The 72,089-nt window shown below is 40.3% G+C and overlaps 4 protein-coding genes across 9 annotated transcripts; 1 reads left to right on the top strand and 3 right to left on the bottom strand.

Annotated features, from left to right (window-relative positions):
- Positions 1–10,479: 10,479 nt before the first annotated feature.
- On the bottom strand, positions 10,480–12,411 carry LOC113514001 (cytochrome P450 6B5-like). The gene is made up of 2 exons (XM_052894925.1): positions 10,926–12,411; positions 10,480–10,688 (listed from the first exon to the last, which is right to left on the bottom strand). The coding sequence occupies exons 1-2, from the start codon at positions 12,283–12,285 to the stop codon at positions 10,513–10,515; spliced, it is 1,536 nt and encodes a 511-aa protein (XP_052750885.1). The 5' UTR covers positions 12,286–12,411; the 3' UTR covers positions 10,480–10,512.
- A 3,404-nt stretch (positions 12,412–15,815) lies between these two features.
- LOC113520995 (influenza virus NS1A-binding protein homolog) lies at positions 15,816–26,033 on the bottom strand. 4 transcript variants are annotated; one of them, XM_052894922.1, is made up of 8 exons: positions 25,829–26,033; positions 25,529–25,610; positions 20,001–20,518; positions 19,767–19,925; positions 19,567–19,689; positions 18,861–19,530; positions 17,754–18,202; positions 15,816–17,687 (listed from the first exon to the last, which is right to left on the bottom strand). In XM_052894922.1, the coding sequence occupies exons 2-8, from the start codon at positions 25,560–25,562 to the stop codon at positions 17,655–17,657; spliced, it is 1,986 nt and encodes a 661-aa protein (XP_052750882.1). In that variant the 5' UTR covers positions 25,563–25,610; positions 25,829–26,033; the 3' UTR covers positions 15,816–17,654. The 4 variants fall into 4 exon arrangements, with proteins under 4 accessions (XP_052750882.1, XP_052750884.1, XP_052750881.1 ...); XM_052894924.1 differs by lacking the exon at positions 25,829–26,033 and adding an exon at positions 24,401–24,476 and having other exon boundaries at positions 25,529–25,822; XM_052894921.1 differs by having other exon boundaries at positions 18,861–19,689.
- Positions 26,034–26,761: 728 nt separating this feature from the next.
- LOC113519206 (chondroitin sulfate synthase 2) lies at positions 26,762–35,001 on the bottom strand. Of its 2 annotated transcripts, none has more exons than XM_052894919.1 (10): positions 34,512–35,001; positions 31,577–32,038; positions 31,292–31,443; positions 30,697–30,837; positions 30,440–30,591; positions 30,068–30,173; positions 29,336–29,680; positions 28,723–28,971; positions 27,302–27,491; positions 26,762–27,093 (listed from the first exon to the last, which is right to left on the bottom strand). In XM_052894919.1, the coding sequence occupies exons 1-10, from the start codon at positions 34,771–34,773 to the stop codon at positions 26,816–26,818; spliced, it is 2,337 nt and encodes a 778-aa protein (XP_052750879.1). In that variant the 5' UTR covers positions 34,774–35,001; the 3' UTR covers positions 26,762–26,815. The 2 variants fall into 2 exon arrangements, with proteins under 2 accessions (XP_052750879.1, XP_052750880.1); XM_052894920.1 differs by having other exon boundaries at positions 31,577–31,942; positions 34,512–34,999.
- Positions 35,002–42,220: 7,219 nt separating this feature from the next.
- On the top strand, positions 42,221–51,797 carry LOC113519207 (ADP-ribosylation factor-like protein 6). 2 transcript variants are annotated; one of them, XM_031912229.2, is made up of 5 exons: positions 42,221–43,071; positions 43,812–44,003; positions 44,958–45,086; positions 45,956–46,097; positions 49,842–51,797. In XM_031912229.2, the coding sequence occupies exons 2-5, from the start codon at positions 43,826–43,828 to the stop codon at positions 50,107–50,109; spliced, it is 717 nt and encodes a 238-aa protein (XP_031768089.2). In that variant the 5' UTR covers positions 42,221–43,071; positions 43,812–43,825; the 3' UTR covers positions 50,110–51,797. The 2 variants fall into 2 exon arrangements, with proteins under 2 accessions (XP_031768089.2, XP_026760060.1); XM_026904259.3 differs by having other exon boundaries at positions 42,290–43,071; positions 45,969–46,097; positions 49,842–50,115.
- The last annotated feature ends 20,292 nt before the right edge of the window (positions 51,798–72,089 follow it).

The following is a 72,089-nucleotide window of genomic DNA, read 5'->3' on the forward strand; positions in this document are numbered from 1 at the left end:
TTTTTCTAGTATTTTTCCCGTGCTGTGCGCTCCGTCCCGAGTGCATAGACACCACACTTGTCCCTATCGGAGCACTTTTGCGAAAAATTGTCAAACCGAGACTACCTAAGCTCCCTTCAAATTCAATAATAGCAGGTCATAGTTAAAAAATTTTTTCTAGAATTTTGCAGTTTTCACGCTTTCTTTCGTTCTTAGGGTCGTTGTTTTGCTACTCCCTATAGTTTTTAATCGTTTTTGCACCCCCCACACCCTCCTACCCCTATTGCAAATAGTTTAAATTTTTCTTAAGAAATCTCAAAAATTTTTCGCAAATTGTGCTTTTTCGTCGAATTTTCTTCTTAAATCGATTAGTTTTTCGTTCCCCATACTCGCTCATCTATCTATCATCCCCCTACCCCCGTAAACCCCCTGAATTTTGACGTTTTACCTAACCTAACTCTGACTATTTCTCCCCAATTTTCTACCCCCCCTATCAGTTTTGGAATTTTTCTAGTATTTTTCCCGTGCTGTGCGCTCCGTCCCGAGTGCATAGACACCACACTTGTCCCCATAGGAGCACTTTTGCGAAAAATTGTCAAACCGAGACTACCTAAGCTCCCTTCAAATTCAATAATAGCAGGTCATAGTTAAAAAATTTTTTCTAGAATTTTGCAGTTTTCACGCTTTCTTTCGTTCTTAGGGTCGTTGTTTTGCTACTCCCTATAGTTTTTAATCGTTTTTGCACCCCCCACACCCTCCTACCCCTATTGCAAATAGTTTAAATTTTTCTTAAGAAATCTCAAAAATTTTTCGCAAATTGTGCTTTTTCGTCGAATTTTCTTCTTAAATCGATTAGTTTTTCGTTCCCCATACTCGCTCATCTATCTATCATCCCCCTACCCCCGTAAACCCCCTGAATTTTGACGTTTTACCTAACCCAACTCTGACTATTTCTCCCCAATTTTCTACCCCCCCTATCAGTTTTGGAATTTTTCTAGTATTTTTCCCGTGCTGTGCGCTCCGTCCCGAGTGCATAGACACCACACTTGTCCCCATAGGAGCACTTTTGCGAAAAATTTGCCCGCCCACCCGCCCTTTTTTCTGACTCGATAAGGTGGAAATCTCGAGACGAAAATTTTTCATTTTCTTTTTTCGCCTGAAATCGATAGTGTTGCTTCCCAGCAACCCTCCCGTCAACTTTTACACACCCGTCTCTCTTTGTTGCATTCCTGCAGCCTCCTACCCCCCAAAAACTCGACCTCTCCTTCCAACCTAACCTATTGAGCAAAACATGCCTATAGTTCATTCACCGGTCAGGAGTCGCATTAAATCTTCTACGCCGACACCAGAAGCTACAATGCCTTCTACAGAATCATCCAAACCCACTTCGGCCAAATCGGCTCCTGAGGCCAAACACGCCCCTCGTGACGCAATAGTCGTTCTCGAACGCTGTCCAAATCTTCCAGCAAAAGCCTCAGTAACCCAATCACCGGATGGGCAACTAACTCAGCCCACCAATTTGATACCTGCCATAGCAGCATCCGATCCCTCTCCTGTCCTCGATAAACCGATATCACCTATCCCAACCCCTCCTCTTCTGCTAGATATGTCCCCAGATAGAACTTCATTAATTGCAGATACAGCGGCCCCTACAACCGCACCGATCGTCCCGAGTACCCCATGTGGTGTCCCAGATTCGGTCTCCAAAAGGAAGAAAGGCGGTAAAAACGTACCGGAAAAACCTCTACCTATCACCGCAGAACAGGTCTCTGACTTGGCCTCTCTAACACATGTTGTCACCTCGCTGTCAGAGGCTATCACCTCGGCGACCTTTGAAACCAAAAGTGTCACTACACAAAACAAGAACTTTATATCTCGCGCCTCCGAAGAGATTCGGAAAGCCATGGGCATCTTCCAACGATTGTCACCCGGCGCCTTGCCTGCTGCTGCTGGCCGAGAAGCCTGCGGAAACAATGCCATCACTTCTGTTCCGGAGACATCGACTATCCCGGACTCGGCGAGTTTGCGCAGCGAACTTCTCACCTGCATGCGAGAGGAGATGGGTAAAATAAAGAGAGCTGACCCGATCCGTACGTGGCGCTTCTACTCCTAATACCGATCTCGCCTCCGACACTGCCGTCGCAGCACAGGCGCCCCGCCCTCGAGGTCCTCAGCCCACTTATGCGCAAGTAGCGGAACTCGGGAGAAAACCCCCAAGTGCACCGAAGAAGACTTTGACCTCGCCACCAGTCACGCGACCCGCCCTTATAGTTACGCCCAAGGTTCAGGCGGAAACTAGGCAAGACGCTATAAATGCGTTCAGACGCAGCATCTCCTTTAAAGAGTGCAACTATGCGCCAGTCAAGGTAATCCCGATATCGCGAGGCAAACTCAGAGTCGAGTTCGACACGGATCGCGAATGCGATGATGTTTTACATCGACTGTCGATCTCCAATGCATCCTGGGTCACTGCTGAAAAATCTCATAAAATCAAGCCAATGCTCATTCTAAAGGGCGTAGCACTCACGACTCCAAGCGACGAGTTGGCTAAGATAATGCTTCAGCAAAACCCCGAACTCAGCAACTTTTCTGAGGATGCCGTTCAATTCAAATTCAAGCGCAATAATCGCAATCCCAACTTGTATAACGCTGTTCTAGTCGTCAGCCCCGGACTATGGAGAGCGGCCACCGCCATGGAGAGAGTTCGAGTGGACCATCAAAGGGTGCATTGCGAAGATTTCTCTCCGTTTATACAATGCCACTCTTGTCTGCAATTCGGACACATGAAATCGCGCTGCCCTAACGAGATCAGACGTTGCGCACATTGTGCGGAGAGTTCTCACACCGACAGTGACTGCCCCGCAAAGAATAGCACGCCCAAATGTTATAACTGCTCACAGAATAACTCCAGATATCAGACTGAAAATAGCGTCAAACACAAGGCCACATCACCTTCATGCCCCGTAGTCATCACTGTAAAAAGGCGAATAACTTCCCGAATCAATTATGGACCAGAGTAAATTAATCAAGGTTATCCAATGCAATTTAGATCGTTCCAAAGGCGCTTTACTGGAGTTCACTCGCTTTTTCGTGGCCGGCGAGTACTCCATTGCTCTGGTTTCTGAGCCGTACGTCGACTCGACCAATCTTGTCAAATCCATCCCAGGTGTGCAAATATTTCAATTCCCCAATGCCTCATCTGATAGAATTAAGGCCTGCATCTTTGTTAAAGAGGGCATCCCCTGTTTTAGTGCTTTAGGCTTCACCCAGTACTCCTCGCCCAACCTATCTGTTGTGCAATTAAAAATTAGAGCGACCCCACTGTTTATAGTATCGGCCTATGTAGAGCCAGACGCTGACAACCTGAGCACAATCGAGCATCTAGACGTTTTCCTCACCGGCATTGGCGATTCTCGCTGCGTCGTGGGTGGTGACTTCAATGGTTGGCATCCCATTTGGGGCAGCGAGAGAGCTAATGCCAGAGGTAGTGCACTCACCGATCTGGCACATGGACACGACTTCTTCTTCTGCAACACCGGAGTGACACCCACATTTGAGACCATAACCCATGGCAGACACAGGACATCCATCATCGATATAACAATGGCCTCGGCATCCACCGTTGATTGGATCGAAAATTGGACAGTCAATCTCGAAGCATGTCCTATCTCCCAGCATAACGCAGTCGTTTTCGATATTCATGCTCGTTGTGACCGACACTACGGGGGTAACAACGCGCATTCCACCTTCAGGTATAAGAGTCACAAAGCCAATTGGGTCAAATTCAAAATTGAACTTCACACACTCATGACTAACACAGATCTTCTTGACATCCCCTTATCTAGCCTGGATGAATACGGATTGGAAAGCTTTGTGGACAGGATCATTGAAATTATACATGCGGCTTGCACGGAATCCATGCCTGCCAAGGGTTCCGGCGGCCGCTACAGACCTCCTTGGTGGACCGATGCACTGGAAAGTCGAAAGGCTGAAGTTATCGGTCTCCATCGTCAGCTTCATGCTGCCAGACACCGCTCTCCCCAGTTGCAGGATGAAATTGACCGACTATCTCATGAAACCCAAACTAAACGCACCCTGTATGCGCAAGAGCTCAGAGATGCATCGACGGCTAACTTCCGCGAATTCTGCAATCGCCAGAGCAAAGAAAATGTCTGGTCGCTGACCAATCGTCTCCTCAAGGAAACTGCACCTCGGCGTCCCCCTATCACTCTCAAACTCGGTAGAGAGCACACCACCGATGCGCAACAAACCGCCAAGGTCCTACTTGACCACTTCTACCCTGATGATTCACTTGACTCCTCTCCCAGACACCATGACCTCAGACAACGCACCAACGACCTGCCTGACACCCCGGATGAACCCCCTTTCGTTGTCGAGGAGGTACTGGAAACTCTTAAAATGATGAATCCTAAAAAAGCGCCTGGTTTGGACGGCTTGACCTCCGATATATGCATGCAATTTGCCTTGGCATACCCCAATCTCATCACGGACATTCTTAATCGTTGTCTTGAGTTGCAGTACTTTCCTAGACAATGGAAGAAAGCTTTTGTCAAAATCATCCCTAAACCAAATAAGTCCGACTATAGCGATCTTTCTTCTCACCGTCCCATTGGTCTGTTGTCTGTGCTTGGTAAGTTGCTAGAGAAGCTACTCATAAAGCGGGTTACATTTGCTGCTGGAATTGCGGGGAAATTAAGTGACAGGCAGTTCGGCTTCAAAGAGCAAACCAACACCACAGCAGCACTGTCCACAGCTCTTGATGTTATTCACTCCGCTAAACAAAATAAGGAATTGGTGATCGCCGTTTCCTTGGATATCAAGGCGGCTTTCGACAATGCTTGGTGGCCAGCGCTTTTTGACGGCCTTCGTCGCATCGGCTGTCCCAAGAACATCTTCGGTCTCATCGGCAGCTACTTCCAGGATAGGGAGGTAGTCCTGAACTACGGGGATGAGCGCGCCACCAAGTCTTTGACGAAAGGCTGCATCCAGGGATCGGCGTGTGGCCCTATAATGTGGAATATAATCCTAGACGAGCTACTCGATATCCAACTACCACGAGGTTGTCACATCCAGGCTTTCGCCGACGATGTACTCCTCGTGGTACACAGCGCTAGAATCGAGGATTTACAGAGGCTCACCAACACCGCGTTACTCCAAATTACTGAGTGGGGACATAGCGTAAAGCTGACTTTTAGCCCCTCAAAAACGCACGCTATTGCTTTCACACCTAAAGCCAAAGGAGCCACCATCAGAATGGCAGACACCGCTCTCCCTTTTGTGAGAGAACTTAAGCTTCTCGGGGTCACACTGGATGAAAAACTGTCATTTAATAGGCATGTACAGCTCATCATCGACAAAGCCACGCGCATATTCAACAGACTCTGTCTCTTCTGTCGTCCCACCTGGGGAGCCCATCCCGAAAACGTCAGAACTATATACCAGCATGTCGTCGAGCCGATCATCACCTATGCTGCTGGTGTATGGGGGCAAGCGGCTCTTAAGAAAGGTGTCAAGAGGAGACTGTTGAGTATGCAGCGAGGATTTGCGATTCGAATTATTAGGGCGTTTAGGACTGTGTCCACTACGGCAGCGATCGCGTTAGCAGAACTCACTCCTTTGGACCTTAAAGTTCTCGAAGTCCATCACCTTGAGCAAACCCGACTCACAGGATCTACGCATCTTCTGCGCAGTAATATGTCTCTTGAGCGTCCCACCCCGCCTCATAAGTTACTCCACCCTGCTGACAGAGTCTCCATCACTTCGCTTCCTTATTCCTCTCTCACCACTTCACAGTCATCCCTCACCATTTATACAGATGGAAGTAAGCTGGAGAATTCTGACACCGGGGCCGCTTTCGTCGCATATTCTCTAAATAAGCAAATCGCTGTTAAGAAGTTTAAACTCCATCGATCTTGCTCGGTCTTTCAGGCCGAGCTTCTCGCCATCCTGAAAGCTTGCACGTGGGCTAACTCGTTCCACCCACATTCACACATCACCATATTAACCGACTCCCAAGCGGCCCTCGCCGCATTGCAAGATCGAAGCAATACACACCCTTTGGTTTCACAAACTCATGCACAAATCCATTCGCGCACATCCGGTTCGTTTAGCTTCGTGTGGGTCAAGGGACATATAGGCGTAGACGGGAACGAGGCGGCTGACTCTGCGGCGAAGCACGCGGCCGCTTCACACTCCTCTTTATCCTATGCTTCTTATCCCATGTCCTTTGTTAAGCATAACATCCGCGCTGAACACAACCGCATATGGCAAGCAAGATATGAGAGCTCATCTCAAGGTCGTCATACGATTTCTCTTCTCCCCAAATTAACTGACATCACCAGATTTAGACAGCTAGTCAAAACTTCATTTCATCTTACTCAAATATTAACAGGACACGGCTATACAAAGCAATACTTGCATCGCTTCAATATAGCCGCTGACGACGCTTGTCCCTGTGATGATTCTACTACGCAGACTTTTGAACATCTTCTAGAACACTGCCCTAGATTTAGCTCGAAGAGACTAAATCATGTCTTGCTTTGCAACAATCTGAGACTGTCCCCATTTAACATATTAGAGTTGTTAAAACACGAATCGGCCATCAGTTCATTCGACACTTTTGCGAAACACATTATCACCAATCTTAAAGCTTTCAACGGCCAACTAAGATCATGACAGACTACTTGCGTCCACTAATTAATTAATATTACCTCACCTTCACAAGTCTTCACCTCCCACTAGTACATTTATCACACTCGCCTCACCTCCATTCCATTGTTCGTTTATATAGTTGTCAATTCATCATTACCACATTCATCATCATCAATTCACCTTGTTCCCCCATTGACATTCGAGTAATCCTGCGGATGTGGTGTATGGATAGCCGTATCAAATCGCGTCTGCCATTCCCGCTGCCGCAGGGGCCTATGTGGGAACCTTGTCATACTCATTAGCAAACGTCCACGGTGGGAGAAGCTCACGTATCTAATAGCGGAAGCTCTCCCTTCCGGTCGACATCAGCGCAAACACATAGATAAGAAATTAGCGATCATTACCGCATATGTTAGTATATCATACCACTGCGAACCAACGAAAATAGGAAAAAAAAAAAAAAAAAAAAAACCTAACCTAACCTAACCTAACCTAACCTAACCTAACCTAACCTAACCTAACCTAACCTAACCTAACCTAACCTAACCTAACCTAACCTAACCTAACCTAACCTAACCTAAACCGCAGCTTTAATTACTTTCCAATTGAATATCCCGATTGAGTCGGAGGAAAATTATAGCGAGTTGTAAATTTGCAGTAGCGACATCTTGTGGCTGTTGGTGGCACTATTTCTTTACATATGCGACATCTTGTGGCCAATATAGGTACTATTACTAGCAGTTTGGCGACATCATGTGGCCAACGAATGGGAGCGAAACGGAACCGTCTGGACGGCGCGGGACGAGACTGGACGGGATGGAACAGAACGGAAGTGAACGGAACGAGCGAGAGGGATACGATAACCTAAACCTAAACCGCAGGTTAGTTTTGGTTTTTTTTTTTTTTTTTTTTTTTTTTTTTTTTTTTTTTTTTTTTTTTATTTTCGTTTTGAAGAAATATGGTAGAATACCAAATCACTAGGATGATGATTATGACCCGAGAAGCGGTGTAGGGATGGAGAAGGCGGGGGTCGGTACTGGGCAGCAAAGGGGGTGGGGAGGGTCGGTACCGGGCCGCAGATTAGAATCTGTATGTTGTTGTTTATCTGTTAATTTATTTGGTTAAATTTATTTACTTAACTACACACATTATAAATACCGTAAGTCACGTGTTTAGATGATGACGTGTCAGGGACTAGAATGACTAGGAATAATGTTTCATTTAACAATCTTATTTAATATTAATGTTAATGTTTCATTTAAGAATATGTCTGTCTTATAATAATCTTCAGCGTGATGGTGCTCCTCCAGATGGTAACCTGGGTCTGATGATGTAGTTCCAAGGTGGCCATAGGAACTCCGTAATTAAACGATGCAACTCCATCGAGTTTGGGCTCTTTAACTCGTCTTGACGAGTATTTTGATACTAGATAGTTATCTGGGTCTGATGATTGACCTGGAACGTGGCCATAGGAATTTCGTAATTAAACGATGTAACCCCATCTAGTTTGAGCTCGTTTAATTTGTCTTGACGAATACTTTGATACTTTATGGTAACCAGGGTCTAATGATGGAGCTGCAAGGTTAACATGGGAACTCTGTGATTAAACGACACAATCACATTGAGTTTGGGCTCGTTTAACTTGTCTTGACGAGTATTTTGATACTAGATAGTAATCAGAGTCTGATGATGGACCTGAAAATAGGCCATAGGAACCCTGTAATTAAACGACGCAACTCTATCGAGTTTGGGCTCGTTTAACTCGTCTTTACGAGTACTTTGACACTAGATTGTATCCAGCGTCTGATGATGGTGCTGGAAGGTGACCATAGGAACTCTGTAATTAAACTACGCAACCCCATCAAGTTTGGGGTCGTTTAATTCGTCTTGACGAGTATCTTGGTTGATGTCTTTCAACTATTCGTGTCTTCATAAATTGGAAGTTGACACAATCGAGTTAAAGGTTGTCGTAAACAGCCACGTGTTGTATTGATGTCATCTACGCGAGACACCCCATCTGATCCAGGAAATAAGCGCACAACACGCCCAAGTCGCCATGCCAGAGGAGGAATGAAGTCTTCTTGAAGCAGAACGAGATCACCGACGCTTAGCTTAGATGTATTTATTCTCCATTTAGTTCGGTGCTGTAATTCCACCACATATTCCCTCTGCCATCGCTGCCAAAAATGTAGACGAATTTGCTCTAGACGTTTGTATCTTTGTAATGGATTTTGATTAAGATCTAAAGTAGGTACTGCCAATGCTGAAAGCGGTCTTCCAACGAGGAAGTGCCCTGGGGATAGGAAAAGGTAATAAATAATAATAAGGAGATTAGGATAACGAGTACAATGGGCGACTATTAAGAATAGCTTCCACTGGAGCAAACAATGTTGAAATTTCTTCAAACGTAAGACGGCTATTCCCTATAACGCACTTTATAAAATTTTTAGCTGATTTTACACCAGCTTCAAACTCCTCCGTAATGAGAGGCGTAAGCCGGAATAAAGCAGAACTTTATCCCTTCACCAGATGCAAAATTGGATAGAGAATCTTTATTAGTTTTAGAAATATGCTTAATTCTTTAGCAGTGGCTACAAAGTTTCGGCCGTTATCTGATAAAATTTTCACTGGCTTGCCGCGATGTGCTATAAACCTTCATAAGGACATTAGAGAAAAAAAAAAAAAAAAAAAAAAAAAAAAAAAAAAAAAAAAAAAAAAAAAAAAAAAAAACTATGTTTAGTATAAAGCCACTAAGATGAATTATGTAGTATTTATTGTATTACCTACTAAATAAAGGATGAAATGATCAATATTAATCGCACTGTGAATATATTTATTAATTTTTAACATACGAGTATAAACACAATTATGGAATTACTAACTTTGTTCATACAAAACACAATACACGGTCTGCACAAGTGAAAGTTAATAATTTATAAATATTATCTTAATTTTATAAATAATTTATATGTTCAATTGATATTTTAACTATGTAAACAAAGTTTTAATAGGTTATTCGTCTTGTTTGATGGATTACTAGTAGGAATAGATGCATAGGTAGGACAAAGGAAGGGCACTTGGTTGTAATTTTAGTCCCAAATGATGTAGTGCGAGGCTTTGCCTGCTACGCTGACCGACTGTTCAGGTTATTTCACTCCATTTCCTTTGACCTCAAGGGCCACTAGCTGGATTCTATCTCTTGATTTTTGTCGCTTTCACGCCAAAAATTGCATCAGCACGAAAACTTTAAATTTTGGACCTGTACCTTTGTACAGTCCTGTCACGGTCGCCAAATATGTCTTTTAAGACATGTGGAGCAAATAAAAACCCGAAAGTAGTTAGAAGTAGCTTTATATTATTAAAGAAAAATATTTATACAGAGAGAGTTTATTTGTGCAACTACAAATTTTGTTATAATAAAAAAAAAAAAAAAAAAAAAAAAAAAAAAAAAAAAAAAAAGGTCATATGTAAATTTAATATGTCAGGCTTTAACACTAACTTAGCTTATATTTTTCAACACAATATTGTACACTGCTTTACGCGCTGACATTGATGTTCCTTTTCACTTTGGGTTTGCTGGAAGGGAACTCTTTTAGAGTTAAGCTCGCCTTTGTACATTTATTTTTCCTCTGTCATATTTTTATCTACTATTAGTGTGTACAGTAAAATATAAATAAAATTTAGTAAATTCAATATTGGGTGTCGATGATAACATAATGGAAGATAATTTTAATTCGATCGATAAAATGCTTCAACGTGCACCTGATGTACCAAGTACTTGTAGATTAGAAAAAAAAAAAAAAAAAAAAAAAAAAAAAAAGCTAGGTAGACATGTAACAGGCAGGTTTATTATATCCCGTGTCATATGCATTTTCTTTCGCTGAAGAGCAGTGGCAGGCCGTCGGTGATGCACTGCACGATGTCGGACTTGGGGTCGACGGTGGGGTGGCGCTTGGTGTCGGCGGCCGGCTCCACCGTAAACCGCGACAGCACCGCCGCCAGCCCCGCCAGCGACTGCATCACGCCCAGACGTTCACCTGCGCACGACACGACATCAGTACAGACAGGTACCACGATACATACCTACAATGTACAGCGAGACCCGCAAGAAATTAGGCATCAAATCATTAAACAAGTATGTGATGTGATGATGTTTCTGTTATCAACGTTTCCAACAAAGAAATATTAGTTAAATTAATTAAAAAAAAAAAAAAAAAAAAAAAAAAAAAAAAAAAAAAAAAAAAAAAAAAAAAAAAAAAAAAGAAATTGCTTACCTATACAAGATCTTGGTCCATCGCCGAATGGCAAATATACAAACTTGTGTATATTTTTGAAATTGTCAGGATGGAAGCGTTCAGGACGGAACTCGTCCGGATTCTCGAAGTATTGAGGATCATTGTGTAACGCCTGAACGGGTATTATAACAACGATGTCTTCGTCTATGGGTAAATTTATTTCTGGGAATGTATATTTACGTGCACTCTTTCTGATCAGGAACCCTAATGAAGGGAACATTCTCATCCCTTCTTTGAAAGTCCATTCTAAATACTCCATCTCTTTGATAGCATCATAGCTTAACTTGTTATCGTGTTTTGCTAAAACTCGATCAATTTCCTCTTGTACTTTTTTCTGAACTTGAGGATTATAAGCGAGTTGATGTAGCGTGTAGCTCGTTGCAGATGACGAGGTCTCAAATCCGGCAGCAAAAAATACAAATACCTGTGCAGCTATAAGGATGTCGTCCAATTCCAGCGAAGTGAGTTCTGGAGTGCCGTCCGATTTAACCTTTTCTATAGACTCTCCTTTGATTGTTCCTTTTCTTTGACATTCTAACATCAAATCTATAAAATCGTTTCTATTAGACGGATTCGCTATTCTATGTTTTAAAATTTCTCTCACAAACTGAATGAATTCCTCTTCTAATCTCGCTAAGTATTTTAAATGTTTGAAAGTATCCGGAAACATTTCCTTTAACATCCCGACGAAAATGTCTCGGAGAGTGAACTTGAATATTTTGGCCCCCAATTTCCTAAAAGCGGAGTCCTCCTCGTTGAGTGAGTCGGCATCAAGTCCGAAACCGCAGGCGCCTATGAAGTCGGTGGTGTAGCGTGCCATGAGGTCGCGCGCGTCGAGCGATCGGCCCGCGGCAGCAGATTTCGCGAGCCGCGCTTGCAGCTTCTCGGCGCGTTCCACGATCAACGGAAACATCGCCTTTAGTTTGCCGCTCGTAAACGCGGGCGTCATGCGTTGCCGCAGCAGCCGCCACAGGTCGCCATCCGCGAAGAACAGGTTGCGCATCAGGGGCTCCACCACCGTCTTGTGGTTGATCCCGCGAGGATAGAAATATCCGAAATCGGTGATGAGTACGCGTTTTATTATGTCCGGATCCCTGATGACCAGCTCCGGCATGGACGCCCTGTAGAAGCCCACTACCTTCTCATTAGGATACTTCCAATACACGTTCTCAGCTATCTGAGTAACACTTTTCTGCATTAGGTAAAACTGGATATTGTTACCAACGAAGGGCAAAGGCTTGTCATGTTTGATTCCTCTTTGTTCCCAATATTTATAGTGCCTGGAGGTGTAGAGGTACAGGACGGCGATAGCCAACGCGGCGATAACTAACGTAAACATGTTGCAGCGTGGATACCCGTTTGATGCAGACGCGCGTCTGTATATTGTTTATAAATGTGACTAAATAGCGCGGGCTATCACGAAGATAACGTAATCAACGCAACAAAACAGCCAAGTACGAGAGCTCAATACGAGCACTGTCCCCGCTACTAATAGAATGACTTAATAACCTCTAAAATTATCATTTAGATACTAGTAGGTACCAAGTTATTAATTTCATAACTAAATATGAATTAAGGAATTTCAATCGTCAAGAATTGTAATCTAACAAATTGATTGAAAAAGGAAAGAATTATCAAACTCAATTGAGAACCTGCTCATTCTGGAAGTCGATGGAAAATAAAATGTAGTTCGGTGGTACATCGTTTGAGACATGGCTAATATATATTTCATGTTCATAACTGTTGCATTATATTCTAGTTCTTATTGAGATTTCTAGTAATGGGGTTTAGTAGCCCCATTGCTAGCAATATACCGTGTCAGGCCGATCTCCTTGTGGTTCTCCCTGGAAACCACCGTGATTGATTTATTGTTAGATTCGTCACGGTGGGCTGACTAGTCTGCCTTACCCTCACTGGCGCTCCGCCAGTGTATACCGATAGAGCAGACGGGGTTACCATTCCATTATCATCCAAAAAAAAAAAAAAAAAAAAAAAAAAAAAAAAAAACTACCACCTGCGCTATCGGTATACACCGGCGGGGCACCAGTGAAGGGTGATAGGTGAAGATGAATCAGGTCAGTTAGCCCATCGTGACGAATTCAACAAGAATTGTTCACGATGGTTTCCAGGGGGAACCATGTGGAGGTCGACCTAATAGGGCATATTGCTAGCAATGGGGCTGTCAAACTCCATTGCTGACAATCCCTTTCCCCCCTCTGCTACCTAGTTAGTAGTTACATAAGGAATGTGTCTACGTTACTGCGCCAATGGACGTCGCAACTTTGAACTTTATTAAAATACGAACTAGCTACATCCCGTGGCGCCGTCTTATGATGCGGTTCGTGAGTCTATGGATAATGAGGGCAGCTATGAGCATTTCCTCGGCTGAAACCATTCGTGATTCGTGTCGTAGGCAATCTTTTTATGGATTAGAATGTAATAAATAGTGCTATTAGTGCAACTCATATAGCGAGCTACCGGTATACAGTTTAATGGTAATCCACCAGGAACTAACCATCATGATTTCCAGGGGGGACCGAGAAAGTGAACATGATGTAGTATATTGCTAACAATGGTGTTGCATGTTCCCATTACTAACAATCGATTCACCCCAGTATTATACCCCAACTATTATACTAAAACAATTTTTTTAACGTCTCTTAGACAAAAATAATTATAATTAATAAATAAAGACGTCGGATATAGCTCCGCTTGTCAGTCAGTCTTTGGATATTGAATTTAGTTCGATCCTTTACTAATGTGTACTAACTAAATCGTACTCCTTGATTATGACCTACCCAGTGGTAAAATAAATCTATATTATGCATGCTCGATGAAAAACAGATATTATATGTCAAGTATTTTATATCCAATTTGGATTTTAGTCGTGAACGTGTGTTTATTTTTATTTATTTTTTGTAATACAGATATTGTATTTTTACGGAACCCTAATACGAAATTATGAATTCCGTTTTTAAAACACATTAAGTGATACTCAAATAACATATAAGATAAGATAATACAAAGTATTAAATAGATTAAAACAATGAGCAAAGAGCTAAGCAAGATACCTAGACGCCAGTCAGTGACGTCTAATCGTACCTACTAATGTGTGTTATCTTCCACCGCTATATTTATCAGCGAACCGGTATGTACAATATAAGTAAAAAAAAAAAAAAAAAAAAAAAATGTATTGACCTGTGTAGAAATTTCGTACAAAACTCGTCTGCTTGGGTACCGCTGTCGCATTTTGTTTCTGCCGTGAAGGGATTGTTAGTAATGAGATCTAACAGGCTCATTAATATACCCTAACAGGTTGACCTCTATGCGATCCCCTCCTGGAAACTAATATATGGTTAATTTTTGATGAATTCATCACAAAAGGTCAACCGACATATCTACTTCATCCTCACCTATCATCTATCACTAGCGCCGCGTCAGCGTATACCGATAGTGCAGACGGGGTTACCGTTCCATAATCATACACAAAAAAAAAAACAATCTATTAATTATTGAGAAGACCAACAGCTTTTTCGGCAATAACAGTAAATATAAATTATAATGAGAAACAGTCAATAATAGGTCTTCACGGAATGTATAAATTCAATGGTTAACATTTGCATGCCATTTGATGTGGCAAAACATAATGGACACCTTGTAAACTTGACAAATGCAACATCTACGTTTCTGGCAAATAAATTCCATTTAAACGCATGAGATGGATGACAGCAAAGGCAAGTGCAAACACATATGTAAAATTATATATACGTTATATATTAATACTAGAAATATAATTATATATCGTTATTATTTTATTTTATTTCCTAAAATAGCATATGCAGCCATGTTCATGCTTGCTCATGCTGAGAGCGCAATATCAGAGATAATATCAACGGACATCTTTATCGACGGATTATACGAAATAAACTAATTTATTATGATTAACTAACCGCAACCTGTGTCTTTGTCCGCGCGAGTCTGTGTACAAAGTGCTATGTGTATTCAGTAAGAATACAACTTATCCGTGTATCAAGTTCCGTTCAAATCCGTTCTATATAGTTTTTATGTTCCCGAGGGACACTTTGTATTAAAGTCGTCTGCTTGGATACCTCTGCACCATTCGTGTTTCAACCGTGAAGCAGTCGTGTTTGCATGGCTGTGTTTCAGTTTGAAGGGTGGGATATGGCAGTTAATTTACAGGGTGTAGAGGAATAACATCTTAGTCCTCAGGAATGACAACGCATGGGGGATATCATGGACGAAACAGTCTACTCTGCTATCGCCATGGTACTGTTCATGTCTGTAGATGACGGTTACCACTTTCCATCAGGTGGGCCGACAGCTTGTTTGCTATTCAAAGTTTATTCTTTATTGTACATAAAAGGTTATTGAAATGGAAAAACAAACATAATAGTGCACAAAGGCGAGCTTATCTCCAAAAGAGATTTCTTCCAGCAAACCCAATATGAGAAAACTGACAGTTTATTAGTAGCTACCGTCATACATGTGAACCAATCGACTTAAATGTTATAGACAAAAAAAAAAAAAAAAAAAAAAAAAAAAAAAAATTGTTTTTAAGCATTGCTCCATGCATTCGTAATTACAAGTGTTCGCGTGTACAAGTTACAATAGTGTGGATGTCACTAGCTTGTGGTTGTAGGAGGGCATGTGAGGGTGTTTATTTTTTTATTTATTTCTCAGGACATTTTCTTATTCGATTTGAAAATCAAGCAATTGATCATAATCAACAAAATGCTGGAAAATTGTGGCTACCTATATTTAGTATGTCAATTGAATTAATTTAGACTAGTCTTTCGAATAGTGAACATGTAAAAATAGGGGCTACAAAGCGGGAATTAAAACAACAGGTTAGTAAGTAGTAAACGGAATTTATTCTGTTAAACATAAACAATACAATTAGAAGCTGGCGCACAGCCAGCGCTCGGCGCGCCGCCGCCGCCGCCGCCGCCGCCGCTAGAGAGCGCGGGCGGCGCGCGCCGACGTTTACAACTAGTGTCTTTTAGTGATACTCGTATCGTCAAGCAAACGACCGCACGCACCGCATCGCACCGCACCGCTCGGCCGCGCGCGATCGTGTCACTCAATAAATGCACTTAATCGTTATTTAAGTATATAGCGGAAACTACAGAGCACGCTGAAGTTACATTTGCTCGTACATGACAGTGATACATACAAACTATGGTACAATGCTATAGGCTATGGTGTACCATTTTGCATCGCTCCAGGGCTAAGCCCCGACCGGCCCGTCACGGGCCAGTCGCATTACATTAAGTGGTCCCACATGTTTTTACTTCACTTCAGATTTGATCCAGCTTGTGCTTTCCATTTATTCCTGAACTCAGTAGGAACGTCTGCATTCAAATTAATAATAAATAATACGATTATAATACATCGTAATGACTATTCAAATGCAAATACAACTGTATAATATTCGCTACATTCGTGCGGCAATTATTTTTTTTATAAATAATAATATAAAATAAAGAAAAATACACACACAATGCGTTGAGATTGTCAGAGAACTAAGGTCTAGTTTACATTACACTTCGAATGTGTCGAGTGGCCCCGAATACGGGTAAAACCACAATAAAGCATCTACACGTTTTAAAATTACTGTTAAAACGTTTCTACTAAGTATAAGGTATATACAGATCGGGCGGCGGCGCGCGGCCGAGCTCCAGCCGCCGGCGGCTCCATTCACCTAATGACATGGTCCGACTAACATATTGGAACCATTCGAATTAATCGTCGATTTATGTCGATTCTGAAGTCATTCAATCATAATACAATTGATTGGTTTTCGTGTTGAATATTTTATTATTTAATTAAAATATACGATTATAAACTATATATTTATGTTAAGACTGAATACAATACAAATAAACAGACTTTCTGCATTGACAATTATGTAAATACCATTTTTGAACGAGTCTTCGACCGGACGCCTGGCGGTGCGGCGCCAGGAGCGGGCGGGTGCGTTGCCGTACAGCATCGTGTCACATTACATCACTATAATAATTATATTGCTATTATGTTACAATAGTTATTTTTTTACACATCGAGGGACCAACTAGCTCTATACGTATATAAAACGTTCTCGACGGCAATGTTCCCGTCTAGTTAATTTCAGTGTATAATAATTCCACAGTAAAAGTATATAAAAGGCCGATATATACATACGGCGCCGCGATGCGACGCCACAGACAAATAGTACAATAAAAATGCGATTAAAGGCATCGACACGCGACCGCGTCGCGCGACGCCGCGGCCGGTCGCGGTCGCGGTCGCGGCGGCGCGCGACTCGGCGCTTATAATTTTGAGGTAGGTACTCGGATTACACGGGCGAAGGCGACATCGAAATTCCACTAGCGGTGCGACCGCGACAGACGATACAAAATATTATATAAACTAGATCGCTTCGATACATGGAAGGAACCCGGACTCGGTTCACGGTACGGTCTGTAGACTTCTATAAAAATATATTTCCGCGCAGAATTCTCGGCGACCGAAACGAACCGAACCGGCCGCGGCACGCGCGATACGTACAAAAACTTAAGTAACAACTGGAATATGTCGCGACGTATATTTTTCTAAAACTTTCTAGACCGTCGGTCACGGCGGCGCCAGGATGGATATTGTCTTATAGGCCGGGGCCGGCGCCGGGCGGGTGGCGGCGGGCGGCGCTCGTCACTGCGCGTCGTCCCCGTTCCGCTGCGGCTCCTGCAACAGGCGGCGGGCGTGAGCGGCGCGGCGGCGCGGCGGCGCGGCGCCGGCGGCGATACGTACCTCAGGCGTGAGCGGCGGCGCGGCGCGCGGCGCCGGCGGCGCGCACAGCGCGGTCCACTCGCCGTCGGGCGCGTACAGACACTCGACGCACGAGAGGAACTCCTTGCCGTCGAAGCCGCCGGCGGCGTAGAGCGCGTCGGCCAGCACGGCCAGGCCGAGCGCGGCGCGCGCGCGGCGCAGGTCGGGCCCGGGGCGCCAGTCGGCGGCGCCGGGCGCCAGCCAGTCGGTGCGGCGCAGCGAGGCGGCGCCGTCCGAGCCGCCGGCCGACACGAGGCGGCCGCGCCACACGGCGCCGCCCACCGAGCGGCGCGCCGTGGGCAGCGCGGGCCCGGCGCGCCACGCGCCGCCCGGCCGCAGCGCCTCGGTGGAGGCCAGGCAGTGCCACGCGTCGCAGCCGCCCAGCGCCCACAGCGCGCCCTCCCACGCCACGCCCGCGCACTGCGACCGACCTGCGCCCGCGCACCTGCCTCGTCTCATTCTAGTCCACTATCGATCTTGTCCAATCGAAAATAAGCTACAGTATATTTCTCAAATATTTTGCGGCCATGGAGTATTGTGTGGTCAATTATGTAATTAAAATTTATAAATTCTCTAAAGTTACTCAACAGAAACTACGAGCGTGGTAAATAGACAAAAGCAGAAGCTTGTCGCCCGGTGATTTAATACGACGAGGTCGACAGGAACGTATATTTCAACTGATTTTCAGTTGACTCGCAGCTGACAATTCGTACAAAATAAATATTAATTTTGCCGCGTGGACTCGGCACAGGATGAACTCACGACGACGAAAAAGGAAGGGTCCTTTTTCGCGGGTGTCGTACTCATCGATTAAAGAAACTTAATAGTCGAGGGATGAGCAGCAGAGTTCGTCGAAAACAAACACTTAAATTTGACCGTAGTCGCTAACTCGTCTGTCAAGTATGGCAATTCCTGGCAAAGTCTTAGCTACTTTAAATCCTCAGATAGATAACCATAGACACAATAATAAATAAATAACAAAGAAATTAAAATGTAAATGATAGAGCGATACACTAAATCTCTCTACCATGGAAATTTTCTTATCACACTACATGCGCTAATTTAGATATGACACTTCACGAAGCTCACCAATGTTGAGCGACGGCGCCTCGGTCCAGGCGTCGTCCGCCGGCGAGTACTTGTGGACGGTTTTGAGGCAGAGCCCGCCGGCCCAGCCGCCGATCACGTACAGCTCGCCGCGCTCCTCGTCGACGGCGGCGGCGGCGTGCGAGCGCGCCAGCGGCAGCCGCGCCGCCGGCCGCCAGGCGCCCGCGCCGTCCGCAGCCTCCTCGTACACGTCGACCGAGTCGAGCTCGGCGTGGCCGTCGCTGCCGCCGAGCACGTACACGGCGGAGCCCAGGCGCGCGGCCGGGAAGCGCGCGCGCGCCGAGCGCAGCGCGGGCAGCGCGCGCCACGCGTTGGCGGCGGCGTCGTACGCCTCGGCGTCCCGCAGCACGCGCGCGCGGTCGTAGCCGCCGCACACCAGCAGCCGCCCGCCCAGCGCCGCCGTGCCGTGCGCGCAGCGCGGCCGCGCCAGGTGCGCGCGCCGCTCGCCGCCCGCCTCGCCGCCCAGCGCGCCGCGCGGCACGCCGGCCGCGCCGCGCCGCGCCACGCGCGCCGCCGCCAGCCGCCCGCGCAGCGCCAGCAGCGCGCGCGTGGCCGCGCCGCGCCGCCCGCGCACCGCCAGCACGCCGCCCGCCGCCGCGCGCGCCGCGCGCTCGCCCAGCTGCAGCGCCGCCAGCGCGGGCGGCGGACGCGCCTCGCGCCGCCGCTCGGCGCGGCCGCGCTCGGCCGCCTCGCGCCGGTACTCCTGCAGCTCGGGCGCGTCGCCGCGCTCCTCGGGCAGCTCGCCGCAGTCGCGCAGCTCGCCGCGCGCGTCCACGAACAGCAGGTGCGTCCGCGAGCACAGCTCCTCCAGCTGCGCCACATGCCGACAACGCGCTTCAAAAATGTACTTGTACGATTACATGTCGGCCGAGGCGACACGATACTCACGTCGACGTCGGCCGCGTTCCGGTCGCGCAGCCACGTCAACACCGCGTCGGCGACCGCGACCGGAGTCTCCTCGTCGCCCTCGGTGCTGCTCTCGCACAGCATTTCGATCCGGATCAGCGGAAGGGCCGCGAGCGCGCCGCTCTCGCATATCTCGTCGAACTGGAAGAATTTGTAGCTTTACGCTCCGGTCCGAGCGGGAAAGCCGGGGAGGTCGGGGGCGGGGGCGACACGTACGTTCTGCGCGATGTAGGCGTCGAGCTGCGCGAGGTGGTGCGGCGCGAGGTCGGGCAGCGCGCGCAGCTCGAGGCAGTCGGCGGGCGCGAGGCGGCGCAGCAGGCGGTCGGCGAGGTGCGCGCGCGCCGTCTCGAGCCGCAGGCGCCAGGCGGCGCGGTAGAGGCGGCGCGCGGCCGCCGCGTCCGGCACGCGCAGGCGGCCCGTGTACACGTACTCGAGCAGCTCGCGCAGCGCGTCCGGCTCGACGCCGTCGACGCGGTAGGCGGGCGCAGTGGGCGCGGCGGGCGCGGGCGCGGCCAGCACGCCCAGCAGGTAGGGCGAGGCGGCGGCCAGCACGGCGCGGTGCGCGGGCAGCTCGGCGCCGCCGGCCAGCAGCAGCACGTCGTAGTGCTGGCGCGACTTGCGCAGCGCATTGAGCGCGGCCAGCGCGCGCGCCGGCGCGGCTTCGTCGTGCAGCGACAGCTCGTCCTCGAGCGCGGCCGGCGCGCCTCCCTCCTCCGCCTCGCTGTCCTCCTCGCCTGCACACCATACACACTACGTCACGCTAGCGATCTGCTGGGTGACCTCTCTAACGATCTCCGTCCGCACACACTCGATGGTAATTAAATACGAAAACCTCGGTGTACATAAATGAGGTTCATATTTTTATGATAAATAAGAAAGGACGAATACGAGCAATTAAGCATGTTGTCAGATTTTTTAAATACCAATTTTTTTATTTAATTTATTATTTGGTCTTCTTCATATATTACGTAATTTCGTGCAATCCTTGTCCTCGATTCGTTCGCGCTACGTCTTGGTACAGAGTTACAGAGACGCTACAGTTAACGTAACTTTTATTAACGTCACCGAAGCGCCTGATCACGCGACATGACGATAATCGATTCTTAAAAAATACTGATATACTGCGCGGCCCCGGTTTACTCGCTAGTAGCTTATTAAATTTCAGACTTTAGCTGTGTGTTTATGTTTTGATCATGCCGTGTACGCAAATTTTTGGAGGATTAGCTTGAACAAAACATTATTGTACTGTATAAATTAATGTAACTATGTTAATTCTCTGTAATGTGTACCTATTGAAATAAAATACAAAAAAAAATTCGTCAGAGATTTGGGTATTCAAGAAAACAGTTGACGGGACAAATGAATACGATGGAACAGACGTAATAAACCATAGATTAAGGACATTTTTATTTTTAAATTAAAGATCTGCTGCAGTTCGTATACGTAACTTTGTTTCTATGTAACTAAAATATGTTTATTTTTTTCTGGTTTTTGGCTACAAAAGAATATCAGTGTTTTTTTTTTTAGAGAACACCAACTAACTGAGTTGGGACCATTTTGTGTTATTAGGGCACATGCACGAAAGGAACAAAAAATTTACTTATTTTATGTATTTTCCTTTTTTCTGTATATGATTTCTTTTATCTCTGTTTTTATGTCTATCTACGTCTGTTATTATTGGTCTACTGTAAGTAATGCAAATAAATTATTTATTTAATTTATGCAAAACTTTATTTAACTTTGTACGTTGTATTGACAATATTTCATAGGATCGTGTACCGCAGCATGCCGCTCATAAATCATGTTATTAATTTAATCTCCGTGGTTTGTCAGTATCCTCCGAGTTGTTACTGAATAGGACCTACGTATACACGCGACGGCTGCGACGGTCACACGACTGCCACTATGCTATACCACGCGACATTATTAGAACAAAACATTCGATCGCAATAAATAAATCCTGTGGGATTAGAGAAAGATCGCGTTAATGCGGAAGCACATTTAAAATAGCTCAGTACAGTAAATAGTGCAGTAATGAATTCGTTTATAAGATACAAAAATGCTTTTGTTTCCGACATCTCTCTATTGTAACGACAAAACTTTTTTCTTTTTTTTTATAAATATATTCAACTTGGGAACTTTCTTCCTTGTATATATTACTCATCGTCATTACAACTCCCGCTATCCACTGCTATTCTGTTCTTCTTAAGTTTCGTCATAAAGTACGGGTCCGTTACAAGGCACATGCTTTCACCTAATTCCAGCAACACTTTTGAAGTTAATCCACTACAATTCAGCTTTCGAGAATTAATCTTCCTCACCAGTTTGGTAGCCTATACTAATATGTACAATTTAAGTTAACAAAAAAGCAGAGAAAACTGTAATTCGTCCATCGTGTTGAAACTATTAGGTGGTAGGAATATGGACGATACTGACTAGTCGTGGCCACAAGTAACGCTCGCTGTCTGCGTAGGTTACGTATCACTTGTATCTCTGTACTTCGCACTTTATGTACGCAGTGTAGCGAGTACTGTAAACGAGAATATAAAAGACGATCTTATTGCTAAAATTTCATCCGGACGTTCTATTTACAATAGTGTAAATGGAATGTCTGGATTACACATCGCGGGTATTTGGATAATAAATAAATTACGGTGGCACTTGTTTTCTGCGTCGCGTCGGCGGGCGCACAGATTTTGAAAATGCGAAATCCAAAAAGATATACAGAGTCCAATATCGTCCAAAGTCGATATGATTTCACAACTTGTAATTTATTTATTTATTTTGGAAAACGTACAGCTGAATTACAGTCAATACATAATCAAATTTATATCTATGTTAAGCCATGTAATATTGCATTGAAAGCAATTTTTCGATTTAAGATTTTATTTTACATATAAAAATAATTTTCAATTTAGATAGTATGAATAGGTACGCTCTTTCTGTTTATGAAATCATCAAAACCGACCATTAGGTGGACCGTTGAGAATCTCTATATATCTTTTTTTATACCACTCATGGGGCAAATTAGAATACAGTTCACCTGTTGGTAAACGTTTAGCGTAGGCTATGAACACCTGCAATACCAGGGGCATTTCGCACGCGTTACCCCACTTTCTGAAGAACCCCATGCTGTAGATTCTTGGAAATACCTCGATAGGAAGCATTAGGTAAACTGAGATTCTATAGCCTGAGCGTTCGTGAGAGGCAACATCTCAGAAACCGCGCTATACGCGACCATCCAGGCTCCGAGGTATAGGGGGGGGGGGGGGGTGACGTCTCCGTCGGTGGCGAGTTGTAAAGTAGCTTTAGTCGTCTCTTTAATAATATTTTCACGATAGAAGAATCGGAGGATATACGGTCATTTGCTCTCGTAATAGTTATGCTACTCTAGCTGCGGCATGCTGTATTTATTATTTTTTGTTCTGTAGTTCCGCTCAAGTCGTTTCAGGTAGTAAGTAGGTTTGTATCGAGCGTTGAGACAAAAACCGCTGAATCATCGTTATGAATAAATAGCCTTGCGGTGTCAACAGCGGAAGGTAACGGCTCGGTTCAATAACGAGGGCACCGGCAGCACGGGGCGGCGCAGGGCGGCGGCAGGCGGCGGCGGCGGCGGCGGGCGGCGCGACCTCTAAGGCCGAGATTGCACGCTACTCGTTATTGCAATTTCGCAGCGCCCTACATTTGTCTTACTACATATAAATACGACAATGCATTGTACAAGTATAATCCGTTTTTCTATTCTTGACATGACTAATATAGCTAGCTACTCATCAAATTTACCCCTTTAATAATAAAAAAGTCATCAAATAATTTTAATTTTTATATTTCAGTTATTCTTTATGTTGTACACTCCTATTTTACTAATTGTTTGATTGTTTACTAATTGTGAAAATAAAAATGAATACTGATTATATAAACCTACACATATCACTGTGTACTTGGTTATTGAGTTAGTATTTGCATCTAGTGGTGACATTGTAGGAAACTACTCATCATCAAGTAACTGAGAAGTAAAAGCACTATACACCAGTGCAAAGGGAGGAAGCCCAGAATAAAACTGCCTGCTGGCCTGTGCCAATATAATATATATATACTCCAGTTATAAGAGAAAGCTCTATATGAAATAATAGGATATTACCTAGCAACACTAATGCTATGTTTAACCACAGAAAATTTTCAACTTTTTTTAGAGACAAGTACAAAGAAAAAGCAATTTTACTGTCGTTTACATAACTGGATATAAAATATCTTTATATTATTATTGTACAGGTTCACTTTACTTTTTTATTAGAATTATAAAAATCCCAACCAATTAAAAATAAATTTCTATAAAAAAAAATTAAAAGAAAACTTGAAAAAAGTGTTATATTTGAAAAGAGAGCAGTGTCAAAAATAAGACAATTTTACTGAAATGAAATATTTGTGAAGATTATTTGTCAGTAAATTACATTTAAACAGCTGTATGGAGTTTTAATGTGATACACTAATGGATCATATAGAAGAAATAAATAAATAGCAGTTTAACACGTAGACTACTTTTAATTCTGCATGCAAGTGATTTGAAAATGAATTATTCTTCTAAATTATGTTACAAAGATAAAATATATTCTTACATTGGGGAACCAATGACCCGGCAACTAGCAATATAGCTCAAAGCCAGCTAGAACTGAGGTTTCAAAAACTGAAACACTTAAAGATAAAAAATTAAATATAAAAGAATAACATTAAAATCAATGCTGATAATGTATCATTATTTGGCCATATTACTTTATTATCATGTCAAGATATGACATTCTTAAACTTTCCTTTACACACTTTAGATAAGGGGGAAACTTCCTTTAAAATACTGATACATAATGCTGCATAATCACATACAAAGTAGTGATGCATTATCTCCACTATGATACAAAGTAATTACAGATGTTGAGAGTACAGATGTTGCCAGTCATTTATTTTTATGTAATAGATAACTCAGCATATTGACATCTGTGATAAAGTAACAAATTAGTAACCATCTACTCGATCACCGCAAGCCATCATTAGTACATTAATAACAATTTAATTACTTGTTTATAACTAGCCAAAATATAAATATTAATTGAACATAATTTGCAACTGATAATACAAGAAAATATAATTAATAAAACACGAAAATGATATAAACAAGGCAAAGCCATTGTGTAGTGTGACATTTTACATGTGTTTCTTATTCTAAAAAAGATAAGCTAAGATTTAGATATGGCCTCTACTTGATAGTAAAATAGGGACTGAGAGTTGGTGGGGAAGTTGGCAATCAAAAACCCCACATCAGACATAAGACCAGTGATGTCATAATTTAGCAAAGTGATAAACTGTCTAACTAACAATCTTAACTGTAGGCATGTACAAGCAGTGAGTGACATGCCATTGGCCAATTACTTCAATTGCTCCTGAGCCCCACTCAATATTACACACACTGGTTCACAGCACATTGCATAACTAATATATAGTTTCGTTATAACCTGTAGGGAAAACACTGCATAATATATAGGATAGTTTATAATGAAATTATTCTAAATTGACTTCATAAGTCAACAACACATGATAATATATGATGAGTTAATGAAATACACTAAGTATACTATGTTGTTTATTCAATGGTGGGCTAGGGAGCAGGTTATTTTGTAATTGAACCCAAAACAGCACTGTTTGTAAACACACCTGTTACTATAATCTATCCTGATACGGTAAAGCCAACATACCGTCTCCGTTGCGGTAGTCGTCTTGAGGTTTCATGTCGGCGACTGGTTTAGCGGGCCGGTTCCTTATGCCTCCGTCGGAGACCTGCGCACAGACGGATCGTGAGTGGTCGCTAGGGCTCTGTGCGTCGAGAGGCGGCGCCGGCCTGCTCACCGGCGGGTGCCTCTTAACTGGATTATACTGGAAAACACGTGGCCGCAACTAGACACGGCAACGGCGAGCGACGAGCGACGAGCGACGAGCGACGAGCAAGGCCGCGACGTAGTTAGCAGCAGTCACATGGCCGACGTAAACAAACCCACCTGATGCGCCGATGCTGTGTGTGCAGCCGCCGACCGAGCACTGCGCTAAACGCGAGCACGGCCGCGACGGACGCTTTGTGTTTTAATTAAATTAAATTCATTACGCGATCTTATAAGAATACCTAGCGAAGGCTCTACACGAGTCAAGTCAACGACACTAGAGATACTTGTTTTGAATTGTGAATGAACTTCTATTATCTGACAGATATTAGACACTTGTTATGACAGTGACTTTGACATTTTATAATAGAAAGATTGTATTTAGTATATCTCTTAGTCTTAGGTATGTCTACATTTTGATCTAAAATCGACGTCATTCATACATTTTTTTCTATAAATATTTTTACGGCTTGGGATATTCAGAGTCAGTCTATCTTTTGATTTCTTGAAGATTATTTTTGTAAATTATTTATAAATAATTCGGTAAATGAAGTTTGAAAATTCATTTTAATTAATTTTCATGTTTACGAACACATCTTCTAATAAATTACGATAAATAAGTGTAGAAAGATAATAAAAGTCAGTGGTCGGAAATTGCTCGCCTTTCTACTTTATCCTGATGATATTTTAAAAGATAGGTACATATTCATAACTACGTTTTCATGAGCCGTCTCGATGTTAACGGTTTAGTGTAAGTGCGTCTCCACTCCTAGATAGGACTGCTGGAAATAAGGAGTAAGAAAATAATCAGAAAATTTTGAAGATAAATGAACGATTACATTTTTTACGTAGCTCAGAATTGGCGACTACAGTTCATCGGATGGAAAGAGGGAGGATGTCGAATTTTCATTTTTATAACTGCAAGCGAACAGATCTATTTCTTTTCTAGTAAACAATTGAAACTCGAAACGGGGAGGAAAGAACCGAAACGGTTCCCGGGCGATAGATTTTGTTTCAGGAGGTGACGAGCGGGAGAACGAAAAAGAAACGAGATGAGTGTCAAAATGCATTTATTGTGGTAGTATAGGAAGCGGGCCGGCGGCGCGGTCAGCGGGCGCGCTCGGCCTGCGTCTCGAGCAGCAGGCGCGCGAGCGCGTGGCGCGCGCCCAGGTTGAGCCGCCGCAGGCCGGCGCGGCCGCGCAGCGCGCGCAGGCAGCGCAGCGCGGCCGCGCCGGCGCCGCCGCCGCGCGCGCGGCAGGGCGGCGCGCGCGGCGCCAGCAGCAGGCCGGGCTCGGGCGCGCGCACGCAGCGCAGCGCCGCCGCCAGCACGCGCGGCGCCGCCGCCCGCGCGCCGCCCTGCCCCGCGCGCGCCCACCGCGCCTCCGCTGCAACACGCCCGCGGTCGTTGCAATCGACAGGCTAACATTTTCATACATCTATCGTTGACCATGCACGTTCTATTAGATATACAACATTCATGTTCTACTAACAAATTTTCTTTACCGCGCTCTTGTAATGTTTATAAAATATAACGCATTTTTTTTATTTTAGTAAATTAGTGTAGCATGTAAGACGCGGGGCGGGAACGCTCACCGTCGTCGTAGTCGCGACGGTAGAAGGCGGCGAGCGGCGCGTCGGGCGCGGCGTGCGCGTTGAAGCGGCCGGTGTCCTGCTGCGGCCGCTCGCCGCGCTCGTCCACGAAGCGCGGGTGCGCGAACTGCGCGTGGCGCGCGAACGGCACCGGCCAGAACCACTGCACGCCCAGGATCGTGTTCATGCGCACCTGCAGTCGCGCCGCCGTCGTTAGCGTCCACATATATTATATAAGGCGTTACCAAATTACCAAACAATTATTTAAGTGGACATAGTATTACACATATACGTTACGATAATGATAGAATTTCGTGTCTCAAATGTCATAAAATTTTTCATACATAAAATTAAATCTTAACAAATGTAAAATTTTCAGCCTGTGTAAAAAAAACGACGTTACCGCTATAGTATTTCAATAACTCTGGAAGTCAATGAGCAGCCTTAAGAATGACGCAGTTGACTAGAAAATTAAGAAAGACATTTAATTGAATAACTATCTTTGATTATTGCGGGACATTTACCTGTGACCAATGCCAGCGATCGCGCTCTAATTTCATTGGCGCGTCCAGGACACAGTCCACGTGGACCACAGAATTTTTTAACCACAGAGTAGTTATGTATCTGATGTCGACGCGTTGTGTTTTTGTTTTCGTAATTACACGTGAACCTAGCCATATTTCGTGTGCAACAGTGTACTATCTTGAAATTGTATTTTGTTTTCGAGAATATGCTAATATCACTCACTGTGATATTAGTACAACAACATAACAACCGACGGAGTCGCGACCAACAGTGTGATAGAAAAAAGTATAGTTATAGGACGTTTTACATGCAGTGAAGAATCTTAAGTATTTTATCATTTTTTTTTAAATAATCTCATACGACTTCGACATGAAATTCCTTTTTTATCGTTATATATATGTAATACTATGCCCTGTAGTAGGGAATGCAGATAATTTGGTAACACTTTATATATACGCAAATTTTAGCATGTTAATTCAATTCGTAGCACAATTCGTAGAAGAGCTGTCCGTTTAGTGATTTTGGTCTCGTTTTTGTTTCTTCCACAAAGTATGATTTGAGGGGCGAAATCATCATCATATCAACTGTTAAACATGGAACTCCCCCTTTTGAGGGGCTTTGCTAGTGAGTGCTACGCTCGGCAGGTATGTTTCGGTGATGATTTAAGATAGCGTTGCTGGGCTGATGGGTGAAATAAGATAGTGAAATAGTAGAATATTCAGGTGTAATATCACAGCCCAAAGGATAAACTGGGAGTACTAGAAGTTATAATTTTTTATCGTGTCCTGTTAACTAGCTTGCTATCCATAGTCGCATAAAAAATGTTGTGCAATATCGAGCGGGGCGGTGTGCGGGCGTGTGTGCGTGTGCGTGTGTCCGTGTGTGCGCGCGTGCCGTACCCTGTTGAGGAAGTCCTCGTTGAAGTCCATGTGCGGCACGGCCAGCAGCAGCAGCGCGTCGCGCGGCACGTGGGCGCGCGCCGCCGCCAGCGCCGCGGCCGCCGCCCGTCCCTCGCCCGCCGCCGCCGCCGGCGCCGCGTCCAGCACGTCCAGCTGCGCGCCGCGGTGGCGCGCCGCCAGCGCCGCGACTGCGTCGCGCAGCGCCGCCGCCTGGCCGGCCGCCGCCTCGCCCGCCTCCGACACCAGCACCTGCGGCCCCACCCTCCCGCTCAGCGACTCGGCCCCGGGCCCGCCGCGCGCCCGTGCGCACTAATATTATTATAAACAAACGGACCACCCGAGCCCCGGTGTACGGCAATACTTTTCCTGTCCCGCCTATATGTCGACGAGGGTACGTTTGTCAAAAACATGAATACCAGCCGGTGAAGCAGAGGCGACTCGTAGGACCGGCCGGAGCAAGTACTGTGACAAATCATCCTCCATTTATCTCTATGGGATTCCTCCCGAAGAATGGTAAAATTCAACGAGGTAAACTGTCTCCCCTGTACGCAAACTCTGAAAATGCCTAAATTGATTTGAGACGAGTGAACGAATCGGTAGGAGCGCTACGTACGAGCAGCAGCGCAGTGTTCTTGTCGCGCGCGAGGCAGACGGCCTCGTAGCGGCGCAGGAAGGCGAGCGTGTCGGCGACGACGTCGTCGGCGGCGACGACCGGCAGCGCGACCGGCAGCAGCACGGTTATGCGCGCGCTCTCGGTGACGTAGGGCACGGGCACGAGCCGCGCGGCGCCCAGCGGCCGCGCCGCCTCCACGAGCCGCAGGCCGCCGCCGCCGCGCCGCCGCAGCAGCAGGCGGTAGTAGAGGCCGCGCGGCGGCTCCCAGCGCCAGGCGCCGCCCACCACGTCGCAGTCGCCGGCGCCGCGCGCGCGCGCCCACGCCTGCACGCTGCTCACCACCAGCTGCAAGCCGCGCCGCGCTACCCTCAGTGGCTTCCGACTCTCCCTCCAATACTAATTTAGGATTTATGCATCTTGGAGATACAAGAAACCTATAGACGTGTACAGTGCTATAGATGTACCAGAATTTAATGTGACCATGGTAACACTCATGCCCTTGACTACTCGCGAACTCCGCCTTCATACCTTGTAATTTCACTTTCTATCCCATTATTTGAATTCCAACATATGCACAGACGATTTTTACAAAAAAGTTTCTCAAAAATATTAACAATTTGATTACCTTCAAATAGCGAATTTAAAAACATTTATTTTTACTCCAGAATTATTTTGAGTGTAGAATTTGAATAAAATTAAAAGATAATAAAAAAATGTCATAACGGTAGCGACCTGCAGCGCATCCCGGTAGGAGCCGCGGAGGGCGGTCACCGCGTGCAGGTCGTCCGGCAGGAATGCGTGCGTCGCGTTGAACGTCGTCCAGCGCAGGTGGTCGAACCTGCCGCCAACCCGTAAACGGTTACAGACTTACAATACACACTGCTACTACTCCATACGTCATCGATACTATTCTCCATTTCATTTTTTATTATCAGAATAGCAGTGATTAAACAGAAGTAGATTTTAAATAAAAATAAATAAGCACTTGAACAATTTCCAGGCAATGCTAAATAAGATTGAACTGAAGTAGCCAGAGCATCATTGAAATATGATTTGCATAAATCCGTGGATGCAGAGGTGACATGTGAGGGCAGCGCGCAGCACCTGGAGGCGGGCGCGGGCGCGGCCAGCCCCACGTCGGCCCGCAGCCCGCCGGGCCAGGTGGCGTTGCGGTAGTGGCGCGGGTGGCGGCCCGACGTGCGCCACACTTCCTCTCGCAGTCGCCGCTCCGCTTCCTTCGCGCGCTCCAGGAACACCTGCCGCACATCATTCTAGTTCACTTGGACTGAGCGAATACGCCATAGAAATATTCATCTGTGACGCCAAGCATTGGCGGGTGTGACTGTATTAAAAGTACATACCCGAGAGACGTACGCGTGCAGCCGGTAGAAGTGATCGGGCTCCATGATGGGGTACGCGGTGACGGCGTCCGCCAGCGCCGGCGTCAATCCTCCCGCCTCCCCGTCTTCCGCCTCCACGCGCATTGACATGTAAGTCTCGCCCTGCAGGTAATGCGGGAATTCGAATAGCTCGTATACTCAATAGTTCGAGGGCAAAAAAGGAGTACATTATATTAAAACCCATGAAGTATTTCTATTTAAAAAACTTTATGAAGACTGGCAATATCAGTGCAGCACGCAGCGGCCGAGGTTCTCGTGGTGAAGCGGCGAGTGCGAGAGGTTACCTGCAATGCCGAGGTGCAGTGGCGGTGCGCGGCGTGCAGCACGCAGCGGCCGAGGTTCTCGTGGTGCAGCACGCAGCGGCCGAGGTTCTCGTGGTGGCGCGGCAAGTGCGAGTGTGAGTGCGAGTGGTTACCTGCAGTGCCGAGGTGCAGTGGCGGTGCGCGGCGTGCAGCACGCAGCGGCCGAGGTTCTCGTGGTGGCGCGGCGTGCAGCACGCAGCGGCCGAGGTTCTCGTGGTGGCGCGGCGAGTGCGAGTGTGAGTGCGAGTGGTTACCTGCAGTGCCGAGGTGCAGTGGCGGTGCGCGGCGTGCAGCACGCAGCGGCCGAGGTTCTCGTGGTGGCGCGGCGAGTACGAGTTGCGCACGCACCAGTCCAGCTCGCCGTGCACCGCGCGTAGTACAGAGTTCGATAGCAGGATGCCGCCCTCTGTCCACCGACATGCACTTTTTTTTTAATCGATTACGAATTACTGAAAATGTAATGCCTATAATATTCATACGTATAAAAATCACAAGACACCTTTTTTATTATTGTTGTATAGATTATTGTAGTGACATACCTAGTGAGCAGTAGTGGCTGTCATCCTCCGCAACGGTGCCCATGTAAATATCCTGACTGACGCTCAGCTTGGAGACGAGCTCGGTGAGTCTGCGCGCGTTCACGAACGACGTGTCCGAGACCAGGAAGAAGAAGTCGTACTCCTCGAGGTAGTTGTCCGCGAGATACTTGAGCGCGTGGAAGGGCTTGAGCATCTCGCGCGTGTCGGTGAAGCCGACGACGTTGGGCAGGCCGGGCGCGGCCCGCAGCGCGCTGGCCGTGATGAAGAAGCGCAGCGCCGGCTGCAGGCGCGCCGCCGTGCGGTTGAGCGCCGCCGCGCGCGCGCCCAGCGCCGCCTGCGAGCTCAGCGCGCCCGCCAGCAGCGAGCCTGCGGCGCAGCACACGGCACACGGCCCACTGTCACGCACGCTACATCTACCGCTAGCCAGTCCATGGCATCGCGACGTCCACTCGCTTGTTCTTTCTTGTGCGAGTGATAACAGAAACAATTCAATGAATTGCTTCTTTTGGAACTTGGATTTTTATGACATCATTACTTACTGACATACAAAAATACCTGTCCTATCCTTTTATATCTAATTTTAAATGAGGATGATAAAAATAAATAAATAAAATCTTGATATTTTATTTATGAATATCCAGATTGACTTATGAGTATTTTTGTCAAGGTTTTAACAATAAAAATCTTTTTATATGCACATTAAGTGTATTGTTCTATAAATGAATGGTGGAACTAATGGATTTTAAAGTTGCAATCAGTTTCATTGTTGTGGCCCAAGTAAACAACTCCGGTAAATGCTCCTAGGATTTTAATATTAAAAGTACTTTCTACAGTCAAGATAATTGATGCAATATCAAGGTTTTTACTTTAATTCTAAAACTTTGAATATTTTAATACAACACAAACATTATGTATCAATAATTATAGAACATACGCATATGGTTGTATAAAATAAAGGGCAGGAAATCTAAGAAATTTATTAATATCTGTTTATTTAAAATTATAGTAATTTAAATAGCTTTCTAGAGATGTTAATATTCATTTGCAGTTTTCATTAATTATGTGAAGTCATACTATAAATATATAAATTGCAATTGTTCATCCTCTATTTTGGTAACATGAAGGGATCCATCATATACATATTTTGTTTAATAGGATATTTATTTGCTTTCCTATTTAAGAGCTGATGTGCCTTGGTCTACTCCTTCCTTACAATATTTCTAAATAGCATAAAACAAATTCACTGACTGATTTTTTTTTATAGTTTTTCTATTTAAACTTTTATTTCCTCAGGTTGGCCATTAGCTTTTTTGCCATCCTTAAAAATCCATCTTAAAAATATTATAATAAAAATAGTTATAAAATTATAAACCACCTCACATAATATGAATTAGAGTAAAAGGACTAAGAAGCTGTAAAGGACTAGAAAGTGATCAAATTATTTATAAAATATTGTGACTATTATATATAATATATATTAATATATTCAAACAATAAAAAAAGTTAAATTAGTAATTTTATTCTTATATTGGAATGACATTAAAAAAATTATAGTAAGTTAATTTCTAATAGACTAATCTCAAAACAGACTGTTCTCAAAAGTGTTATATCAAGTCTAACAGCACTTGTCCATGCCTCATTATTATGATCTTGTGGTCCATAATTTAATTAACAACATATCGGGGAGGGGGAAATGGATTGTTAGTAATGGAGACTGAGAATCCCATTGCTAGCAATATATCCAACCAGGTCGACCTCCTTGCGGTTCTCCTTGGAAACTATCATGATTAATTCCAGATGAATTCATCATGATGGGCTAACTGGCTTGTTTTCATCCTCATCGATCACCATTCACTGGTGCCCCGCCAGCGTATCCCATTAGCGCAGGTGGGGTTACCATTCCATTTTCATCCAATAAAAAAAAACATATCGGAGTCAGAATAATGACAAAAAAACTACTGGCTATGCCATCATGAGGGATATTAAGAAAGAGTACAATTAATATAAAAAAAAAAACTATTTTAAATAAAAATGTTATATCCAAATATAGAAATATGGTTATAATGTGGATATAGGCTGGTAATATGGATCTTATTCACATGATATACCACATCAGTCAAGCTGAACTTCTCCTGCAATATAAGAAAGAAATTAATTATTGTATATACATATTTTTTTACTACTCTATTGTTGTTGGCCATAGATTTTTCTTCTTTAGATGGCCAGGAAAGTTACACCAACATAATGTCATTGTGTATTTGTGTATGTATGAGAAAGGATATAAGTGTGTAAGAATAGAATGATAATTGGTTCTCTCTACGTACTCTAAAATATATTTTTAAAGATTACAGTACTAATAAAATTAAGTATACCTTTACTACAAATGAATTACATGAGTAATACTTTTCTTATAAGACCCTGTAATTATTATAATCAGTGGTTCCTCTCTTGAACATATTCAGTGAAAATCTAAACTTATATAAGAAACACATGAGAGACGAATTTAATGCAAACTCTGTATAATTAAAGATTGATGAATGTGGAAGAAGCGAAAAAGATTTGTTTGAATTAAAGCATTTGGCGTTCCATTGTTTCTGCCTACCCTAATGGGAGACAGGCGTGACGGGTGTGTATATATGTATGTATGTTATTATCTACTTTCATTTATTTGATGTGTTAGTTTATAGTAGAAACTTCACTGATATATGTTACCACTGTATTTATTATTAAATATCCATTTTTACATTGTGGAGGTTTGCATGTAGTTACCATGTTTGGCAAGCAAGTTGACTATCACATTTAGGTTTTGATGCCTTTAGTTGCCTCTTATGAGACTCACGGGAAAGGAAGGGGAGGCCCATTCTATGCTGGGACCACAAGGCAAACACGGTTTGTGGGGGTTACTGCTAAGAAATATCTATATTTTATAGCATACCTTTCATGCCCAGCTCGGTGCTGTAATATCTAGGCCGCTGGACACTACGGCCCGCCGTTTGTCCGGCGGGGCCCAGCGGCCTCTCTTCCCTGTGTGGTTCAAATTCGTCAGTGGGCGTGACGCTGCTTGCTGCGCTCTCTACGCAACTGGCCACGTCCTCCTCCAGGGGCACGGCCACCAGTGCCACCCACAGGCCGAGCACCAGGCCCACGAGGAAGAACGAATTGTGTTTCACTTGCGATATCACGTATCGGGAAAGCATAGTTGTGTGGTATTTAGACACTACACTTAGAGGGAAGATTATTTGTGTGAAGTTATGAAAGCTTAACTGTAAGTCATAGTAACTACTTCATAATGTTGGAAATTAGATATTTTTTATCAATATTTAATCAATTCTATATTAATTATCTAAATGAATTGATAATTATAGATAAATAAATTTCAAATTGAATAACATGACATGACACTTGCAGTCAATCCCTAATATTTTTTTTTTTTTAGTACGTTTGTTACGTTTGGAACAGGCTAAGGTCGGAGACCATGCTGCCTAGTTTTCAAAAAGATAATTTGTCTGGAATTTTATTTTTCTAATGTCGCTTCAATTATTGTCATAATCTTCAATATTTCATTTGTCAAATCCGGTAAGTACATTTTCATAAATATCTTTTCTTGAGTTTTCTTAAACCAGTGGATTTATCAAATTAAAAATAAATAATTATAAAAAATCATTGTCTTGCAATTCAATAAAAGTATTCTTATAGCTCCTTGAATGTTGTAGTAATATAAGTGAAAATAGCTTTGAAACAAGAAGGAAATCTTAAGAGAATCGGGATTGAGTGCGGGATATTTTCGGGTTTTTTGAAGATAATCCTAAGTTCGTCAAACATAATGTGTCTTTGAATGACAAATTCAGAGCAATCAAAAAAAAGGTGATGTAGAGATTGGGCTGTATTTGAGTTACACCATGTGCATGATGGGGAAGCGATCATGCCCATTCGGTGCAGGTGTTCGTTGAAATGTCCGTGGCCGATTCGTAATCTACAAATATTGGTGTAAAATTTTCTGTTTGTGTCCTTTCCTTTGCAGAACCACGGTTTTCCAATACGCCAATTAATTTTGCGGTACCATTTGCCTTTAGTCTGTAATATTTGAGTCCAATGCTCCTCCCATTTAGTTGTAACGATTTTATGTATTCCAATACTACAATCTGAGTAACAAAGGGGTAAATCTTGAACACGAGCAGCACTTGAATTAATAATTTTAGCCAAAGTGTCTACTTGTTCATTCCCAAACACTCCAATATGTGAAGGGGTCCAGATGAAGATAATATCTTTTCCATATATAGTACAGAGATGATAATATTTATTACGAATTTCTTGAATTAAGTAGTTTGATGATGAAATGAATGTGTTATTTTTTAATGCCATAAGAACACTCATACTATCTGTAATTATAATCCATTTCGAATATAGTACCTGTTTTTCTATGTATTCTAATGCTAAAAATATAGCTTTTGCTTCTGCTGTGTAAATACTAGCCAAAGTTGAAATTTTATAACCGTGACCAAATCTATTTGACAAATCGTAAAAAGCCACTGAAGTGCTAAGTGCATTTTTGGAACCATCTGTATATATCTGCCTGTAGTCAATAAATTCTGATAAAGTCTCATACATATCGTGCTTTTCTTTTATGTCTTTACGTATAACAATTTTGATCTTACAGAACTTACTCTCATAAAGGCCATTATAACAAGGAAGTATCTTACTACTATAGATGTTATATTCATCTCGTAAATTCAAATCATTGACAATAGTTTTATTCAAAAACATAGAAATGGGGCAATTTAATAATTTGAGTATGAGTGGGTTATTGGAAACTGAAAAAACTTTGAAGAGAAATTTGAGTTTTAGGTATTCGAAACGAAGAAGGATAGGAGGCAAATTACATTCTACTTGCATTGAGATAATTGGAGAAGTATACATAGCACCTAAAATAAGTCTTAAATTCATATTTTGAATTTTTTTTCGAGTTTTTCTACTAATTTATGTTCTGAGGCATAACAAAAGAAAGCGTAATCAAAATTACTTCTAACAAGAGATTTGTAAAGTAAAAGGATAATTTTAGGATCAGCTCCCCAGTTACGACCAATTACAGATCTTATTATATTAGTGGCTCTTAAAGCACGATCTACTAAGCAATCAACGTATAGATCCCATTTTAAATTTTGATGAAAAATTACCCCCAGAAATTTAACGCTACAGTCTGTTGGAAGAGTTTGATTATTATATATAATATTCATTAATGGAACATATTTATGAACTTGATGAAAAACAACTACTTTACTTTTGGTTAAACTAATATCGAGGGAAAGAAGAGAAAAATATTTCTCAAGTCTTTTTAATGACTCATTTAACACTAATTGCATATCAATAATATTCTTTCCTTTTATATAAATTAATAAATCATCGGCAAATTGCAAGTTGTTCACACTGTTTCCTAAAATTGAATTAAGTTTATAGATATATAAAATATATAGTAGCGGGCTTAGAATACCACCTTGACATACTCCTTTAGAGCTTAACCTAGGTCCTATTAATTTACTATTTACTTTAACATACACTTCTCTATTACTAAGAAAATTATAAATCCATTCGATAAGTTTCATTGGAAGAAATGAGGATAAAATCGAAGATAGAACTGTTAAATTTACATTGTTAAAAGCTCCTACGACATCTAAAAAAACAGATAGAACATATTCATCGTTATTCAAAGCAGTACTAAGGTCGACATAGAAGTTCGCTAAACTTTCGCGCGCTGAATATCCACGGCGAAAACCAAATTGATTCGATGGTAATATACTATTACTTTCAATAAAGAACTCTAAACGCTGTTTAATTAATTGTTCGAATAATTTGCCTGCACAGGACGTCAATGTTATAGGTCTATAGGAGTCGAAATTTGTAGGATCTTTACCGGGTTTAATTACTGGAATCAAACAATCCATTTTCCATTCTGGTGGGATAATACAGTCCTTCCATAAATCGTTAAAAATTTGTAAGAGTTTAGTAAGGTTTATTTTATTCAGCAATCGAAACATATTGTATGTTAAGCGATCAAGGCCACTAGCTGTATCTTTTCTAGATTTTACTGCACTGGATATTTCATCAATTGAGAATGGGTCAGTGAGAAATTTTGGGCATGAATTAACAGAATTAAACTGTTTGTCATCAAAAGGTGAGTGTACAAAATCAGGAGTATATTTGCGTAAAAAATCATTGACCCATGATATATCTTTAAAATGATTTTGACGATGTTTTGAATTTAGTTTTCTCATATTTTGCCAAACAGTGGAAATTGGTGTTAATCTATTAAATTTGGAACAAAATTCCTGCCACCCCTGTTGTCTTACTTGCTTAATTACTAACTTTTTAACAGCTTGAACTCTTTTAAAATTTATGTAATTATCGAGAGTTGGATTTTGTTTAAACCTAAGGTAAGCCGCTTTACTATCATTGACAGCTGTCGCACACCTGTTATTCCACCAAGGTACTGCAATATGTTTGTGCCTCTTTGAAGTATTTGCACCGCTATTTGATAAGTTCCTACGTGGAACGGAACGTTCCACAGCTGTCAAAATATTTTTACAGAACCTATTGTAATTGTTTAAGGGTTCATTGACATCATACTCGAAATCCAAAAGTAATCGATTAACAGTTTCAGAATAAAGATCCCAATTAACGAGACGTAGGTTTATACGATTTAACAAAAGTTTATTAACTTCATCTATAGGAGCATGTTGTTCACCTGACGGAGTTGATGAAGAGTTCTTTGTGTTTATTTTAGTAAAAGTCGGCAGGTGATAACTTCCTAACGGATCATCATGAACCGACCACTCGCATTTTAATGATATGGATGGGGATACCATAGTTAAATCAAGGCCATTGGGTCTCCAAATATGAGAGCCAACAGTAGTAACTTGCTTATCATTTAATAGTACCAAATTACATTCATCTAAACAATCAAGAATGTCTTTACCTCTTGTATTAGTGGAGGTACAACCCCACATAGTATGATGTGCATTTAAATCTCCAGATATGATAGTGGGTTTAGGAAGAGACTCCAAAAAGAACTTAAATTTGGCTTTAGTAAAACTAGGTGTACTATTGGTAGGACAGTAAATACTGGCAACTGAATACCAAGAATTATTAACTTCAATACTAATAGCTATAGTTTGCAAAGAATTGTCGAAAAAAGAGTGAAGTTTTTTATATCTAATACTATTATGTATAATAATCGCTACTCCATTGTGGTTATTACCACAATCATTTCGTTCTATACAATAATCTTTAATTTTTAATTTGTAATGTGGTTTTAGCCAAGTTTCTGAGATGAGAGCAATGTGAATATGATGTTCATTTAAAAATTGTGTAAAAATATGTCGATTGCTCAGTAGGCTCTGAGCGTTCCACTGTATGATAGTTAATTGGTCTCGATTGAATTTTGTGAAATAGGTCTATTACCAAAAGTATCATATAACACATTCAAAACACTTTTAGTGTTAATAGATGTGTTCTTTGTGTTATGTAGTGAAATAAGTTTGATTATGCTTTCTATTAAAAGTGATAAACTCTTGTTATCAGAATTTAGAATTGAAATTAGGTCTACATTTTTTTTAGGTTTGTTACCCAGTTTAGGAAATATTTCAGTGCTAAGTATATCTCCAAAAGAAGCAGGTCTGAATTTAGATCTATTTTCAGCAATTTTCTTTTGTTTAACAGGGCATTGCGGTGATACACTTGTGTGATTTCCATTGCAGTGTACACAAATAGCGTTTTCCATTCCAGTTGTACAAGTTTTATAATTATGCTCACCTTTGCAGATGCTGCAACGCTCAGAATTCTTACAGAATTTAGCTAAATGTCCATACCTCAAGCACCGGTAGCATTGTTTAACTGGTGGTATATATGGAGTGACATTGTGGCGCCAACCTCCAATATCCAGATATTCAGGTAATACAGATGCAGCAAAAGTAATTGTCACGGTTAGAGTTGGCTGTAACACATATCCATGAGTCAAGGTATTTTTTCTTAAAATTCTTTTAATAGCAATAATTTTCTTAGAACTCGATATCATAGTATATATTTTTTTATTAGATATATTTGTAGGTACATTTCTAATAACGCCTGTAACTTCTGTTGAAGAAGCAGGAATACTGGCCTTAAAATGGTAGTCATTTAAAAAAGTTTTATTATTTAAAAAAGCATTGGCTAAGTCTGGCTTTTGAAAGTATACTCCGATTTTGAATTTATTTATAGATCTAAGATAAGTTACCCCTTTATTAAATCGTTTTAAACAGGAGGAGAGTGAGAGCAAGTCTCTGGATCCAATGGTTTTCTGACTATCTGAGGATTCTACAAAGACAACAAATTCTGTCCCAGGGGATTCCTCGGGATATCTTCTAATATAATCTGTGACGTAGTAAGGTTTATACTTATCGGCCTTATCAATTTCAGATTCTGAGTCAGTAGAAGTATCTTCCGAATATATATCCTTGTCATTACAAGGTTCATGGTCTACATCACCTGAATCGTCATCTTTTTTTTTCCTTTTTCTACAACTGCGCTTCCCCATGAATGCTAATTATATTACTGTCGCTGAATTTAGTGAAAATATAATATTTTATTCAATAATAAGAATTGATAGAGATAGTTTTAATAAATTAATAAAAAAAATTTAAAAAACCCGCTTGTTCTTATTCGAGTTTCCCGCCTTTTTTTTTCTCAATCCCTAATAATCAAACTGTCAAATCGTGACGTGCCGTGTAACGTCACGCAGAGATGACAGCCAATATTTTTAAACTTTATATTATACCATCAGACAAAAGGATATGCAGCTATGTCTGTGGTTAGTATGTATGTAATTCATTTTCAACTTATTTTAAAATGATAATATGTATCATTTCTTATTACAGTTAAATGTGTTTACTATTCTATAAATGGTGCAATAAAGTGTACATAAATAAATAAATAAATAAATAAATGATAATATGTAGTTTCTAATTTTAGGTATATCCGTTAATTATTTATTTTATTTATTCATTGAAACGACTTTAAAGATTAGGAAGTATTCAGTATGGTGGTATTTTTTATATATAATACTAACTTTTACCTCAGATTTTGTCTGCGTGATCTGCGTGATAAAAAGCCTATAACCTTCTCTATGCTATGTATACCAAATTTTATAGTGATTGGTTAAGCCGTTAAGGTGTTATAAGTTAGCATACAAACACACTTTTACGTTTATAATATTAGTAAAGATACATAATATATTTGCCAATTATTTATAAACTGATTTTGATAATTATTCCCGTGTTGGTTCCAAATAAGTTTATTTTTTTATTTTTAATAATCTCATAAAACCAGTAAGCAACAAGGAAACACATCGGTATTATTATTTTATAAGCGGTAAAGATTTTATTATTTATAACACTTTTATTACTTAAAATAAAAATAATAAAACAAAAAACATCTGTTAATTTCGCGCCATTTAAAAAATTTTTTATGTTCATTATCAAATTACGATATAGAACGGGGTATTAAAGAAAATAGGATTGTAGTGATCGCCTTGTACAAAGTGAATATGGAGCCGTCGGTTATATTTCAGACACTTCAAAACCATTGTATCAGCTGTATGTTTGTATATCGTACTATCAAAACATACAACAAAACTTCCTTTGTCGAAGATTAGAAAAGATCGGAGCGGCCGCGTGGTTTTAGAATTACAAAGGCTGTTATTACAGTTACAAGAAATTCCACTGTGCCGAAACTCCCTTAAAACAAACCAATAAGTATGTGATAAGTATTGTTTGTGGGTGACGCTTTTGCGATGTTTAGTGTTCATAATGCTTTAATAACTATTTTTCTCTTGGCGCTTTCACCACTTAGCGAATCATTAAGATTTTATACTAGTTTTTACCCACGACTTCTGTTTCGGACCACCGCTCCCATAGAATGTAAATAACTTCATAATTATTGTTATAATTTCGAATAGGAATAGTTTATAGTTTTACTTTTAACAGTTTCATAGTTCGATAATATTTGATGTGATTTAACACAATATTTCACATAGTATATAATCGCTGGCCAGTGCACCGCTGGTCCGCTGGCCAGCGGTCATAGTTGAATATAAATATAGGGCCATCATTGGCCAATAGGCATAGCGAAATTGACCTCCCTAGAGAGAGCAACACAGCAAGAGAAATCGCGAAAAAATAGTCTCTTCACGTCATCGTCATCATTTCAAGATCACCGCTTCGTTTTATTTCATCGTGCCCCATCATCATCTGTCCTTCACCACGTCAGTCATCCATCTTTCGTCCGTCATCGCTTCGTCGTCAGTCATCGCGGCGGAGTCTTTAAAGCTACGTCATTGTCGTGTCTACGTGTTCGTCAACGTCGTTCTTCTGAGGGCGACGTATAGTGGTACAGCCGTACCTGGTCCTTCACCTGCAACGCGCCTGCGGCGAAGACTGAGGCCCTTTGGGGAGAGAGTGCTTTGTGCGTCCACTGTGCAAGGTACTCTCTTTTCTCGAGTAGGATAGGTCGACGTCCGGGCGTACTAGCGCCCCGGTGCTTGCCGACGCGCCTACCGACCCATCGGGGGCAGCGGCTCGCACAACTTCTTTCACGCAACCGGAATACTTTTACTGATCGTGTAAATAATAGCGGAGGTCTCTTTACATTCTAAATATTATCTGTACATGAAATTTCATAATGATTTGATGGCCTTTAAGGCGTTAAGATAATGAACAAATAAACTCACATCTGTATACTATGGATTATATTCCACAAAAAACAGTTTTTTTAGTACTGACAGATTATGTGATGTTTAATATAAAGTGATCAAAGTCACCTGGGAGCATAAAGAAAAAGGTGCATCTAACAAAAATGTGCTGGGGGAAGGGATTGTTGGTAATAGGGAGTAATCGCTCAATTGCTAGTTAATATATCCTATCAGGTCGACCTCCACGCGGCACCCTCTGGAAACTATTATGTCTATTTCCTGGTCACGATGAGTCAGCTGACCTTTTTTATCTTCCCATATTATTTCACACTGGTATCCAGCCGGCGCATATCGATAGCGCAGGTAGGGCTACTGAAATAGTATTTTTATCCATCGAACAAAAAAATAACAAAAAGTGTTGTGTGACACCCCTGCTGTTGCTTACAATATATTTAAGTTTTTAATATCTGATTAGAAGTAACTGCAATATTAGTCGGTATTTTCGCAGAAAAGGCGATTGTTGCCGCACTCTGCCGCTATGTACTCGTATTGTTAAGGCGCCCGTTGCCACAGCAACGTTCGAACAACATCAATACAACTTATATTCAACATCACTGTTATTACGTTTTAGTAACTCTTATTTACAAGTTTTATTAATTCTTATTAGCTGCAAGTTAATATTTTTTGGACTTTTACAAATTGAATGCGTTTATGTTCCTCACGCGGGGCTGTACACGAAGCTGTCACTCATGGTATCCAGTCAATCGTCCAGTAAAAGGTTAGTTTAATGAAACTAAGTCAATTGTCAACAATTAATCATTTAATATTGTTAAATGCGACTATTTGTGTTCATTTATTTTGAATTTGGAATACTTAGACACTTTTTAAATGTCAACCTACGATATTGAGTTTTTTAAGTTGCCGCTATCCAAAGCGTATGCATGTGACAAGTTAAGAAATTGCATGCAATAAGAGACGTACGTTAAGATAATGTCTGTGACTATGACACTCGATTGTATTACTCCGTAGAGAATTTGAATGTAAATAAGATTACTTTTAATATACTTCGATAGATGAGGTTGATCATGGAGGATTTATCTTGTTTTACAATCCATTGTTATGTACTGTTACCTATGTATCATAAAATAAATAAATGAAATTTAATTACTTTTAATGCATTTTATTTACTTGATTTTTTATCGATTTGATGTGGCAAAAATGCCCCACTGCATGGAAAAAGATAAGTGCGGCCTATAGACGTAAACACTGCCATATATACCATGGGCATCACGGAGTACAGTGCGATGCCCATGCATTGCTATTCCTGTAGAATTAACGTGTTATCTAAGTATCTTTACTCTGTAATTTCACTGTCATATTCCATCTTTCAAACTAAAATATCCATGGCTAACAAATATGGCTGTTTCAAGTCAGAAACTGCAGAGGTGAATAGAAGTACCCATGCAGGTGACTGTTATGCTGCCTGCCTGTGGTGATTGGTTTGTAATGTCATTGTAGATTCGTAAAGTAACATGGGCTTGCTGGACAAGCTGTCGGTGTGGCTGGGCCGCGGTAAGACAGAGGTGACGGTGCTAGTGCTGGGGCTGGACAACAGCGGCAAGAGCACGCTGCTGAACACGCTGCGGCCGCCCGAACAGCGGCTGCCGCACGTCACGCCCACCGTCGCGCACCAACAGGACCACTTTCAAAGTAACTTATTATTTATTACATAGTTATATATACATATTCTATGGAAATTATACCTAAAAAGAGTCATTAATATACGTTTTTTTTTCTACGACTTTATGATATATTAACTCTACGGCCGTCTAGTGGTAAATGGCTAAGAGTACTCCTACGTAGTTTAAAAGTTAGAGGTATGTTGGGTTATATTCATAAGATTTTTTACCTCTACTTTGAACGTTGCATTCAAAAAGGAGAATATCCTTAAAAGCGTTAAAAATGACCGATAAAGTCTGAAGAACAGATAACTAATGGTGATGTAAGACTCCACAGTGGTCACTCTGCGGTAGGTGCAGACAATCGATGGATGCAGATGATTCTGCATCCATCATGCATGTTTGATGCTTCAATGCAATATATGAGTACCACAAACATTATAACTCTTATGGTTTATTCTTTACAGAGACTTAAACTCCTAATTGATTATTGTCCACTAGTTGCTGGTAATATTTTCTGACAATTTTCCAGGTAACTGGAAACAATCCAGATAATGGTTTTCAGTTAATTGGAAGTAAAGAATTTTGGCCAATGCAATTGAAATGAATTAAACTGAGTCGTGGCCGATTGAACTGGTTGCAAGTTATCCTAATTATCCTCGACGGGTGTCCCGCTATTAGCGTATGGAGACGCGCCATTTCATGTTCATATATTAAATGATACGTGACAGTACGGTTTTTTTTAATGGATGATAATGGAATGGTAACCCCGCCCGCGCTAACGGTATACACTAGCGGGGCCTCAATGAGTGATGATAGGTGAGAATGAAAAAGCTGGTCAGTTAGCCCATTGTGATGAATTCACTTGGAATTGGCATGATGGCAGCGGGGACCACGTGGAGGTTGATCTTTTTGGGCATATTGCTAACAATGAGACTGGTAGTCCGCATTACTAACACTCCCCTCCACCCTGGCGGTACGGCAGGTGGCGGCGTGTCGTTCAGCGCGTGGGACGTGTCCGGGGCGCCGCGGCACCGCGCCCTCTGGGAGCGCCACTACCGCCGCGCGCACGCCCTCATATTCGTCGTCGACTCCGCCGACCATCTCAGGCTAGGTTAGCATTCACCTATTTCATTTGTTCAGTACTCACTTACGGTTTTATAAAATGTATGTTTTGTTGTTTTGGATTGAAGAATAATGGGATACTGCAGTGAAATAACAGCGCACGGAGGCATTAACTCTCAGAAGTCAAATCCTGAGCAGTAAGAGACATCATGGTCATAGATCACAAGACTAGTCTTGTGATGCTTATGATACTGTTCATGTTCTATAAGCGACGATTACCACTTTTCATCAAGCGCCGTTAGAACTGAGTGAATCACTTAAAAGATATGTGCTATTTAATTAAATGAGTTCCCATCGTCAAGTAACTGTGCTCGCATAGCTACTTCAGTTTAAAGAGTGACATTTAGCATTTCAATTTACTACATATACCGTAGAGTCGGGTTAAATACTTTTATTTTAATTTTGTATGTTAGCACACCAGGTTTATAATATTGATTTTTTGTTGGCTGAAAATGGTATGGTAACCCCGCCCGCGCTAACGGGATACGCTGGCGGAGCACTAGTGAAGGGTGATCGATGAGAATGAAAACAGGCCAGTTAGCCCATCATGATGAATTCATCAGGAATTAGTCATGATAGTTTCCAGGGGGAACTGCGTGGAGGTCGACCTGGTTAGGTATATTGCTAGCAATGGGATTTTTGGTATCTGTTACTAACAAATACTTTCCCCCCTATAACATTGATTTGGGTTTTGCTGTCATAATGTTGTAATTATTTTTAATGAATAAATAAATAAATAACACGTTAAGCATGAGTAGTAGTCGCAGCGCAAGAGATACTTTTTGATGCAACTTAGAATGGCAAACAAGCCGATGGTGGACCGTGGGTAGTGCGGCGCGGTCGCGTAGTAGAGTGTAGTGGTGGTCGGCAGTGGTGGCGCGCGAGGAGCTGGCGCTGGTGCTGGCGCACCCGGACGTGTGCGCGCGGCGCGTGCCGCTGCTCGTGTTCGCCAACAAGTGCGACGCGCCGCACGCGCTCGCGCCCACGCAGATCGCCTCCGGTGAGATACGCTCTTCTAATAACCACTGTTGAACCATGAATGGGTCGTGAGTACACTTTATTTGCATTATACAATACTAGCGACCCGGCCAGGCTTCGCACGGGTGCAATGCTGATACAAAATATACCTACCTACTACAGAATGTTCTTATAAACAACGTTTACAGCTTTTTTGTTATTAGACAATACAAATATGATAAAGTGCTATAGGGAGAAGCGCGGCCTTCGACGCGTTATTTATAGGCACGCGCCGCCGGCCGGGCTGGTACTGGCGCACTACTATGTCCCTGCTTTTTAAATCTGTTATATCTTCGAAAATATTCATTTAAATTACATGCTGTAAAGGACCATATTGATCTCTATCTATTAAAAAAAACCGCTTCAAAATCCGTTGCGTAATTTTAAACATTTAAGCATATATAGGGACGGACAGACAGCGACAGCGACTTTGTTTTATACTATGTAGTGATGATGATGATAGGAAATAAGCAAAACAATTAACAAACACAACGATACAGTTGTATAAGTACAGTGAGGCGGTTTTATTGCTGAGAGCGATCTTTTCAAGACAACCTTAGGGTAATGGGCTAATGATTGTACAAGTAGGTATGATAGTACTGTATAATTAATAAATTATCTTTATCGACTATTACGACACAGCGGTACATAGTTGGCAGAAACGAGGAGCTAGGTTTGATTCTTAAATGTTGACACTAACTAAATGTACCTAATAATTATTATAACTTATGTAATTAATGAATTTATACTTTAAATATGTAAGCCACTAAAAACTACAAACATGTACTTAGACAAAATTTGCATGCCTTTAGATAAGGCAAAATGTGTAGCTTTGTTATTACTTAAGACCGTTTGTACAAACCACATTTCCAGCAAATAAATTATTATTATTCTTGGTGAGGCTAATTACGCGGTGGAAATACAAAATTTCCTAACTTACATTGGGTTTCGGTATTCTAAGTTGCGTTTGCAGACCCGTTTCCTTTAACTTCGTTAAGTATTTGTAAGCAAGGGAATTATTGCAATCAGGAGTTTCTAACCTTTTTTTCCAATACCTGCTGACGAACTTCCAAAACAATAATTTAAATTGTGTCCCATAAAAAAAAATCAACTCCAATTGTGGTAAACCAAACTTTTGATTTCAAAACTAAACTAGTGAACCGTTTTCGGTAACATTTTTACGGGATTTATCAGTTAGAAGTTACGAGGTAACAAAAAATACAACCGAATTGAGAATCTCTTTCTTTTTGAAGTCGGTTGAGAAGTTGTTAATGAGAGGTTGTTCAAGTGGCTAAGGGACGAAGGGATGAATTCACAATGGAATATTCATTACCATTTGTTAGTAAGAAATATAAAATTATTTTAAAAATAGTCGCCAATATTTAGTCAATTAACATAAGAGCACAATAGCAGTTTCCATTTTATATCAACACAAGAAACAAGAAATAACTTCGTTACTCTAGTCTCAGTGGCAGTAAGTTTGCAGCACTCGCTGTAAACTAAGTTCACCTGAGTTTATACGAGTAGGTTACAGTTTGAATTGATACAGTTTGGTTTGATGGTCTCTCTGAGAAGCGACACAGTAATTATTCGATATATTCGTAATACATATTAACGTTGGTCATTTGATTAGAATTATTTTGTTTAATTCCACTACCATTACTATGTGTGTGACTGCCAGCATTTGAAGATTACCACCATTCTTACTATCAGAAGTTCTACAACCTTCTATATCAGCCATTAGTTTCCGATTGCCATTTTGTTCACGCACGTTTTGTGACACGTGTTTTAATCTCTAAACGATCTATTTGTCTGATGATGCCTAGTTTAGAGGGGAAATAAGCGTCACTAAACGTGCGTGGATGAAATGGCAGCCAGAGATTGATGGAAGGTTATAGGACTTCTAGTGTTAATGATGGTATGATGGTGGTCCATTTTCGAGTGTAGCCAGTCACAAACAAACTGATGTTGTTAAGAGAGGGGCTGGCTGTAAACTAGCGCTGTGCAGCTGTACACATTGCACTGGGACGCTCGCAGCATCAGCTGAGCCAGTTGCTTTTGCCTGTAATGAGACACTACTTATATATGTAATATTTTTGTATTTTTTTTTTTTGTAATTGTGTTTTTCTTTTCTATTCTGTTCTAATGGCAGTGGATTAAATAAAATCATTCTATTCAATTAACTAGTGATATGTACATAGACAATATAACACCTATTTCAGCAAAATATTTAAATATTAAGGTACTGTTTTATGCAACTTAGAATGACAAACAAACTGACGGCCCACCTGATGGAAAGTGGTAACCGTCGCCTATAGACATGAGACATGTTATATCCATGGTACTGGATATAACAAATTGTACTGATAGCCCCCATGCGTAGCCATTCCTGAGGAGTCAGGTGTTATTTCTCTGTATCCTGTTAATTTACTGCCACATGCCCTTCAAACCGAAACACAGCCATGCAAACATAACTGCTTCACGGTTGAAACACGAATGAGGTGGAGGTGCCCAAGCAAACGACTTTTGTACAAAGTTTCCCTCTGGTTGATATGAATTTGCTGCATAATTGAATTCATATATCTGTGGGTAGTACTTTAGAGGCTACAACATGACTCGTAACGGATCTGACGACGTCGCGACTTATTACAAATACGAATGACCTTACGATTTGTGTAAAATTACTACAGTGAACGCTCTATATAAGCAACCTCTCTATAAGCAACATTCTTTATATTTTATTTATTCTACTCAGTTTAACAACTTTTCCCAATAAAAAACTTTTTTTTATTGAAATTGGTTCAAATGTATTTATATAGAGTGTAAACAACAAAATTAATTCACCATTGAACACATAGATGGCGTTATGTAAACATTGTATTGCGATAAATATTCTAACGTTTTATTACAATACAGGGATTTGTTTTTTTTTATTTTTAAATAATAATAATAAAGTTCACAATACACGGTGCAGTGTTTTTATTTTAATAGTGTAGTGAACATAGAGCTTTCACTGTATTTTATTCCAACTCATAACTAGTTCTGATGGTCTGCTGCTACTCGTACATATCGTCTGATGTATCTGAATGTCCGACCGTGGCACTAGCTTTACAATATCTAGTTTACAAATGGTCTGAGTAATTTCAAACTACCGTGTTATTCGAGATACCATACATACGAGTTTAATTCGTTCCGTAACCTTGCTCGTTATCAAATTGTTCGTATATCGAAGAAATTTTCCCCATTGAAATTAATTGAAATGCCATTAATATGTACTCCCAAAAAAAAAAAGACTTGTTTTTGCGAAGTGTTAGTCTGAGGTGAGAGGAACTGTTAGACACCAACATCCACCCCTCATGTTGGGGTCGTATGCAGCGGTGTAGTGTGCGATTTCTCATATCTCAAGTCTTGTTCTCATCTCAAAGTATATTAGGGCACTCGTATATCGAGGTACCACTGTACGTATATTCAATGGATGACAATGATATAGTAACCCTGCTTGCACTGTTAGTAAACGCTGGCGGGACACCAGTGAGGGATGATAGGTGAGGATGAAAGGACAGGTCAGTTAGTCCACCGTGATGCATACATCTGGAATTCAACACGATGATTTCCAGGGGAACCACTTGGAGGTCGACCTGATGGGGTATATTGCTAACAACGGGGGCTGACAATCCGCATTAGTAACAATCCCCTCCGCCCAGTGTACGAGTGTATCGGTTTGTAGCGTTGGGCTTGGAGCGCGTATCGGACAAGCCGTGGCACATCTGCGCGTCGAGTGCGCTGTCGGGCGCCGGGCTGCCGGACGGCGTCGCCTGGCTCGCGCGCCAGCTGCGGGACGCGCACCAGCGGCACTGACCGCCGCCGCCGCCGTCACCGTCACCACCGCCACCACCGCCACCACCACCGACATACTGAGCCACGGACCTCACACGCACTCCCTGAGACACGTTGCATTCTTTTACTTTACTAATGACACCCCGATTTATAATTAACTCTGTAAAAACTAAACCAAACTAATAGATGTTATGGAAGCACTACCAGTACCAGTATATGGCACGTCTAGTCATCTTAAATCAGTGTAGTTTTATATCTGTGTGTTTAGGTCTTTTTTTTTTACAACACAGGGGGCAAACGAGCTTGCGGCTCACCTGATGGTAAGTGACTACCGCCGCCTATGATCACCCACAATACCAGTGGCCTTGCAGGTGTGCTGCCGGCCTTTTAAAAGGGAATATGCTCTTTTCTTGAAGGTCGCTATAGTAAATAGATGTTTATATATAGTTGTTGATTGTTACATAAAATATATTATTTTTCTTTGCTGATTCTCTTTATCCTTTTTATTAATAGACATAGCCGTACGATGATGGCGTAACAATATAACATGCCATTTTTATTTATTTATTTAAGGAAAAATGTTAGGTGAATGTTGATACGACACGACGAATTTATGAATGTTATAATAGAAGGTAAGATAGAAGGAAGGAGGGGGAGAGGGAGACTGAGACATAGTTACATCAGGCAGATCAAGGAAGGAGTTGGTGTAGTGTCGTATCAAGAGGTGGAGAGACTCGCTGGAAATCGTAGTGAGTGGTGAGAGCTCCACCGACAAGAGCGCTGCTCTTACATAATATAGATAGCAAAATGTGTTTGTCCTTAGGAAATTTTCAGTTTTATTAATATTACTATTTTTAAATTGTTTTTTCTATCAGTTACATCTTACGGGGTTAGTTTTTTTTAGTAGATGATAATGGAATGGTAATTCCGCTTGTATTAACGGTATACGCTGGCGGAGCACCATGAGGATAAAGCAGGTCAGTTAGCCCATCGTGACGAATTCAACAAGAATTGTTCACGATCGTTTCCAGGGGGAACCACGTGGAGGTCGCGATAATATAATATATACTAATAGGGTATATTGCTAGCAATGGGGCTGTCAAACTCCATTGCTAACAATCCCTTTCCCCCCGTACTAGGTTAGTTATCATAATATACGACGTAGGAGGATGTATAGATAGAAATCAGCAGCGTATCCTTTTAAGGCAGTGTTCTACTATGTCGGGAGGTATACTATGTCGGGAGGTATATACTATGTATTAATTTTTGACATGTTTTTGCACATTTTTCTTTTGGAAAAATGTTCAGTTTCTCACGAGCACTCTCCTAAAAAGACGTTAAAATTTTTCTATATAAGTGAATATGTTTTTAAAAACAATAATACTCGTACTGGTATACGTAATTATAGAGATAGAATTATTAAAAGAATGATATGAAATAACAATGATATTATATTATTATTATAAAATAGATGTGTAGCGAGGTTCGCACTGTAAATAGAATATCATCACTAATATTTATGATGACGAACAGAGACGATAGTATTTAATGTTTTTTTTTTTTTTATAGCTGACCCTGTATTTGGAAATTGGAAATTATACAAGGTTGAAAAATTACCATCCGCTGGAGCGATCCGATGGGAATCGAATTGACAAATTAAACTTGGCTTAATTTTTCCACCTAGTATATTATTTTACAGATAATAATGGTTGATATTAAAGTTATTTATTACAAAGAACATTGTTGCATTTTATTTCAATATTCCCTATTATACTGTGTACATTCTGTCGCCGTAGCGTTAGTCGCACAGGGCTTCTAGGCAAGTGGCAAGCGAATTCGTCGATGGCTTCGACATCGCTAGCGAGCCCGTGAGATAGAATGAGATTGCGACGCCGGATGACTCATTCCAACTTACGGACTCGCTAGCTATGTCGATTCCATCGACGAATTCGCTTGTCACTTGTCTAGAAGACAGCTGAAGCTTTCGTGTCGATTTGAATTCACTACTCGTGCTCTGTATGAATCATTAAGCAGCGACGCTTTCCTTTAATTTAAAGTTGATAACTTGTAGATGGAAGCATAGAGACTTTCCCACTCAGTTTCCTGTGGCTGCCTGGTAACTCAAAGGAAAACTTGTTGGCCTTTGTTACGATTTAATTAGATTTACGCAAACAGTAAGAAAAAAGAAACTGGTTTATTTTTAAGCGACTTCTAAAATCTGTACTGTCCTTATTAATATTAGAAATGTGAATGTGAGTTTGTTTGTTACCTCTTAGCGTCCTAATGGCTGAACCAATAACTGAGAAATCTAGTATACACGTACTATATTAAATGGAGAAGAGTCTAAGCTACTTTTTAACCAAATTAGTAATCGTAGTTTATTTTGGTTACGCGGACGAGGTCGCGTGTAAAAGCTAGTAAGGAATAATTCCCAATTCGCCTGAATATTTCTAGTGATTGTGTTATGTGATTACGTCACCAATTCTATACCGATTATTATAATTCTTTTTGTAATAGCCAAGCTCTACATTTGTGTCGGGTCTACGCAATTTCGAAACTTGATCCTATTTCCCGCCAACACAACTCAGCAGTCAAATTAGCTATCAAAGCAGGAAATGAATAAAGTTTCACCTTTATTTCACGCGGGGTAACGATAAAAGAGATAAAAAACAATGAAGTAGAAAGAGGGTCTCACGGGGGACCACGGGGCCGCGTGCGTACCCCATATCAACTCTATTGACGATCATATTGTTTTTAGGGATATCGTACCACCATACATGTTTCATTCCCATTCGTGTTACTACCGTGAAGCAGTTGTGTTTGCATGGCTGTGTTTCGGTTTGAAGGGTGGGATATGGTGTGAATTTACTGGGTACAGAGGAATAACACCTGAGTCCTCAGGAATGGCAACGCATGGGGGGTATCATGGGCGAAACAGTACACTCTGTTATGTCCATGGTACTGCTCATGTCTATAGGCGACGGTTACCACTAACCATCAGGTGGGCCGTCAGCTTCTTTGCCATTCTAAGTTGCATAAAAAAATGCATTTCAATAAAGACAGTAGACTCATTCTATGCCTTTAAATGGTCTGTAAAATGTAGATAGCAATGTCACAACGGCAATGGGCAACAAATACTTCTGACGGACATTAGGGATTTTAGTCGAGAGTATATTTTCTATTTTTTTTTTAAGAATTTGATATGATTTAATATTTTATTATTACTTACGCACGTCAATTTGTATTATACCTAGCATCTAATGTTGTTAACGGATTTAGTTGAGAACAAGTGACAAGAAATTTGTTGCTTCTGTTTGTTTGTTTTGGAATAAACCTGTTAACAGAATATGGACAAATTTGTTTAGAATTTGTATTGAACTTTAACTTATTGAGAAAGAACAAGAATCATCAAAATCGTACCACAATTGGTGAAAATATTAGGTAAGTACATAAAATATCACGTAGGCATTCTTAGGTTGACTGAAAAGATTTTTATGTTCACCATTGCGTCTGCTAACTGGTTTCTTAAGATCCAAGTATCCTATATTTGAACGTTATTCTAATAATAATAATAAATAATTTTTATTCAAGTGATTTTAATAAGAGCATTTTTGAATAGTATTTTTTTTATAAATGTACCATCCAGTTTGGCATGCAATTTCAATTAAGAAGAACTGGCAAGAAACACAGCTGTTGCTTTTTTTAAATAAAAGTTTACAACAAAAACTACGAATGGATAAAATTACTTCTCTCTGCAATAAAGAAACTCAGTATCGATAAAAGGGAGAAAATAAAAAGCTACAAAAGATATAATCAATCACAATTAGAACAGACCAGTTTATACTAGAAGCACCCGTTCACGAGCATGACGGTACAATAAACGTTACAAATAAATAAACGTTTATACAGTTGAATTGAGAACCTCGTTTGTGAAGTTCGCTGAACAATACTGCTCGTGTGCAACATATTTTGTATTATTACATTGTTGTTTTTTAAATAAACGTAGAAATCGGTTAATTTTAAAGTTTATTTCGGAAAATACTTATATTCCTAGAAATTCCAAGAACTAGAATAGAGTTTTCATATTTCATCCACACCGTAGTTTGGGTTTGTGTCAACGCCAGTCTGTTGTCAGCCGTGGACGCGTGAAGCGGTCGTGTTGCGTTCCGCGTCGTCTCGCGAAGTTACGTGCGTAGCGCGCAATCCGCGACACTTCGGAACATGCATGTGCGTTACACTTTTACGTGTTTCTGTGGAAATAACTAATTTATTTCATTTATTTATTAAGTGCTATTTGTGTCGATAATTAGTGTTGTTATTAGTTTGTTATATTTCTAGGATCGGGCGAGTGCATCATCTTACTCAGGTTTGTAATGTTTTTACGCTTTGTATGGATTTGCAGTACATTAATATAAAAGTTATATTTATTACTATTTTCATTTATTAAAAAATGATAGCATAATAAAAAATAATTAGTTACTAAACATGATTAATTAATAAACTATGTTAAAGTAAATGCTGTGAATATCTATAACAGGCGTGTGCATTAATATTGTATTGTATTTAATGTTTGTTATATGTGTTATAATGCAATATGCTGTTGATGTTCCTTTAAATAAATAAACTTAAAAAATAGCTTAAATTAAAAAACTTTTAATAGTATCTTTTTACAAGCTTTTTAATAAAAGCAGCCCAACTTTTTTATGCATGTGTAACTAAATATGTGTCATAGACTTCATGTAAAAGTACGTGATAGGTCAGTGTATGCGTGAAAAGTGATACAAAAATATTATATTGCAACGTACGTGCAATACCGAATAAAGGCGTGTTATGTATCTTAAAAAAAATCGCGTCATCTCGTTTTTCAGCTGACTGTTTCTGGGATATATTTTAATACTCGATGTTTTATTTAGAAATTTTAGGCATTTAAAAATTAAAGATATTAAATGAAACTGGCAGAGAGCACAAATCACAAGTTTTTGCTGATTTCCCTTGAAGTCGACGCTGATTTTAAATTATATATGTTGTATTTATTTTAAATTTAACTGACAAAAAACTTGATCTAAATTATAATTTATATTAATAGTAAACTAACATTAGTGGGTTCAATAGTCAATATCCTAGATGCCCGTATATTCATAATATAAGACGAAAATTGAACTTTGTATTATTCCGATACCTGGTAACACTGTATGTAATAAAATATTTAATACGTATTTCATTTAAATAATCAATGTTAGTTTTAGTACACTAAAAATCAACTTAACCATGTTTCCGTGTTTGTAAGTCCAAGGACAGATTTACTTAGAGACGATATATTGTTAAGAATTTATACATTATAAGTTTTACTTTATTAAAGAGAATACTATTTTACATTTATATAAGTGTATAAAGGCCGTGTGGTCCTGACCAGCCCTTCCTCTCCCGTGGGTGTCGTAAGAGGCGTCTAAGGGAGGACGAGGGATGGGCAGCAGTGGCCCTCTTAAAACATCACCAAAAGCTAAACTGCGGTTGGCAACTCACCTGCCAAGCGTGGCAATTACTAGCAAAACTCCTCAAGCCTTCTCGGCTTATGTTAAGCAATGGTTAGTTAAAGGCTGGTATATTGATGATTTAGTCACTTGTATTTATTTGGCGAAGCAGCGGAGCATAGAGGTATCTGTACTAGTACAGGGAACTTAAGGTATAAATTTATAAATGTATTTAAAACTACATCGGCAAAACTATTTGTTTCTAGGAAACAAATAAATACAATCACAGGGTATGGAGGCACAACACAAACATTAGTCCTCAGGAACGGTAATGGATGAGGGTACCTATGACATCATTCTGTATTCTGAGTTGTCCATGCTACTGATTAAGTCTATAGGCGACGGTTACCACTTTTTAATAGAAGGGCTACAGAAGCTCGATTACTTTATATAAGATCCCGGCTTACCCTACCTTAGTAGCACGAAGATACCAAAATCTAGTAAAACGTAGCCTTGTACGTAACGTAGGAGTAGGAAAAATACACAGTTCAGTGATCTCGAGATGTATATTCAGTGATGAGCAGTATTCTCCGCCGCTGTATACATAAGGGGACGTCCGATGTCCGTCAGGCGGCGCCACACTGCCGGCGCGGCTAAAAGCATCGCCCACTTGCGATGAGGCGGCGAAGGCTGCAGCCCAGCGCCTTACATGTTGGACGTCAATCTTTGTTTTTTTTCTGAAACAACATGTTTCACTTATATTAATAAGTTGGATGTATTAGTATTGTATTTATTAGTTTCCAATAAACAAAATGCTCATAGTAATAATAATAATTTTTAGGTGACTTCTAAAAGAAGAAAGTTCATAATTTGTGTTAGTGTAGCAAAATCATGTATCATATTATTTATCGATGTGTGCATGCATGCGGACGTGTGTGTGTGTGTGTGTGTGTGTGTGTGTGTGTGTGTGTGTGTGTGTGTGTGTGTGTGTGTGTGTGTGTGTGTGTGTGTGTGTGTGTGTGTGTGTGTGTGTGTGTGTGTGTGTGTGTGTGTGTGTGTGTGTGTGTGTGTGTGTGTGTGTGTGTGTGTGTGTGTGTGTGTGTGTGTGTGTGTGTGTGTGTGTGTGTGTGTGTGTGTGTGTGTGTGTGTGTGTGTGTGTGTGTGTGTGTGTGTGTGTGTGTGTGTGTGTGTGTGTGTGTGTGTGTGTGTGTGTGTGTGTGTGTGTGTGTGTGTGTGTGTGTGTGTGTGTGTGTGTGTGTGTGTGTGTGTGTGTGTGTGTGTGTGTGTGTGTGTGTGTGTGTGTGTGTGTGTGTGTGTGTGTGTGTGTGTGTGTGTGTGTGTGTGTGTGTGTGTGTGTGTGTGTGTGTGTGTGTGTGTGTGTGTGTGTGTGTGTGTGTGTGTGTGTGTGTGTGTGTGTGTGTGTGTGTGTGTGTGTGTGTGTGTGTGTGTGTGTGTGTGTGTGTGTGTGTGTGTGTGTGTGTGTGTGTGTGTGTGTGTGTGTGTGTGTGTGTGTGTGTGTGTGTGTGTGTGTGTGTGTGTGTGTGTGTGTGTGTGTGTGTGTGTGTGTGTGTGTGTGTGTGTGTGTGTGTGTGTGTGTGTGTGTGTGTGTGTGTGTGTGTGTGTGTGTGTGTGTGTGTGTGTGTGTGTGTGTGTGTGTGTGTGTGTGTGTGTGTGTGTGTGTGTGTGTGTGTGTGTGTGTGTGTGTGTGTGTGTGTGTGTGTGTGTGTGTGTGTGTGTGTGTGTGTGTGTGTGTGTGTGTGTGTGTGTGTGTGTGTGTGTGTGTGTGTGTGTGTGTGTGTGTGTGTGTGTGTGTGTGTGTGTGTGTGTGTGTGTGTGTGTGTGTGTGTGTGTGTGTGTGTGTGTGTGTGTGTGTGTGTGTGTGTGTGTGTGTGTGTGTGTGTGTGTGTGTGTGTGTGTGTGTGTGTGTGTGTGTGTGTGTGTGTGTGTGTGTGTGTGTGTGTGTGTGTGTGTGTGTGTGTGTGTGTGTGTGTGTGTGTGTGTGTGTGTGTGTGTGTGTGTGTGTGTGTGTGTGTGTGTGTGTGTGTGTGTGTGTGTGTGTGTGTGTGTGTGTGTGTGTGTGTGTGTGTGTGTGTGTGTGTGTGTGTGTGTGTGTGTGTGTGTGTGTGTGTGTGTGTGTGTGTGTGTGTGTGTGTGTGTGTGTGTGTGTGTGTGTGTGTGTGTGTGTGTGTGTGTGTGTGTGTGTGTGTGTGTGTGTGTGTGTGTGTGTGTGTGTGTGTGTGTGTGTGTGTGTGTGTGTGTGTGTGTGTGTGTGTGTGTGTGTGTGTGTGTGTGTGTGTGTGTGTGTGTGTGTGTGTGTGTGTGTGTGTGTGTGTGTGTGTGTGTGTGTGTGTGTGTGTGTGTGTGTGTGTGTGTGTGTGTGTGTGTGTGTGTGTGTGTGTGTGCGTGCGAACATGTGTGTGTATGTGTGTATGTATGTTGCAAACACGACAAAAATCTTTATTTGTGAAGTTCTACTGTATGGATAAAATTTTAAAAAGAATCTTGTAAAATAAAGAATTATGTAATCAATGCAGCACGAAAGAGAATAGCAAATTGCCTGCTTAGTGCCACATCAAGGCAATCAAGCAATCGACTTGAAAGAGAGGCCCCTGAGTAACGATGCCATGTTATGCAGACGGAACGATGGGGGATGATCTTAAAAATTGTTTAATAAATTATAAATATTATATATATATATGTATATAATATTAATATATATATATATATATATATATATATATATATATATATATATATATATATATATATATATATATATATATATATATATATATATATATATATATATATATATATATATATATGACAATTAATGGACACGTAAAAATTGAACGAACTATTTTTATTTCAGGTTTGTAACTTAAAGTTTACACTCAATTTATTAATGTAATTTAATTTAATAAAATTTAGACATTATATAAATGTAAATAAATAAAATACGAAATAAAAAATAATTTTATTACAAATTCCTAAGAATTAATTTAAATGTAAACTAATATTAGTACTAGAAAGTAACACCGCCAATGTGTAACATGGGCTGTATTTTATTTTCCAAAAAACCAATGCGAAGCTGGGTCGGGGCGCTAGTATTCTATAAGACCTTAAAAAACAAGTAGTACAGGAGTGCGATATTTCGTGACTAAATATGGTGAATTTACTGGGTACAGAGGAATAACACCTGAGTCCTCAAGAATGGCAACGCATGGGGGGTATCATGGGCGAGACAGTATACTCTGTTATGTCATTGGTACCTGTCATGTCTATAGATGACGGTTACCACTTTCCATCAGGTGGGCCTCGTTAGGGAGATATTTGTTCATCAGTACAATAAAGTGAAGACTGCAGTGGTAGTCAGTGTGCCTTATATATACTTTACTGTTCAAATTGTTATGCACACGATGGAAACCAATCCGCGGTGTTTCCGCAATTTCCGCGTCTTCTTCTGTTCACAAACAAATTGTATTGTTCTTTGACAGCATGTTTGTCCTGCTAACAGCCCCACAATACTCACTGCACCTCTCTTTGTCAGCCAGACTTTGTAAATGACATGTAAATTAATTTTACCAATACAGCTGCTATGAAGTAACACATTAGTAATAGTATGCAGTGATGTTTTGTCATTGATACGGTGAATAGAACAACTAATGATACTTTTTGTAGTTTTTTTTTTGTAAATATTTTTGAACCGATTTTTATAAGTATTTCTGTAAGCTTTTTTTGCGTAGCAAAAGACTAATCATCGTAAAAAAGTTTCATTAGTAGACATACGGTCTCGAGTTCTAAATAAAAAAAAAACAAATTGATGCGTTGATTAAAACTATTCACCGTTGGGGGAAAGGGATTGTTAGTAATGGAGACTGAGAATCCCATTGCTAGCAATATACCCGACCAGGTCGACCTCTTCGCGGTTCTCCCTGGAAACTATCATGGTTAATTCCTGATGAATTCATCGTGATGGGCTAACTGGCCTGTTTTTATTCTCATCGATCACCCTTCACTGGTGCTCCGCCAGCGTATCCCGTTAGCGCAGGCGGGGTTACCATACCATTTTCACCCAAAAAAACTTCATCGCTCATCGAATTGCGTTGTCGTAGCGGTCGCGTAGAACATGGCTACATTATTTGTAAATTGGCTACGAGCTACGAGCCAGCGAGCTACCAGCGTGCAATCGGGACGCAGCAGCGCGGTGGCTCATATCTTACCAATACTGATAAATTACTGCACGAATGTATTTCTATGCAAATGACAGAAAGATTCTGCCAAACCATTTTGTGTCTTCGTCTCTAGACGTAAGGTTTCTAATAAATTGGTATGGAGTCAACGATCACTGTACGTGATAAACCGTAATGAGGAATAATGAAATTCTCGAGCACGCGCAAATGGCCGCGGTAATTGAGTAGTATGCACGTCACAGTATTGCCAGATGTAAGTATTTTTTCTTAATTTTGGGTAAAAATTTTATATTGAAAAATTTTGGATAAATTAAATTTGTTATGGAAATATTCGGAGAAACATTATCGGTGTGGAGAATTTTGTGTAATTTAGTATCAGAGCGTTGGCACTTGTGAACTATATAAAATCATAAAACACACGTAATTAATCATAGTAATAAGACCTGAAGTTGAAGAAAAGTATTTTTTATTAAAAGTTATTAAAAACTTTGTCGGCATAAATAAAATACATGGTCTCGCTTAAATGGGTGGGAAACATTGCGCTGTCGCACGCGGCACCGTGAGCCATCTTTCATCCAAAGTGAAGACCCACTCAAGTTGCCGCCATTTCAATGTATTTTGAGCCGAAGAGAGAGAGAGCACGTAGTGTTTTCTCTGTCATTTATCTTAGCAATAAAAATAATTGAAAGTAGATAGAATTTTGTGACTGGGTCAAAATAAAATAAAATATATCAATTTAATGTTTGGGGAGAAATAAGAAAAGCATCTGGCTATCCAGAGCTGGCGCCTAACTGCAAATCGCGTTCAGCATTATATCTTAGTTTTGTAGGATTAAAATAAACACATTTGCACTCGGGAACGTACTCGTCGGCGGGCTCTGGTGGAATTTAGTTGGGTATAGAGCGTTAATAGTCGTTAAACACCTACAGATTTCCAGTAGCATCAGTATCAGCTCCAGTGCCTTGTTCCTCTAATCACCTCTGCACAAAAAGGAGTAGCGTTTAGGGTTTCGTCGTTACGGACGCGACTTAATTAATTGTGTTAATGAATTATTGTAAAATATTACACTTGGGGCGTCACTGATCGTCGGCGTCGATAATTTGGGGATTAAAATAGCCTCGTAAATATTCAAGGACATTTTATTTTGTGTCGTGAAAGGCAATATTTACTCGCGACAAATAAATTGGAAGTAAATAAATTACTTTCAAACAAGTAATGTGTTTATTTTTTTATGATGTCATAGATGAGTAAAAATAATAAAGAAAGAAAATCTTCGACCATTTTCCAAATAATATAATATACAGCGTGCATTGTGTACAAGAGTTTAAAAAAGTGTGTTGAAAATTGAATTTGTAATTTTGTATTTAAAAAGAACATAAGAGAAAGAAAAATATCTTGAATTTAGTACAGTTGTGACAGGTATTGGGGAGGTCTAGGTATGTCTGCCTACGGATGGGTACAGGCTGGAATGATAATGATGACGGTTATGTAGAAATCATTTCATCTTGATATTCTTGTATTATTAAAAGTGAAAAACATGTCCATTAAAAATTAAGTTATTGTATTGTACATACGATTATAATTGGAGTAATTTACATTTTTTTTTAAATAATATCTACGTTGGCGGTTCTCATTTATATCTCGTCCTCGGCCGCTGTGAGCGCATTGTGTTGGCGCGATTAATTAGCGCGGCGCGGGGTAGATAACGATCGGCCGATGTCCATTGTCCGGTACATTGCTTGTGGTTGGACAAAGGGACACAGATTCGGTGGTATGCTCCTCTGTATATCCACCAAAACGGAGATGAGCTTAAAGGAGAAATTTGCACCGTAGCTTAGTGAATCTTCTGGGCAGAGTTGTGATATGAAGAATGCAAGGATAGCCATCATTCATTTACTGAAATTAACAATATTCATTTGTAATCCCATATCTAATTTAAACATGACAAACATTTATATGATACCTCTTTCCTATTTTATTTGAAACACCTGTTCTATAAAACTAGAGGAAAATGTGGAAAGCTTTTTTGTCATTGTAATTCACATTTCACCTCTCAGTTCATACCTGCTTTAAACTACCAGTATTACCTTTTTCTCACCTACAATGCACAATGTAGCTAAGTAGCAGAAAATAGTGAAACAATTTTGTTTCACTTAGTAAAAAAGTAAAGGAATAATTAATGATTTTGAGAAAAATTTGGGAACAACCTATGTACTGCCAAAAGCCTTTTACTAGTAAACCCTTTTAGTATTATCTAAGGAAGTCTTTTTTTATACTACTGAGGTGGCAAACAAGTATGCTGTTCACCTGATGGTAAACATTTACCGTAGCATATGAATAAGTAATTGTTTATAGCCTCTGAATTTGAAAATGAAATAATTTGCTTGATTCCTAAATTCCGGGTGGAAAAGTCAGACATAGCTGTGTACGATTACTGGGTACGATGATTCAAAACTGTTATATCAATAGGATCAATAATGTCCGAATTACATCTCTAATATTGTAGGTGTATAATAGCTGTGGTAATTGTGTACTCTATCACATAGCAAATACACTTGTTTACTACTTCTAATTGCAGAAAAAAGGATAACATTATTTTCTGTTTTTTGAAGGAAATTTTAGAAGGATTTCTTTCTGGTACGCGCCGACCGACCGATAATCGTTTGATCCCATTTACACGAAGCATAAACAAAGGGTGAAGAGCATTTATTTAGTATTTTACCCTTTTTATTTTATAACCAAGATAAAACGAATAAACACCACTCTACTAAATTAGCTTTGGTTTTTTCCATTCACGACCTTTGATTTTAAATAAGACAAAGTTAGTTTTCTAGCTACACTTTATGAATTAAATGAATTTATACAATTAGGATTGCAAGCTCTGATATGGTCAGATAGGAGTAGCGATGCGCGAATCTGAATGATTTTGTTATTAATTACTAAGTAAGTAATTACTAATTTCATAATTCGACTACTAAGTTAGTAATGTACTAATTTTCGTATTCGAATGACTTTACTAATTAGTAATAAATTACAACAAAGTCCTTATCGTATATCTGATACTACCAAGTCCGTTCCAGTCTGGATCAACTGCTACTAGATCACTATGTCAATGAAAACGAAACGAAACGTACTAAAATTTTACTTACTTTTATCGAAAATTGATAATTTTTACCAAATTTAAATTGGCAACACTCTTGTCCATTAACAAAAAAGGCATTCTAGACTAATGGATGAATTTTTTTTATACAACTTAGAATGACAAACAAGCTGACGGTCCACCTGATGGAACCGTCGCCTATAGACATGAGCAGTACCATGAAAATAACAGTATACTGTTTTGCCCATGATACCCCCCATGCGTTGCCATTCCTGAGGACTCAGGTGTTATTCTTCTGTACCCAGTAAATTCACGCCATATCCCATCCTTCAAACCGAAACACAGCCATGCAAACACAACTGCTTCACGGTAGAAACACGAATGGGACAGAGGTACCCAAGCAATCGACTTTTGTACAAAGTCTCCCTCTGGTAGTATGATATTAGTAGTCGGCTGACATTAGCAGTCAAATAAATAAAATTAATAGTTGAACGATAGGAGGTCTTGCAGTAGGCTTAACTATTTATTGCGTCTGCTTATATAGTTTTTGGATTTATGGCAAGCAATATCTGCACTATTGTCGCTAATTAACTGATTTTAGTAATTCTTTGTTTGTTTATTTTTTTTAGTATTGGCCTCCTTTTTATATAAGTCGTTGTTTTTTTCCCAGATTTAATTATACTAGCTAGTTGAAACAAGTATTTTGAACTATTTTAATATAATTTAAATAGCAAACAAGCTTACCTTATTCCACTTTTTAAACACTAAAACCAAAACAACCATGTAAGCACAGGTGTTTCGTGGTGGAAACATGATTGGAACATATGTATGTATCCATGCAGGCGACTTTTTGTTTACCTGCCTCCCTCTGGTATTTATACAAAAGCAAAAAAAAATCGTAAGTAGGTATTCTGAACACGAACCGCTTCCGCGATAAACTGGTTACGTCTTACACGATATATGTATATGTAATATAGTCGTATGTTGGTAAATAGCATTATGCGAGTTCGAATCCGCCTACAAGTGCTTTCGTATATCATAACAACTCGGAATTGGATTTATCGCGAGAGCTTAGATCAGAATTGTATTTGAATAGCGAAGCGGGTCGCTGTCATTTCTTATGTTAGGCCTGCTGTACTGTAAATGTAATTATGTACGCAATGACGGGGAATATTCACTTTTTAAGCGACCTTCCATAGAAGGAAGTTCTTATTTCTTTTGAATTTTTTTTTACGACTATGTTAAATGGTTACTCTGCTAATTCTGAGCCGATTTTCACAATTGTTTTTGAAGTTGATAGACTGCATTTCCGTGTTGGCTTCATTTTAATTTAGATAATTAAACATGAGTTTTTTTTTTTGTAGAACAAAAAAAAATAGTTGTAAAGTAAAATTTATACATTTGTAACAGTTTCTATGTTGGGTATCTCCGAAATAAGTTGTTATAGGGTATCTATGGAACATCTCGTCATTTATCAAAGCGTTCACGATTGAAGTCGCTTTATTTAGCGGAGTAATTTTTATGTTACCCTGATTGATAGTTATTTATTGCAAAAGAATCATTAAAATTGATTCTATTTGAACAGTGCTCTATCTTAGGGAGAAGTTGAGAGTTATAAAAATAGACGAAGTAACTGAATAAATAATAAAATAAATGCATGTTACGTGGCAACCAACGAGTCAGGACAGTCGAACTGAGAACTTGTTTTTAAAGTGGATTTATGAATATTAAGCAGTTGCAACTGAACTCAGTTCTTGTACTAACGTGGTATAAGTAAGAAATGAACGATAGCTGAGAAATTTGTAAGTTTGTAAAGATATTTGTTACAGGCTGGAATGGATTTGTATAAAATTTCGAAGTTCAAACACAGATGGACCGTGATACTTTCTCACAGTTTATATAGTCAAAGCGTAAACATACTCTGTAAATCATACACATAGCGTTGCTGACGTACTGGCAGCCTTTATAGCTATACATTTTTACGAATATTTTTTTTTTTAATTATATTTTATATTTTGTCGCATTCCTAATAAAGATTCAAAGGAACACATATTGTACACTAATATAATAAAGAGGAAATATTTAATTATGTGTTTTCAATGAATACAAGGATTTTTTTAAAATCCGTTTAGTACTTTTTATAATATAAAAAGTACTAAACGGATTTTAAAAAAATCCTTTTACTAATATTAAGCAACATTAACAGCGAGCAATATAGGCTATATATTATTTTAAATAAATTCTATCTACCTGTGTAAAGCTGTATTGCCAGTATACAATTAATTAATCGACCAAATTTACGTCATATAAAAATATGTGTTTACATGATGTAAATATATATATATATATATATTCTATTTAGTTGATTTTGATATATGAAAGTTTAAATAAATATAAAAAAATATGTATATTAATGCTGCAATTTAACCACACCTCACCAGTAATGATGGCAATAGTTCAGGTAATGTAGTCTATGTGTGAGAGTTGTCATTACAGCAATTTGTACTGTATTTGTGATCGTCTTTTTAACAGCGTACAAATGCATCTCATCACGCCTCGTTTAAATGCCGCTGGATTATAGGTAGGAGGTAACACGTGACCGAGAAGAGAATTTCAGTTTAATAACTCGACAGAGGTATGAACTTGTTAATCTGTATTTATTAATATTTGTAGCAAAATTGTACTGTCTATTTGTGGTAACCCAGCAAACTTCTTCAATTCTTTTTAGACTATTTTCACTAATTGTGCGCAACCCTTTTCAAAATTATGGCGAAATTCCTGGATGACGCGCACCGCAGATGCCTTTAGAATTATTATTCATCTCTTAAGGCGGTTTCAATGCCGAGATAAAACTCAATTTATTCTCAGCGTCTCAGGACTACGACAGCTGTATTGTCGAATGGGTTTTTAAACTTTTTTTTTTAAACAGCCAGAATCTACTGTTGTCACTTTAGGGGTTTTTAGAAATATTTCGAGACTATATATTTTTTAAGTTTCCTTGAGCTTTCAGGAATCAGTATTAATTATTATTAATCTGGTTTTGTATCGATTTCATATTAATTTAAAAACGACATTTTTTTACAACACAGGGGGCAAATGAGCATGCAGCTCACCTGATGGGCAGTGACTACCGCCACCCATGATCACAACACCACAACACCAACGGCATTGCAGGTGAGCTGCCGGCCTTTTAAAAAGGAATATACTCTTTTCTTGAAGGTTATGATGTCGTATCGGTTTAGAAATACCGCTGCTGGAAGTTGATTTTAAAAAGTGGTTCTGCGTGGAAGAATGTGTCTTGAAAAACGAACAATGGAAGACCGCCACTCGTCCAGAAGGTTGGGATAAAACTTTAGTATATGGCGGGTTGTACGGTGGCAAAAATCAGCAGCAGGTATCAATCCGAACAATTCCTCAGAGCACTCCCCATGATAAATTCGTTAGACACAGAGATGCAATATCCCTACGCCGTTTCAGTGGGTCCAGTCGGACAGTAAGGCGCTGATCATCAATAATTCGAGCCGCCCAACTTTGAATGCTTCCCATTAGGGTAGGCAGTAACTATGGAACATCAAATGTTTTAATTCATAGAACCTTCTTATGTTTCCTCACATTCATCAATCTTTTCATATACACTCGCCGGTTACGGATACTATTAATTTGGTCCTTCCTGAGCACGTCGCCTGTTTGGTGGACATACGTCCTTCCATGGCGACCCCTACTGACATCTCCATTCATTCGTCCTCGATAAATCTTTTCGTAATTCTTCTTTCAGCCATCCTTCAACTATTTAGTAACGAGTATGCTGTTTTTGTTTACCGAATAAATAAAATATTGTAGCAAGGTTTTCTCAAGAGACTACAGCATGGGGTTTTTCAAAAGGGGGGTAAAGAGGTTTCTTCAGGTCGGCGACGCGTTCATAGGCTACGGTAACCGCTTACCATCAGGTGGGCCATATGCTTGTATGCTACCTCAGTGGTATATAAAAAAAGCGTAGCTAATCTATCCTTATATAGCCACATAAATCCGCGCTATAAAATGTAACATTTTTACTATGATGTGTACACGAATCATCGTTTTTTTTTCAGAAATTTTGCATAGCAAAGTTTGAATGAAGTAAACTCAGTATGTGGGTCAGTATATAATAAAGTTAAATCTTTTCAATATTACGGAAGGACTTCCATTTCCGAACGGTCAAGTTATGGAGTTTCCTGCCTATGTTTTCCCTTGAGAGTACAATGTTATGGGGTTTTTCAGTAAATGGACATGACATAATCCTATAAGTTAGTACCCCATCTCTTTTTTAATGTGAATAGTTTTGGCAAGTTTTGAAAAGTATATGCCCACCTTATTAATATTGCAGTATCGATCGTGGTGTGATTTATGTTGAATTACATCAAAATTGGATCAGTTGACTTTGTAAGATCAAGCATAGTTTGCTTCAATAGAATTTGATTAAATATATATAAACTCCACAATAGAGAAAACCAACGTTCAGCAGTGGACAGTTAACGGCTACAATGGTATGGTAAGGTATAAACAAATGACAACTGATCAGATCGCAAAAGACAGCCTGTCGATGCCTAATAGCGAATATATGAAACTCGATAATTGCTTGTATATTTAAATTTTTTACTAATTTTATTTGGCGTGTATTTGTGTAATAATTTCGAAAAAATTTGGTTTCCTTCTTATTAAATTTTATCGAAACAGACTACGGGTCAGATTTTTAATATAAGTATGGATTGCGCAAAATCAAAGAAACGAAGTTTTCATTCGTATCTCAGAAAAAAAGCAAGGGGCTACTGAAGAAGTGGGGGAGGGGCGGGGGGGGGGGACGTGACGCCGACTGGACAGAGAGCTTTGCATAAAGTTATGTATTCAATGTTTTAATCAGACTCCCGCGGTTTTGGTTTCGCCGACAAACTTACCAACTGTGGAATTAATCACTTGTATAATTACAGATCAAACACGCTCTTAGGCTCTAGCTTAAGGATATTAGATATTTCTTCTCATTAACATTACAAATTGACTTAAGAACAGGAAATTGCTCTAATAAAATTAATAACTAATATCAGAGCGAGAGTTTGTACTGTAGTTATTTGCATGCATACCTCTGTTACATCCGTGTTTTTTCTTGTGTGAAGTAGCTGTACTTGCGTGGTTGTATTTTGGTTTGAAGTATGGGATATAGCAGTGAAATTACAGAATTACGAATGCATTTCACTTTAGTCCTGAGGAATGACACGCATGAAGGGTATCATAGTTGGTACAGTAAACATAGTGCTGTCTGTAGGCGATGGTTACCACTTTCAATCAGGTGGGCCATTAGCTCATTTGCCATTCTCTCTCTTTTCATTTAAAAGTTTCCTCTTGTCGGTGCAATTCATTCATGCATCTTCTTCCAGCTAGTTCTATCCCAGGTCATATCTTTGACCTCCCTATACGACATGATACCTAGTGTTTCCTTTGTCTTTCCCATGCATGCCCCATTCCTCGGTCTTCCTCTTTCTCTTTTGCTTATTTATTCATTTATTTGCCATTCTAAGTTGTATAAAAACTTACGTATTCATGTAAACCTATACATCATAGCATAAGGCAAAGTGGAAGAGAATGCAAAAGAAAAACTTTCTTGGGAATTTTTGTGGATTAATTTGCTCAGTCCTAAAATAATATTGAAATTCAAACTGTATCTTTTGTAGCACAATTTCCGCATTTATCTCTTTTCTCTAGATCTAGATATAATACTCTACAATATGTTTGACTGATTTTAACGAAATCTTCTAAATGTGTATTGTTTACTCCTACTAGACAGATGGATTAGTTTTTATCCCGATGAGAAAAAGGATCCTGTGGGCGGCGGTAGGGAGCAAAACAACGTTTGCCGGATCTGCTAGTAATTATGTAGTGTTCCTTCTCTTACACTGTTGTACTGTACTGCATTTTTCTTTATTAATTGCCGTTGACGGCATTCTGTTTTCTTATTCCATTATCACACGGGTAATGTAACTAAACCACATATAGCATACATACGTTACATCGTTCGAAGAACCGACAACCGATGGGAACAAAGGTTCTTGTGTGACGACTACGTATGGATAAACGCAGTGTAGGACAACCCCCCACTAGATGGAGTGACGACCTGAATTGCATTGCAGGGAGCCAGTGGATGCAGGTGGCTCAGGATCGTTTATGGCAGTCTATGGGGAGGCTTATGTCCAGCAGTGGACGGATAATGGCTGAAATGATGAATGTAACCAAACCATGTAACAATAATTTATAAAACTAACAATAACTATTAAAACATGTTAAGATGTATCTTCCGAAGAAAGTAACAGCGACTGTGGCTCCACTCCTCTCCTCGTAATACGAGTATTGTCAGTCGTCACTGCTCAAGGCCTGCACGCCACATAAGCCTCTTAACTTCGTTATTTTCATTTAAGACGCTTGTTATAATTGTACGAGATGTCTGCGAGCAACCAATTTCATTAATGTACTTGTAGGAATTATGTAAAATTCAGTAATTTTAATTTATACAGTAAATGGATATTATATTACTTTACAAAAAAATTAGATTCCCCATTAATATCACTTCGCTCGCCCTTCCATGTCAGACCCATGTTTATTTGTTTCATTTCACTGGTAGAATACACCCTTAAAAGGGCGCTAATGACTTGAATTTCAACCTGCATACCTAATAAACTGTGCAACATTTTATTTTTAAGGGCATTTAAACAGGGTCTTAATACGTCTGTATTTTACGAGTGTATGTTACAGACGAGATATAAAATTATTTCAACTTTACGATTTATTTATTATATTCGATATGGTATACTTCCGTGTCGATTATATGTACATTTTGTCAAGATTAAGTAGCTATTTTTATTTTTTAGAATTATAACTAATATAAATTATTATGTAATACAGATCATATTAATGGTATTTTCTTGAATAGAGTTTGAAAATGATAAATTTATTATGAATCCTTTCACGAATTTTTGACAAATGATTCAACATTTTTGCAATTTATCTCCCTATAGACACGAGCCATCAGCTTTTCATTATTGATTGATGCAGGGGTCAAAGTAATTGAACTGTTGTAACAGGGCCCCGTACGTTCTAACTCCGGCCCCCGGGACTGGATGGCGATAAATATTTATGATATATTTCATGCCCGCATCTACTCAAATATATTCAGTATTCATGGCAACATACGGTGTCCGGATCGCATAGTGACGTCTTAGAATTAAGTGATCTATAGGAATTAGTCGAAAGGCGCGTATCTCGAAATATTATGCAGATCCCAACATTGTATCCCAACTTACACCTCTGAATTTTTAACTTCATGTTTGGATTGTTTAAAATAATTGTCAGTCGCTTCGTGTTTCAGAGAACACGCAAAGTCGTCGTCGTAAAATCGAAACACGTTTAATAGTGTGTTTTATCAGTGAAACTGGACATGTCGCTTCTTCTAGATCTTGATTAGAAAAGACATAAGATTTGGAGCTGGACGCGGAGCTCTATCTTTTGGGTAGTTCTTTATCTAAGCGACTTTATGTGAAAAAGTTCTCGATTTTTATTTGCATGTTGTTGTTTGTATGGTGTTGCAAACAAATACAGGGAAAATTGTGGTGTAATTAATGTAAAAGCTTATATAATATATATCTATATATCGTGTAAGTTTTTACATAAATTACACCACAATGACGAAAGCCGTACAGACAAAGTCGCGGGCTTATTTAAAACTTTCATTCAACGAAAACAAAACAACTCGCACACACCTAACTCATACAACTCGCATACAACTCACACATACTAATAATGGAAGATGGTTGTTTAATCTGTATAAATGAAAATCAATCACTAAATTGTTGCTAAGCGAGAATTCGAGAAGGGCCGGAACAATTCAGCTACTTTTTTTAAACCCGAGGAATATTCTTATGAAGAGTAAAATTGGAAAAATTAACCGCAAAAAAGTAAAATCCACACTTTTCTTGTTTTCTACAGAAGTGCCAATTCAAACATTTTAATCAATGTACAGGGTACAGAGGAATAACACCTGAGTCCTCAGGAATGGCGATGCATGGGGGGTATCACAGGCGAAACAGTATATTCTGATATGTCCATGGTACTGCTCATGTCTATAGGCTACCACTTTCCATCAGGTGAGCCGTCAATTTGTTTACCATTCTAAGTTGCAGACAAAAAGTCGATTTTAATAACATTTTGTACTAAATGTAAATGTGTATTGTTTGCTTCAACTTAAGAGATAGATTGGTATCTCGATAGGAATAAATAGACTCGGTATGTGGTAGTAAAGAGTAATGGCAAAACAATGTATGCCCCCTACCGTGGGCCAGTTATTATTAGATTCAAATTCTCATAAGTCTATTAAGTCAATCAGTGTACTTTTCAAGATAGATATAACCCGTCATAAACTAAAATTTCATCCCAACCATCTGGACGAGTGGCGGTCCTCCACCGTGCGTTTTTCAAGGCACTTTCTCCCACGCACAACCACTCTTTGGAATCAACTTCCAGCAGCAGTATTTACGAACCGATACGAAAACATAACCTTCAAGAAAAGAGCATATTCCTTTTTAAAAGGCCGGCAGCACACCTGCAATGCTGTAGGTGTTATGGGTGACCATGGGCGGCGGTAGTTACTTACCATCAGGTGAGCCGCACGCTCGTTTGCCCCCTGTGTTGTAAAAAAAAAAATAACCTGCTGTCTGCACATTAATTAAGATGACATACTGTCACACAGGTCACCAGCCAACAAAGGTAAGCTTCCATCAGAGCGTGGCAGCGGCGTACCTTCGTTGCGGTACGGATCACCAGCATTATCATAATATAGAATATTGATACGATACAGTTTATCATTTCACGGGAACATGCCTGTAGCCGGGTGGCATTTAAACCGTAATCCACATGCCAATCAGGATCAATATTGGCGAACTAAAATCAGTAAATTTATTTTTTATTTTTTATACAACTTGGAATGGTAAATAAAGTGATGGCTTATTTGATGGAAAGTGATTATTGTCAATTATAAACACCACCATGTAAGTTACACCATGGAAGGTGCTAAATACACTGTGATACCTGTCTATTATGTTGAAATAAAATACCTATCCATGTTTAAATGTAGCTTTTACTTTCTTCCTTTTAATCAAAACAAAGTATGTGATAGTCATTTTATAAATTTACTTTTTTTTCGTGGTAAACTTAACTTATATTATCTTTATAATAATATAAACCGTATTTTGAACATATATTCATATTCGTACTTCAATTGTAAAACTGCACTTAAAACATGGTTATTATTATTACGATGACAAAAAAAAGCGTATTAAAACAACTATTTATTAAAA

This window comes from Galleria mellonella, unplaced genomic scaffold, assembly GCF_026898425.1.
Source record: "Galleria mellonella isolate WM207_F2 unplaced genomic scaffold, CSIRO_AGI_GalMel_v1 utg250, whole genome shotgun sequence".
NCBI lineage: Eukaryota > Metazoa > Arthropoda > Insecta > Lepidoptera > Pyralidae > Galleria > Galleria mellonella.

Bases quoted from the DNA above. Each gene is read 5' to 3' on its own strand.
- LOC113514001 (XM_052894925.1), bottom strand. From the start codon at position 12,285: ATGTTTACGTTAGTTATCGCCGCGTTGGCTATCGCCGTCCTGTACCTC. The intron at 10,689-10,925 runs GTAAGCAATTTC...TGTCGTGCGCAG, and splicing joins TGGACCAAGATCTTGTATAG to GTGAACGTCTGGGCGTGATG.
- LOC113520995 (XM_052894921.1), bottom strand. From the start codon at position 25,562: ATGAAACCTCAAGACGACTACCGCAACGGAGACG. The intron at 19,690-19,766 runs GTGAGTATCGTG...CATGTGGCGCAG, and splicing joins GGAACGCGGCCGACGTCGAC to CTGGAGGAGCTGTGCTCGCG. The intron at 18,203-18,860 runs GTGAGCTTCGTG...GCGCGGGCGCAG, and splicing joins GGCGCCGTCGCTCAACATTG to GTCGGTCGCAGTGCGCGGGC.
- LOC113519206 (XM_052894919.1), bottom strand. From the start codon at position 34,773: ATGCTTTCCCGATACGTGATATCGCAAGTGAAACACAATTCGTTCTTC. The intron at 29,681-30,067 runs GTCGCTACCGTT...CGCGGCTTGCAG, and splicing joins CCTACCGGGATGCGCTGCAG to CTGGTGGTGAGCAGCGTGCA. The intron at 27,492-28,722 runs GTACGGCACGCG...GCGCGACTGCAG, and splicing joins ACGAGGACTTCCTCAACAGG to GTGCGCATGAACACGATCCT.
- LOC113519207 (XM_031912229.2), top strand. From the start codon at position 43,826: ATGGGCTTGCTGGACAAGCTGTCGGTGTGGCTGGGCCGCGGTAAGACA. The intron at 44,004-44,957 runs GTAACTTATTAT...GCGGTACGGCAG, and splicing joins CCAACAGGACCACTTTCAAA to GTGGCGGCGTGTCGTTCAGC. The intron at 45,087-45,955 runs GTTAGCATTCAC...AGTAGAGTGTAG, and splicing joins CGCCGACCATCTCAGGCTAG to TGGTGGTCGGCAGTGGTGGC.